Consider the following 72,089-nt stretch of genomic DNA (forward strand, 5'->3'; position numbering starts at 1 on the left):
CTCATGTTTCCCCGATCATCCTCAGGTTTGGTTTGGTTTATCCTTTTGTGTTTATTTTGTACTTTTTACCTTTTGTTTGGCACTGTTCCCAGTAGCCCTCCTTTCGTTTACCTGCTCCTCTGGACTGGTTTTTGTGTTGGCTTTAAATAAAGCTCCCCTTTTGTTGAACATTATTTTGTCTGCGCTTGGGTCCTATTAAGAACTACACCCCACATAACACACACACAGGTTTTGCTGCAACCAGTGACGTGCTATTTGCCGCATTTATAGAGAATCTTGAAAGTATCAGATTCGGGACTCAGTATCGGCAGAAACTACTTCATCCCAGTGTACCAAAACTAGTTGCAGTTCATTATAGAATGGTATTTTTCTATATTTTAAAAATCATAACTCCATGAACTTCACATGTTTGAGTTACAGCTCCATAGGGCTTCACTTATTCTCGCAAATGCCACCATTCAGGCAGTCTGGTTTTCTCCGGTCTTTGTGATGACCAGAGACCAGAGAGTGACAGTAGGAATTACAAAACACCAAATATGGTCCAGAATCCAAGACCTTATTAGAACAAGGAGGTATACAGTCACGAGGCAATCACAACCAGCAAGGAGTAGGCATAAGCAAAATCCAAAACACAGTCCAAACACGAACAAAAGGCTAGCTCAGTCATTCACGAGAACAGGCAAAACAAAACCCTGGATTGCTAAGACAATCTGGCAAAGAGTAATGGGCAGAGGTGATATAAATACACAGTCTGTGATTGGCTGGTTGGACACAGGTGACTCAAAACCACACAGACACAGTCTGTCCTGTGTGTGTGTGGAACTCTTGTGGAGTATATCTATGTGTGACACAGGGCTCTTATGTCTCATGCATTGAGCATGTGACACATGTATTTCGACAAGGTTCATTTGGTCTTCACCTATTTATGACCTATGATAGAATTCCTTTTAGTCTGCCAGCTGATCTTATGCAGGTTGTGGCGCCATTCTCCCACTACTCCAGGTAGTGGGGGAACAGCGCCACCTGTAGTCCGGCTTCCTCAGCGCTGTGTCCCAGGTGTGGGAAGCCATTGATAACACTGTCCTGAGGAGACCAGACTGCTGCTGCTGTCACGTAACATCATGTGACTTCTGAGGAAGACTGCAGGAAGTAGTTGAAACATGTCAAGTCAAGGTAAAAAACAAAAAACACTGGTCTGACTAAAAGGAATTCTATCATAGATGTGACACATGTGCAATATTACAGTCTGGAATTAGAGCCCTATCGGCCAATCAAATTTCTTGCTGTCAGGTGAGATCTGAGTTTCAGCTGCAAGCACGGTCCATGAATGCACAGAGGATGTAACCCATGCTCCAAATGCAAAGTGTCGATGAGCTGGAGGTGGAGGAGAACTGTCAGGAGAGAAACAGAATAACCACCGCTGTTCAAGGGGCCCATTTGGGGCTATATTTGTTTTTCTTTATTTAATTTGTATGTTTTTTGTTTGTTTGTTTAGAAAGGCATAGCTAAAACAATCTATTTGATATAGCAGAATTTGTTGAATTAACTTTTTCCAGTTGATGTCTATATATACGCTATATATAAACTTTTAATATGCATGTTATACAGCCTTGCATAACGTTCTGATATTCTCATGCATTCAGCAACACATGTCATGGTGCCAATCAGCTTCTCTTTCTTTGCCAATAGTTCTAACCCTTTTGTTTTGGAGCCATCTTCTAGTATTTGCAATGGGACAGCAGTCACTGAAGACTAAACTCCTGAGACATATTTCCTGCTATAAGTATTTTCTTTGGCTTTGAGTCCTACAAACTCAGACAAGGAACTTGGCAAGGTTTCATCAGTAGTAGTGAGTTGCTGCCTCATTAAATCAATTAATCATAGTCTCTGATGGACAAGCAGGTCTGTGGAGCCAGAGCACGTGATGGATGAAATCAGCCAGTGTGTCTAATGGATGTGGGTACATATTATATAAATGGAGATTATATATTTTTTATCTTAAAGGTAGGGAAGGAGATTTTTAAAACTCAGTGAGAGTCAGCCAGATTTGAAAGTAAACACACGCCCCTTTCTCTCGAAGCTCACCCCGAAGCCACGCCTCCCAACCAGTCTGTGACTTCGGCCATCATGCACGTACCTCTCTGGTGCGCGCAGACCAGCCAATACTCCGTGCAGGGTCCACCCGGAGGATTGGCTGATGTTTTTAGTGTTTTATAGCTTCCACAGATTCCACTGATTCATATTCTTCGTTTTAATGTGAAACTGCCGAACTAATTGGTTTCTATCGGATTGTAAAGAGAAGTTACACTAATTTAACAAAAAGTGCATCAGAATGAAATCTCCTACCTTACCTTTAACACAAAGCACATTCGTTATATTTATGATGCTGTATAATATCATACATCCATCTTATATCACATTGATTAATCCATTTGATGAGTTTGATGGCTGCTTTATTTGCTCTGCCCATGGAGATATGTATGAACATACCTATTAGGAGTATAGTATACATTCTGTATATTTTGTATTGGACATACTGTATGTCTAGGTTTAATAAAACTACATGTAGATGGATCCCAGCCACATTCATCAGATATAAAACATTATTAAATGTATTTCTTTGTCATTAATTACAGGTTCGTTGGGGCTTATGCAATACTTTTTAAAGTCTGGATTTCCCAGCTCTTTGTGTTTGGCTGCAGACGAACAGTGTTACTGCTATTGGACGACAAACTTTATATAACCCTGCGGTATAATAAATCTCTTCGCCTTACTTTGAACAAATGTTGTGATGTTCTGACATTTGAAGCTTCTCTGTAATTCAATTTAAATCAAATTGGCATTTCTTTCAGAAAAAATAACTTGGAGTCACTTTGAGCCAATCATTTCCCTCTCACTTTGAAAGTGATGGGAAAGGGTAAATGTGTGTGTGTGTGTTTGATCACTCAGAACATGGTTTATTTTGATGGTGTATGTAGAGATTGTGTTTCACTCTCAAGGAGGTAAAACACACACACACACACACAAACACACAGGCCATATAGTACTTCTTTATAATGACTGTCCATCAGAAATGGAGATAAAAGAAAGATGAGATTTTCTCTTCTCTGTCTGTGTCTGTTCTGGATTCATGCTATGCGTGCACACCCCCACACACTGAGTGAGGGACTGCCCTCTGAGACAGATCGGTCCAGCATGCCATTCATTCAGGATTTGCAGTTCCAGAGGTTGATATACTTTTTAATTCACTCCAGATGAAGAATGCTGTTTGTTGAACCTCTGTCACCTTTCAGGCCAGCTAATGCTAATGTGCATATAAAGGAGAGGCTAGGGGAAACAAAAACAGAAACTTTTTTCCCCTTGAATTTCCCCTCAGGTGTCAATAAAGTCTAAAGTATTATATCTAAAGTATCTGTCATTTAAAAACAAAACATATACAGTATATAGATTAACACTATACTTTTTTATTATAAATGGCTCGTCACTCAATTTAATATACATTCTGTTAGCTCTTTTAATCTCAACCAACCACTAAGAAAGAGATCAGTCACTAGCAATGACTTGTCCAGCCTCGCGCGCCACAGAATACTAATGTGAATGCAACAATATGAAAACACAACAACTTTTAAATTGATTTTATAAATAAATAAAAATAAATAAAACTTCTTTTGCTCAACAACCTCTTTACCTGGCTCCTAACTTTGTCAGTGTGCTCTTTGGATCAGGCTCAGTGTGGTGTCATACAATTTGAACATATAGCCTCAGCAGTCCTTAACATCAAAACAATTATCTTAAAGATGCTAAAACTAAGTTTAATTTAGAACCATTATCTTGGGTGCTTTATCATGCTGAGTAAAAAGGGAAATATGAAACATCTTAGTTCAATTTAAACGTTGATGTATGTTTTCATATTGTTGCATTCACATTAGTATTCTGTGGCGCCCGGGGCTGGACAAGTCATTGCTAGGGAATGTCCAGAAAGGAAGTGCAGAATTATACTGTTAGCTTTCCGATAATGTGTATTTAGGAGGATGTCACAGGTCTTGATTCAATTGTCCAGAACTTGCTGAATGTGTACATTTTTCTGATTGTTTAAACAATTATTTGTGTGTTTATGTGTTTGGAAATCTTTTTGTGGCCATTGCAGGTAAAGGTACAACATTTTAACTGCAAATTACAGCTATAACCTCTGGGTTAATCCCCACATGTTTATATGTTATTAGCTTAGCTAACTGTATTCATAGTTTGTTAACATTTTTTGTTCTCTTGGCATGAAATGTGAGTTGTTTTTCTCTTTGGCCCGGTCATAACATTAGTTTCTTGAAAAAAAAAAACAATTCTATATTTAAAGTCAGACTTCTGAATTAAAAAAATAACAAAATAAAACAAAACAACAAAACAAATCCAAATTTTGAGGAAAAACGTTGAGTGCTGAGAAAAAAAATGTCTGAATTATGAAAAAAATAAAAAAATAAAAAATCTGAATTAAAAGTCTGAATCCTAAGAAAGTTAAAAAGTTAAGTTAAAAAATATACAGTCTATTACTTAACATTGAACCTCAGCATTTTTCATTCTAAATAAGATTGTTTGGTAACTTGGTACAACATCCACAAAAATGTTCTTGATAACATCAAAATTAAATGTCCAACATCAGGTATACTTTATTTTACACATATACTTTACACGATACAAAAATATTTATCACAGTGTATTTTCTTGAAAAATACTGAAATTGCAATAGACAGACTGAAAAATAACATTTAATAAATTATATAATCAATATCTGACATAAAAATACTGAGACATATTTATTTAAAAAAAAACTCCAAATATTTTAAAACAAATTATTTTGACAATATTTTAAAACAAGTGTCGAGTGTTGACTCTCTTTCTTTCAGCTCTTATTTAGGCCTCCTCACAGTGGAATCAGTGCATTTCTCACCTTCAAATCATCAGTTTCCCATATCTGCACTCCAAGTTTCCCCATGTTCATCAGGGTCCACACACTTAGCTGCCACCACAGCTGACGGGGATACTCATGACCAGCAGGTCTACGGGGATGTGGGAGATGACTGTAATCTGTTCGTTAGCATTTTTGTTAGCATTTCATGAGCTTAGGTGGAGTTTAGTCCAACCTCCTCCAGTGGGAAGGAACACAGCGACACACCTCCTCACTGAAGAAGAACCCTGGTTCACATCTTCGCCTTCTTACATCACAGGGGGGCCTGAGACAACTGCAAAAAACAAAAAAAAAGGATTTAGCTGTGAGTGCAGGTTAACTATAGGTATGTAGAGATTTTGCTATTTGTGACAAAAGTGGATAAAAAACACAGTTTGAGTCTCTAAGCCTCTGTGTCACTTTTCTGGTTGACTAGGTGGTTGACTAGGTGTGCACATCAGTGAGGACCTCATTCTACACATTCTACAGGGGCATCATAGAGAGTGCCCTGGCTGGCTCCATCACCACCTGGTACAGCAGTTGCTCTGCTGCAGACCACAAGTAGCTTGGATTAGTGGTGAAGACAGCAGAGCGCATCACCGGCTGCCACCTCCCCTCCCTCCCTGCAAACCATCTTCAACTCACGTTGCCTCAAGAAAGCTCAGAAAATCATCAGGGACAGCCACAGACTGTTTTCATTGCTGCTGTCTGGTAGCAGGGACGTGCAGAGACCTTTGGACGGGCAGGTGCTCAAAGTGAAAATAGGGCACACGGAGCATGAATTTGAAACACCATTTAGGACGTATAATACTTACGTATATTTTATGATGACAAACACAAAACAAACTGACAAGAACAGTTCCGTCAACCAAGATTATTATAACAAAACAGGTTTACATCTGTTACTTTCTACCTCTGTGCCACCATGACTATAGGCCTAACCACAAAAACCACATTTCTGTTTCACTGTATTCCCAATGAGGCCATCAGCTGGACTGTCAGATTTTGGAAACTTCACAGAACAGATCAGATTAAACAGATTAGAAACAGATTACTCAAAGCCTCCAAAAAAGCTGCACAACAGGTAACTTAGTTCACCATGAATCTGTGCTGATGTGTCTGCTTGTGTTGATCAGCACACACAAGCAGTTCACATGAAGTGACTGAAACACAAAGAGAGAGGGCATGTCGTGGATCATGTGACCGACCAACGTAGATCTAAGTTATTATTATATCATTCCATTTACTATTTTGGACCACACAGACAGACTGTCTGACTGACACAATTACAATATAAAATAAATAATAATAATAATAATAATAATACAATTCACTTTGACAAAAAGGCACTTTGGATGCCAGCTGCTACAAAACTAACTAACTAACTAACAAAAAGAAATTGTGATAAGTAATGTAATGTTCTTCAACACTAACACTGTATTACCCAGCTCATGCTGTAGCAGGGAGCCAATAGACAAGAGGCAGCTGGACTTGTCTGTGTTCCTTGAAGGCATTTTGCAGATCATCAGTCCTCTTCATCAATTCAGGGGATTGAATTGATGAAACTGGGGGATTCAGGTTTTCCTGAATCCTGGTGACTATCCAGCTCTTGATATGAATGATATTAATCACCCTTTCTACCCCAAGCCTCTTTTTTAAGGCATCAGCTTGAAAATGGCATGCCCAAAATGAATAGTGTATATCTCAGCAACCACAAGGTGTATTTGAATACTTTTGGTGTCATAATAAAGGGAACACTGCTCTGACACATCTGCTCAGATGTGTAAGTATTAATTTGTATGCCTCTGGCTCTTTGTAAATTAAGATGACACTAAGCAGAAATGAAAAAAAAAATTCTCGTCTGTTGAAAATTTACATTTTACAATGCATATCTCCTTACAAATGATGTAGATGAAGCAATCTAGCTATCTCAATCTGTAGCTAAGCTTGTGGACATTATGTCTGCCAAGTTTGTATTTCATTCTAATTAAGGGAAACAAAATTACAGAGGGTTTAGTCCAACCTATGTAGACATAATGGTTGAACTCTAACCCTCAACTACTGTAACACCCTCCAAATGAGCCTTCTAAACTACACCAGCTTGTGTGGTGGAACAATGTCTGGTACTACCACCCCTACACAGAAGCAGACTAATTTCTTTTTGTAGATCAGTGACAGTGGAAGCAGCCTTCTATAGGACTCTCTCCTTCCACATCACTTTGACTAACTTAAACCTATTTATTTCTTGCCTTTATATGGAAGGTCCAGTTTCATTTTGTATGTCACTTCAGATAAGTGACTTGCTGATCGAATTATTGTAACATAAATGTACATCCCAGATAGTACTGTGTCACTACAAGCCAGGAAAATGAATTAAATAAGTGTAATTTCTTGTACTGTCTGGAAAACACCTTAAGACATTGTAACATTAGTCTTCACCTTGTCTATCGCAGCTTCCACATCTTCCAGTACAGATGAATACTCCAGCATGGTCCCCATGGAAATCAAAAGACTTCCTAAAACTACCTCTACTTAATCAACTCCAACAATGACGCATGCCTTCACAGGGTATCATGTAGTGATTGACGGAATATTTTGTTGTGGTTACTTAAAGTGAAGCGGTGCTGAAATATATAGCAGAGTTCACGTGGACTCACACACTCTCTCTTTCAAACATGGTCACATACTCACTCAAGTGCCAACTTCCAGACACTAGATTCCTACCGTTACGTTCTACTCATAAATCACTCTAAAGCGGGGGTCACAAAGGGTAAAGACTGGACGGGATGGATTGATGTTTGTGAGCATGTGTGTGTGTGTTTCCTTCTGTTCAAGGAGAGGAAATTGTTAAGTGACAGCTAAGAGAAGTCATTAGCACAGTGGGGTCTTGTATTACACCCTGGGTTTACCGCAGAAACCACCTACTGCTGCCAGAATGCTGTTGTTGTCCTGGTGGCCTGTGCTTTAAGATGATGCAACTAGTTAAACACTGAAACTTTACCTGTGGAATTTTTCCCTGGAATCAAATTAGCTCAAATTCAATACCAACACGTGTGGCTTAAAAGGATTAAATGTATATTTGGCAAAGTTTTGGTAAATCAACCCCCTAACCTCCATGTCTGATAGTTTTTGACTCATCAATCCTCCAAAGTACAAAGTCCAAAGGAAATACATTCCTCCAAAGTTTCAGGGTTAATAAAGTGTGAAAAAGCCTTAATATTCTTTGGGATTAGCAGTGGCTTCACTCTTTCCCACAGAGGCCAAATCCCAATGTCCCAATCCCTACGCTCATGGGGTCATAAACACTGACTGCTAACAAACAAATATTCCAGCAATACTTGTTCGAATGTCTTCTTTTGTGACAACCTGAAGTTTCATTGCTTCCGGAAGAAATTTGGTGGGCCTGTTATCCTAGCAAAGTTCTTTACTTTTCTCCCAAACAAATAGGGAGGATGCTGAGCTAACACTACACCCAATCCAGGGGTTCCATCCTTTATAGGATGCATTTGTAGACTGTCACAGCCTTGTCTCTATGACTCCTGTTTGAAGGATCATTCAGATATGACCAATTAACCTTCTTTTACATGTCAACAAAGCATGCAGCAGGTGGATCCCTCATAGCCCAACATATCCCAGGAGTCACTGCGCAGAAGCAGGAAACCTTCCACAGACTTGTTGGACCATTTAACAACCGCTGCAAACTTCAAGGCGGACTATACCTCTGTACTGCGCTGCCCCTAAGCTTGTTGCTGGGGCCCCCTTTTCCTTGTCATGCTCTCCAGCTAAGCTAAGCTTAGCCAGCTAGCCGTGACATGGCTATACTTTGTTTAACCAACCAGAAGATTAGTGATCTTACAAGTCTAGACAAATCAGACAGTTTTGTTTCCAGATGAGTTACAGCTGCTAGACAAATTAAGCTAAGCTTAGCTAGCCAGGAAAAGCCCACTCCTTACCTGCATGTGGCTTGGTGAAACCTCCTTCCTTTTAGGAAACACTTATTTGGCGTCTCGTTACACTCACAGGAACACTTTGTCTTGTTGAGCGGCTGGTGCCTTGGGCAAGTCTTGCTACAGGTGCACTGGCAAGTCTCCCTGTCGAAGATGTGGTTCGGCGGGCAGGATGGTGCTGGAGGCGAGCTGCAAACGCATTGGCAGGTTTTGCGGTCCAGGTGTCGGTTAGGGCCACAGTGCGCTTGGTCCCTGTGCCGACACACACACTGACAGCTTTCCACATCCAGTTCCTTATCAGGGCCACACACATCTGCTGAGAAGATGTCTGTAGAGAGACACACACAGGTGGATATGGTCATGTTAAGCTGTCTAATCTAATCTGATGTTAATGCATTATGTCTCATTCAAGCACAGTCCAATGAACAATTCCCAACATGAGCCAATGTTGCTGTAAGTATTTTTCTAAGGTTGCGCAACTTCATATAACAACAATGTGAATGCCAGTTATTTGACAAAACTGACAAAATTTGAAGCTGAGACATTTCCAAAATGTCCTGGTGATGTTCTCTCTGTCCTCTGGGAGAACATAGATGGTTCTATTTTAGTACTGGCATACTGTTTTTTTCAGCTAAAAAACACCTGGAGAGACGGAGAGTGGGGAATGACCAGACTTTTCCATACACACACTGTATTTGCGTTCATTTGCAGACCTCCACACGCACACACAGCCCACTGCTACCACATGCAACTGGCCTGAGTCATGAGCTTACACAACTACAAATGCACAAATCCTTATCACAGATGTACCCTCGTTTATCCCAATAGAGAAAATTCAAACTGATGCAGCAACACACAAATAAAAGTGAATCACAAAAATATGCATAAAATGGCTCCACTGAACCAAGTCAAGCTGCACTTTACAATTATGTTGATCTAGCCTGATATAATATAAGGAGTAAAGAGAACTTCTTTGGTTTCTGAAAGCCTGCATGCCTTTCAATTGGCCCATTTAAATAAAGCTGTAACGTATACTGAAAACTGTGCTAATTATTGCTTAACAGATTGTCGTATTTCTGCTTTTAAAGTGTTAGCGTTGAGGGAAACTAGCCTGTGCCCTAGGCCACTTCAAAGTGGTGTTACTTAAAGTGACAGAGCCAGTTCTCTCTGCACTAGCTAGAATCTAGCTACATATAGTATTGTGTGTGCAGGTTTAAAAGTATTAGATGATGACAACCAGACTAAGACTGAAGAGAACAAGTGAGGAGCCTGTTGTATTATAGGACAGTGTACCAAAGGGTTTAATTGTCTCCTTCTTACTTCTTCTCTTGCTATTGTCTAAAAATGGTAAGGTTTAAATTAATTTTTAAAAATAAACAAACTTGCAAGTGAGATCACAGTGACCAAATCCTGATCAGTTTATCATTGTCCAGACATTTGCAACATTTTTAAAAAATATTTCCCTATGGGAGGGGTTGTCGAAGTTTTTACATCCATCCATCCAGTTTCAAACACCTATCCAGTGCCGGGATGCGGGGGCAGCAGTCTAAGCAGGGACGCAGCAGACTTCCCTCTCACCGGACACTTCTTTGCGCTCTTCTGGGGGAATCCCGAGGTGTTCCCAGGCCAGCCGAGAGACATAGTCTCTCCACCGCGTCCTGGGTCCCCCCTGGGGTCTCCTCCCGGTGGGACATGCCCGGAACACCTCCCCAGGGAGGCGTCCAGGAGGCATCCGAAACAAATGCCCGAGCCACCTCAGCTGACTCCTCTTAATGTGAAGGAGCAGCGGCTCGACTCCGAGCATCTCTCAAGTGACCGAGCTCCTCACCCTATCTCTAAGGGAGCGCCCAGCCATCCTTCGAAGGAAACTCATTTCGGCCGCTTGTATTCATTTTTACAACCATGTGAAAAGATTTGGCCTCTCACCATTATGACATATAACATTTTAAAATACAGCACTGTAGGTCTGCCCTATTTTCGAAATAAAAACATTTATTTATTGTTGACTTTTCTTGTGATAGCAACAAAACAAGGTGCAGCACTAAAACCGACACAGACTCTTTTACACAACTCTAATACACACAAGTTATGTTGGATCTAACTTTTGTAGCCACTAGCACTTGTATTCATTGTCTGTTCAGTTTCTGTTCAAAGATCACTGCTCCTCACCTCACTTCTTTTCTTCAGTTCCCTTTTGAAGCCATAATTGTAACATTTTATCACCTGCTTACACTATCACCACTCAGTTTGTACCTTCAGTGAAAGTAGCCAATGCAAATTTGCAGTATTTTTAACCCAAAACATTATAGGGAAGGCAAAACTTTTAAATCCCATTTCAATTATATCATGGTTGTTTTTGATAGTATTTTATGTTTAAAAAGAATGTTGGGGGATTCACACATACTACTACATACCACTAGGAGGAGTACCAGAGGCTCTGCTTGCTCATAGTCAAAGCAGAAAACTGCTGATATGTATGCGTGTCTAATGACAATGGATTGTAGGGCTCAAATTATATTATTATATAATACAAATTATTAATTTGAGGAACCAAATTATATTTACAGACATTTAAATATATAGAAATGCATTTACTAAGTATTATTTTTTTTCTGAACAACTACTACATTTTAGGCACATAACAACAACGTAACACCTCTTGCTTCTTCTGGATCCATGAACATTAACTTTTCCACATGCTACAATGTGTATTACCCAGAAGCCTTTGGGACCTGTAATGGAAGATTCTTTTAAAAAACACCACTCTTTTTTTTAAAACAAATTGGAAACCATAAGGTGCTGTGATGTGGGTGGAGAATAGGGGTGTCATATTCAAGGAGTGGTTTGCACAGTCATGTACCAAAGACATGAAACATGCAGAATCACCCGGTACTGATGCATTGTGGCTAGCTGACGAACTCACTTTTGAGTACACACACACATACAGTACGGTCATTCATCTTACTCTCCTTGTGCAAAATCCATGTGTCTTGGTCACCCGCTGCGTTAAGGTAATTTCAAGCCTTGTCAGACTTGTCAGCACATTTTTGGGGAGGTCTGCCACATAACATTATCTATGTAATATTTCCTAATATTAGGGTCTGTCTGCTGGACTAACACCACGGTTTGTCAAGCCAGCATTGTTGCCAAATTTCTGTTTTATGTCCTAATTCTTTGAGGGGTGACTTTGGGGTCTTTCTCCGCTCCTTAAACTGGATTCCTGGTAATACCAGAATTGATGATTATATTTTGATATATCTAAAATGTCAGCAAATGTGCATACTTTCAGCGAATGGAGGATGATATATGAGTAGAAGGTTGTAGAGGCTGTGGGGAATGGATGGATGGAAGGTTAAAGTGTCAGTAGTTTATGTTTTTTAAAATCTTGGCTAAATTTATGACTGAATGTAGTTATTTAACCTTGCAACTTCATAATCCTTTCCTGATTCTTCAACTGGAACAAAATACTGAAGGTCATGTAGACAGTGTCAGCATGGAACATGGCTTTTCTTGTAGTAGTAGTACAGTACGTGTGAGTGCTCCTGTGTTATATAGCCTACAGGCAGGCCATGTTATAGCCTCCCTTATGCTTTATAAGTTCTCAAAATAAAAATGTGACTTTATAAGATCACTTAGGTTATTTCCTTGTATTCTATGAAAATTTGGTTGGAAAAGAACATACAGTAAATGAGCAGGAGTTAGAAATAATTATTTTATTTAAAATGATGAATGGGTTTATCAAACTTGTCTTTCTTCAAAAAAGGCAATCTTTTATAGGCTAGCTCAGTCTCTGAGGTAATCTGACGAGATTTAACCCAATGCTTCCTGGAACATTCCTACAAGATGGCTTGGCTTGATGGGCTCTGGAAGCTCGATAGGGTTCAGATCCAGAGACTGACTGCCCATTAAGCAGTGCAGGAAGTGTGGTGGTGTGTTTTGGTCATTGTCCTGTTGTAGAAGGAAAATATCTTCTGATATGTTTCGTTATTACTAATACTATGTTCCTAAAGTCCTGAGTGACATTGTTCTGATATTTCTATGATGTGATGATACATCTGGAAAGCCCAGACTGTTTGGAAAAAAACTGCATCTATAGCTGGCTCTGGAAATAACCAATATCAGAGCCTAACAAAACAATGGTGTACCCCCACAGATGCACTAGTGTGGGAGGGTCTGGTTTCTTTCCTCCTTAAGCTTCCAGCACTTCCTGTTTCAGTGAACAATGGCGACTGAAAGAGCATTGCTTGTGGTTTTTTTGGAGTGTCCTTATCGTCCATAATCACGTCAGTAGCCAATAACAAGTTTGCATATAGTGCGTAGTCCGAACTAGCGGAAATTTGTTGATAAACAGCCAACCAATCCCAGCGCTTGTGGTCTCAACAGGTAGTTACAACCTTTTGGAGGTGCACGTAAAGCCAACATGTAGGGCTCTGCTGCTACCACAGTCAAAGCTGCACCTGGTTATGATGTATGTCCTCATGAATATGTGCAAACTCAGTATTACACCCAGGCACAACACCTAGAAAGTTAGAAAAAGCCCAAAGGTGGTATTAGACTAAAGCTTCAGACTGACCACAAACAGAAAATAATCTTCTTCCAAATCGGCCGCTCAGACTTTTGTTGTCGTTTTGTGAAACAAATATCTCCTGCTTTCCTTCATGGATAATTTGTTCTGACCCTGTTAAACATACTTTGTTGTTAGTGTATATTTGTATGCGTCAGTATCTGTGGAATCTGCCACTCTAAGGTCTCCACATTCTTCTCTTTCTCATATGTTTACACTGAGCCCAAAGAGTGTTATCGTAGCCAAACACACACACACACACGCAGGAACTCACAAACACACACATACATACAGACTCTTAACAAACACACTGCAGTCATAAATACTCCTCCAGAGCACACATGCACATTCCCCTGTCACAAACACTTACACAGAGAAAGACTGCTTTGCTAACAGTGTGTGTTTGTTTGGCTGTGCGGTATGTATGTGTTACTACAGGTCATCGTGTAGACAACAAGACGCGCTGATTGGTTGGTGTGCAGTGTTGTTTGTTTGGGGTTCAGCCAGCACAGAAGAAGCAGCTGTTCAGTCTACTGTGATATCAAAACTGGGAGGAAACACAGTGGCCAGCTGTGTGGCGCTGACTTATCTAAAAATGTATTTCATATTATGCTGATTGTCTTGGGTCGCTACTGGTGATGAACTTCTTCACACTATGACCCTACATGTTCCTTTTTCTTCTTCATGCTTTCAGATGTATAATATCAAGATAATTTCATTAATCTTTTTTAAGTTTTTGAAGTTTGCATGTCCTTCAATCATAGACCCCATTCACACTGGGGAAAATCAATCCAGCTAGAGTATTGAATCAAGATAGCCTTTAAGCTGCAAATGTTCAGACCTATTTTTAAATCTGGCTATCACACACGCAAATTCAGACCTGAGCCACATTTGAGCCAATCTGGATAGATCCACCTCTGAGAGGTGGATTGAAATCAATCCAGATATATCCAGATTCGAGTTGTTCAGACTCAGAAAAAAACTTTCTGGATATATCCAGATACAGCCGAAATCCTGCTCTAGCTGGATTGATTTCCCCAGTGTGACATAGGCCCCATTCACACTGTGGAAATCAATCCGGTTAGAGTGGGTTTCGGCCCATATCTGGATATTACATATTTTTTCTGAGTGTGAACACCGCGAATTCGGCTATATCCAGCTTGATTTCAATCCACCTCTAGGAGCTGGATCTAGCCAGATTGGCTCAAATGTGGCTCAGGTCTGAATGCAAATGCTAGCAAATCCGGCTAGCGACGTGATACTTCACGTTCACAGGGACAGTGTCCGGGTCGCGTACAAAAGCCGTATGTAAACAACCATCGAACAACTTTGCCCTGAGGCTGATGGCTACAAAGGAATAAACTGCTTTTTAAACTGAAAAAAAAAAACAGACGGAACGAGCGACACGGATGGAAAAAAAAATGCACAACCCATGCACACATGCGGTCCTACCGCAGCCTGAACACACTCTGTATGTCCAATAACCGGAAGGTCGGCGGTTCGACCCCAGCTCCTCCCTAGTCATTGTTGTGTGTCCTTGGGCAAGGCACTTTACCCGCATTGCCTCCAGTGCACTCACTGGTGTATGGATGCGTATGAATGAATCGGCGGTGGTCGGAGAGGCCGTAGGCGCACCTTGGCAGCCACGTCTCCGTCAGTCTCCCCCTGGGGAGCTGTGGCTACCACTGGTAGCTTACCACTGCCACTGTGTGAATGTGGTGTGAAAGAATAATGCATCTCAATGTAAGCGCTTTGAGTGCCTGCCCAACAGAGCAGAAAAGCGCAATATAAGACCAATGCATTATTATTATTGTATATTACGAGGCGCCACCTAGCGGTTTGGAGAACCGTAAACAAGCCGGGTTAGGCCGGATTGAGCACGGACACCCAGATTTAAAAATAGGTCTGAACCTATTCAGCTTAAAGGCTATTTGGACAAGTAAAAACATTAGCAGGACCTCCTTTAGAACAGTCACATTAAGATGTTACCTGTCCAGAAACATAAACATGCTGTCTGAATGTGTTGTCGCTCCTCATAGCACACATACATAGACGCATGTCCAGGAGTTAAAAGCAAGTACTTCATGTGAGCTGCGTATTCACAACAAGCACAAATGAAAATGCTGATTATTACGCGGCAGTCTCCTAGTTTGATCCATTCTGGGACTATATTCTGACGGAGCACTGCTACATGCGCACAGAGATCACGCAGCACCTGAAAACACACACCGTCAACATACCAGCAGCCTGCTGAGGAAGTTACAACAGACAGCGCGTCGCTTGACATAGTTTTCTCTGTGTATATGTGTGTTTGGGCGGAACTGAGCGAGCATGTAGAGACAGAAACGGCACGCCAAGCAGAGGGTGCCACTCGTCGTAGTATCTTCAAAAAAATCTAAAACTAAAATACTGCCAGGGCGATTAATTGACAACTAATTTAAATTTAATTCTTAACGACAATTAATCTAAAGTCGATTAACTCTTTACATCCCTAGTGTGGATACAACCAGTTGTAGGCACCAACACACAGGGCATTTCAAAGGCCTGGAAATATTGACTTCTTTTACTTTATGTTGAATAAGATGCTAAAAAAAGTCATCAGATTAAAATGCAGCTAGTGCTATGCAGCAGCTCAATTCATTATGTTGTTTCCTCATTTTCATACAGCTTCCAATAGCTCTGCCATTCACTCTTTTATTACTGCAGACCTGACTTTTTGGGGGGCTGAGGACAATTTCCCTGCTATTACCCCTACTGCTTATCAGCAGCTGTAATTGCTGTTTTTCTTCCTTTTTCTAGCTTGCTTTGGGAAAATTTAACAAACCCAGCTTACTCTGCAGTGTTTACTGAGCAAAAATAAGCGGAGACAAAAAACAAACCTCTTAGTGTGTAAATATGAGCACACTCACCGTGTTGCTGCTGAGAGGGCCTTGGCGGGGGCAGTGGTGGAGGTGGAGGGTTGAGCTGTGAATTGGCAGACATGCCAGTGCACCGACACTGCCTGTTACTCCATGTCTGACCAGGAGGACATGTCCTGTTGGCTATAGGACACCTTTAGTGAAGAGACAGAAAGATGTAATATACCCTGTTAACCATCACATACCCAGATGCTGGCAATGCTGTTTGCAATTAAAACCCAGTTAGGTAGGTTTATAGGAAATGACACTACAGAAGAGGATTAGGGCCAAAAAGCAAAAAAACTAATAAAAAAAAAACAAAAAAAAAGGTTCTGACTTGAAGAGATGAAAGTTGGGAATGTAATTTGAGATCAGAATTTTCAGAAAAAAGAATTCTCTATCTATATTGTCCAAAGTAATATTTTGGGTTCTCTGCACTGCACAAGTAAATGAATGCAAAGCTTTTCTGCACTTTGTTTGGTCTCTGGGAGACCAGCTGGAGGTTCCTATGGTAACTACTCACATTTGCCTTCGTATTATATATTATATGTTTGTAACACTCAAATATGGTTTCTCATTTTTAGTTCTATTCTCTCTATGCTGGACAGATGAAAAAAAAATAAATCCTCTCTTCTTATCTGATCTAAAGGGGAAGAATCTGAGCACTTTTTAATTGGTCTAAATATGGGATTGCTCAGATGTTTATGCGTGTGTGTGAGACAGAAAGAGAGAGAGAGAGAGAGCCGGTGCAGCTCACATAAAAAAAAAAAAAGAATTTCCCCTCAGGATAAAAAAAGTAATTCTGATTCTGATTCTGATAATCTGACATATGATAAGCCAGTTGAAGGATTGTAGACAAATAAACCATTGACCAAAAGAGGATTTCTTGGGTCAGCTTCTGTCACACAGTCAGGAAGAAGATGGAAGTATCAAAGACTTAGCTCCCACGAAATATGTCTGAGATCCCATCTTTTATTAATGCAACTGTGTATGGGCATGTTTTACAGTCTCTCATCTGAACCAGTACGAGCTTTCCTTTTTTTCATGTCTCAGAACTGCTCTGAGTGACACAGTGCTGTCGTAATGGTACGGGACAAATACAATACATACAATACATGTTCAGACTTATATTTATACCTGCATTACAAATGTCACATTTTTCCTTCTGCACCTATGTTTAGTTTTATGCTGTAAATAATGTTTATACTGTTTAATTTTTACCGTTAGGGATATATTTAGTTTGCTTGAGTGCCTGAATTTTGCTGCTGCAATGGTAAAATTGCCCAGCTTGGGATAAATAAAGTATTTCCATTCTATTCTATTCTATTCTAAGAACAAGTAGGGCGGCCCAAGTCGGGACCATTCGTGTGCCATTTCAATATTAAATAGATCAAATATGATTTAGAATAGTTAGATTAAAAAGTGAAAGCAGTGTTAAAGTGAAAGATCTTGGTGGATAATAGATTTGGCAGATATGACACATGGTTATGTTTTATGTGCCCCCCCCCCCTTTTTTTGTAGGCAAGAATATTTTTAAATCTTTGCCTAACAATACACACATGAGTTAATGTACCGTGAATTTGGCTTTAATTGTATTATTTTCATGAGCTGCGGTCCAATTGATGTATTTTATCCACTGGATTCTCTCTGCTGTTCTGGTGCCTGACTTCCTTCCAGCTTCTGGTTGGTGCACTTGATGCATTTTGGGCCCCATAGGGGGCGCACCCCTCTGAGTTTGGAAACCACTAGTTTATGCCAACAGAAAATATGATCGATAGTGAAAGGTGGTGGTGCTTGTGTGTGTGTATTTACTAATATTCTTATAATATTTACTAATTATCCTGCAGTTGTTTACAGTGTACTGTAATGTTACAGAATTTTTTTGGAATCTGAACTACTTTTTTTTATAAAAATGTTTTACAGTTCAGCCATAATGTTCAGTGGGTTTAAAACAGAACCCTGGGGACAAAGAGAGGGGCAGACAGGATGTTTGCAGACGGACAAGTTGTTTGAAAGAGTCTGGTGATGAAAAGAGATGCTGTGGTTTCTCAGCGGTGTACATACACAGACAGACATACACAGCGGTGGCCGTGGGGGGGTGACAGGAAAGAGAAAGAGAAAGAGACAGGGCAAGACTTTGGCCTAATGTGAACCATACATGTGCTTCACGCATGTGTGTGTTATGATGATTTGTAGGTGTGAAAACCTTTCCCTTTCCAGCTAAATCCATGTTGAACTTCTGTGTGCATGTGTTTGGGATAAAAACAGGCTTTTCGTTTTTCCAGTGTTCATATTGGCAGCGCACACATTTACAGTTCCATTGTTACTGATGGTTGCTTCCTGTCCTGTGTGTGTGTGTGTACAGTGTACAGGGGGTATTATTTAACTTCACAGTGCCATAAAATGTGTGCATGTTCCTGTGTGCATGAGGCATGCTGTGATTTATGGTCGACTGACAGTCAGGTTCCCATGAGGAAGTAGTTCATAATGTATTTCTTGGCTTGTGTCCTCCTAAAACAAAGCGATGGTGTGTTTAATCGACATCCAAAAAACTGGATTCTGGCAGCTCAGATACTTTAACACAAACAAATATATTTAGTATGGGATGCTATTTACCTTGCCTATTTTAGTCCATCGATGCAGCCAAGGAGTGGAGATGAGTCCAGTTTGATAACCTTAGCATTATGTGGAGCTTTTAATGGTGATGTGGTCCTGCTGGCTTCACTGACTTTGATTTTTAGCATGTTTGAGGTTTTTTAAGGCCATGAAGCTCCTAGAATGGTGGATGTATTGTTTAAAGCTGCTACAGAAAATGACTCTTAGACAGAATAGGACCTGCCCACAACCATGCCCACCCCAAGTGTGTGGGAAGCAGACTTTACTGGCAGTTGGTAAAAAAAGTAAGATACAGATATTGCATCTATTACTAGCTTATATAGCTGCAGAAAGCAACCCAAGTGTATTAGTGCATAACTATAGAATATATAGCAGAAATATGTTCATTTCTTGTGGTGTATAGTTGCACCTGTTCTACTGCTCCTTAAGCAGCTCAGTGCATTTCTGCATGTAGACATGGTGAAGACAACCTGCTGAAGTTCAAAGAACATCTCTGCAGCAGATGTGTTGCAGCTGCAAAGAGCTCACCTGGTGCTACTCCTATCAGCTAAGAGCAGCGAACCGACACCACAGTTCACACAGACTCATCAACATTTAACAGAAGACTGGAAAAACAGGTCTGATGATTCTTCATTTCTGCTGCCATACTCAGATGGTGAGCTCAGAATTTAGTGTAAACAACATGAATGCATGTTGTGTGGGCTATATTTAGTGTACACACAGTTTCTCACCATACACATTACTGACCAGAGGAAGTGACATGATGGCTTACATGGTTAAATGGGCACCTCATAAACCCAATCCATGCAGCAGTTGTTAAAAATCATCTGTGCTCACGTATGCAATATCTGGCCAGCATGCTGCTAGTTATACTGTATATCTGCTAAGACATGGGCTCTCCTGAGGAAGACATTGTACTACATTAGAAAGAGAAGAAGCTTCTCTGCATGCTCCACTCTTCTTCTTGAACAACATGATGGACGGCGGACACATCCTGGTGTGCATGAAATCCTAATAGATCTTTCTAGAAGAAGCCCTGCTGTGTATATGCGTGCGTGTCTGTGTCAGATACACAATGACCTGTTCAATATGGAATGTGCACTTATATGTACCATAGACCTTCATAATGAATGTAAACCTGTGGGAGGCAGTGGAGACTGTTTGGATGTGTGCGTAAGTGGAATGTAACCTGTGCTAATAATCCTGATATGATCTGCTATACCATGACTGAAAAAAAATAGAATGCTATACAAACCTGAATCATATTATATAGCGTTATTGTTCTGTGCGGATGTTTTCTAACATAACACATTTTTGCTACTGTGAGTGTATATGTGTGTTAATGACACATAGTGGTATTTGACAATGCACACACACACACAGGTTAAAGTTAAGGTAAATGTTAAAAGAAGCCAAGTAAGTATGATTCAGTCTACAGAAAATAAAAAAAAAAGTTATTCTTACTCTGGCAGGGCTCTTCTGATGATGCTGTGGACTTGTTTGTAGATGTCCAGCTTGGACAGACAGCTACACTGGGTGTGGTTGGCCACACTGATGGTTACTGGCTTGGTGCCTTGGGTGATTGGCACCGTAATCTCAAACAGCTGCACAAAAGAGATACACAAAGAGAGACTCAACAAAGTTGCCAAGGGATTAACAGCACAAAGCAATAACTACACATTTAAATATAAAAAAGAGCTTTAAGAATTAAACTATAATTGTGTCCCATACTAACTTGCAGTTAAGCTAATATTTAATGCCGTCTCTTAAGTGCTAAATATAAGAATTAGAACATTTGTAGCGGCACCTGTGGCCATTAGGTGAACTGCACTTAGAATCTTGTGCTTGCACTCCAAGCAAACAATTTGATACAGTTGTTTGCAATTGCAACTTTTACAACTGGTAAACGGATTAATTTTCATTTTAATTGTAGGGTTTTCAACCTTTCAGATGTGAAACCCATTCTAGAACTCCTTCTGTCCTTTTTTTATCGGCTTAAACTTCATATTGACATAATAAAGGTAGTTCATCATAAGAGGCCAGTATTTCACACATCCTTCAACAAGAGCCCTTCATCTTCTAATTGGCCCTGACACCCTGGATCATCCAAACACTGAAACACTGAACTGCACACAATGACTAAGAATGTGAAGCATTGCCACTTGAAGAACAAAAGCAGTAATCTGCAGTTGCACTTGGCTGTCAGGTTGCACTGATGAAGGTGCTTATACAAGGCTGTACAGAATAGAACCATGAGAGCCACTTGGATCTTTCAGTCAGGGATGTTCAGCTTGAATAATAACTAATTAGTCTCAATGGCTCCTATTCAAGTCTCTTAAACAGCTTAAACTGTCTCTCTGCATCTCATCCTAATGAGCATATCATTAAAGCTGACCTCACCATGGTTACAGAACCACAAGGAGAGCTCGTTAAAAATCACAGTGACTACCAGAGGGGGTTTTAAAGTTCACCTGCAGCCAGTGTGAAAATACAAGTAGTGTTTTTTATGTCCTATATTTGGCTCCTGATGGCTGCTTTACTATTTATTGAATACATTGGTTCATTTCTATGGTTCAGATCCATTGCTTATGGTGGCTAATGGTGTGAACTTCATATAAATGCTATTTGCACTGCACCTCTCTGCTCCTTGTAATGCCAGGTTCAAGTAGTAGTCTTTGCAGTAACCTTTGGTTATTGTGGAATTCACAGTGTGAACAGAGGATGTTGACATGTGTCTGCTGCTAGCATTCCAGGACATCACATACAGAACATGGTCAGAATGGTTTGAAACATGTGAAGCCAAACATGTCCATGTGAAGCCAAAAGTGCATCTGTTTGTTATTTCTTTATGTTCCTTTTAATCTTTATAACTTACCAAAGGCTGCTGCGCTTACACCTAACTGAATACACAAGTACTCTTTCAAACAGCCATCACACCAACCTACAACCTGACCCTGATTTTTAAAACCTAACCCTAACCAGTTAGGTTTTAATGCCTAAAGCCCTGTGATGAGTAGAAAATGAAATGGTGAAAACCATCCACAGCACCTACTACCTCCGAACATGAACTTGTGTAACTTTATACCCTAAAAAAATAGTGCTACTGAACAACCACACAAATTGTCAGTGTGCACAAAAAATGTGTTAGTATAATAACACATAATCAAAACACAATACAAAATGTAATACGGTGTACGTGATCTGAGCATTGTTCAGTTCCTGTTGTTCTGGTATCTTTTTCTTGAGATCTTGAGATCTTTTTCCTTGGCCCTGTCCAAATATTTAACACCATTGTGCTCCTCAATTGCATGTTCTTACATGTTGACTGTAGGGTGTACTTCCACACTTACATCTGTAAGTGCACTTTCAACTAATTTACACCTAAAGGCTGTGTTCTGGCCATTGTGCGTATTGTGCTTGTATGGTGCTTGTATCATGGGTTATCGTTAGTTGTAATTTGCAATTGTTATTTGTGAATGATCTTTCTTAGTTGGACTTCCTCTTTTGAGTAGTTTTATTACCTTGTGTATGTTGTTCAGCTCTACTTTCTGTCCTTGTCCAAACCCTCCACCTGTGATTGGCTGTCCTGCCTTCGTTTTTCCCACCTAAACTAAAACTACACAAATTGGTTCCTGAGGGGGTACCATCATATGTCATATGACACTGACCATATGTCCACCATAACAAGATGGACATGACTGTGAAGCACTGACATAACCTCTTCATATTTGATGTTTTTTGTGACCACACATCAACTTTTAACCTTAAAGTAACAGTGCACCATTTCTTGTGATAATATATTATCTATGGTGTGCAAAACTGCACAGAAAAGAACTGTATATTTTACACAGATATCTACATGTGTTATTTCATGGTTTTAGATACTATTCATATTGCTCTACAATGCAGAAACATTAGAAAAAAAAGAAAAGAAAAATCATTGAATGAGTGGGTGTGTCCACACTTTTAACTGGTGCTGTATTTCCATGGTCTTCTTCCTAATCTCGTCTGAACTTCCTGGTAGCATTGTGTGCTGCTGGGTGAGGCGTTTTAGCCAACTTCCCACAGCTAGGTTTAATTTAAATGATGTTTCAAGTGAACAGTGCCGGCAGTAATCAGGCCTTGGTCAGTCCGGTCAAGCATTCTGTTTTTTTGTTTGTGTGTGTGTGTGTGTCCAGGATCCAGTTGGTGTTCAGTTACATTTTTGAAATAAAAATATGACCTTGTGGATGGCAATGTCTGTACATATGTAGACTTGTGATCACAATCTGTGTGCATCAGTCAAAAGGCAGAAAAAAAGCATGGAAGTCTTAAGAATTGTAGTTCCACCTAGGGCCACTTGAGATGGGCTCCAAACGTGTATCACTTCCATGGATCTCAATGTTGAAATGTCTAACTTTACAGCAGAAATAAACATTTACAACCTAGTACAAAACAGTTTTGGTCTCTGTTGATAAATGAAGTTTTTTAAGACAACTGTATGGCTGTAAATAGCTATTTTGATTGTGTCTTTGCGTCCTCACCTCCTTCATAACAGCCTGGTATGCTGCTGCTACTGTTAAGGATTAAAGCAGACTGCCCTCCCTGAAGGACTCCCACCCCCTTCAGCAACAAAATAATTAAGCTTGCTGATGATACAACGATGGTGGGACTCATCTGTGGGATGAGTCTGCATACCGGGATGATGTGAACAGGGGGGGCTGATGTTGTCTGAGTGACAGAAAATAACCCATCACCACCAAGACTTAGGACCTGGTCATAGACATTAGGGAGGGAAAAAATGGCCATTCAGCCTGTTTTTTTAACGGTGAAAACAAGGCAGACTTCAGGTTTCTGGGTGTCAAAATAAAGGACAGCAAACATCAGAGAAGTGGTTAAGAAAGCACAGCAAAGGCTCTACCTTCTGTGGGTCCTCAGGAAGCCTGACATCATGCAAAAAAATACTGGTGTGCTTCTACCACAGCTCCATACAGAGCACACTGACTTACTGCGGTTATCTGTGTGCGGTTTGCCACTGCACATTTCATTGCCAAATGGCCATTATTTGGTGGCAACTAATGGTCACGATGCTGGAAAGTAAGACAGCAACTGATATTACCACTGTTGGGCTGCTTATAGCATATGTGAGGGAAAGCAGCCAACAACAGAAATAATACAACCCGTCCGTCACAAAGTGAAGATAGAAATAAAACAGGTTGGTAAAGAAGAAAAACACATCACAGCACAGGTGTTGAGCTGCTGAGAAATGCTAAACAGACATAAACACTTAAAGATACTTAGAGTCAATCATACAGTAAATTATATCCAGCTTAGCACAACTTGCCCAGCCTCTCAAAGCCTGCCAGCTGCTTCAAAGCAGCGCCAAAGCAAATCATCACACTGCACCTTTCAGGATGACAAACCAGCCACAGAATACCTCCTAACAGAAACAGACACATTTGACTCCTCACCTTTCCTCACGTCCTTTTTCAGACAAATTATTTTAATAACATTCAGAAAGTCATTACAATTCAGGTACTAAAAAATGTCTACGTAGCCAGCCATAATTTGAATGACGTAGTATAGAGCATGTGGAAATCTAGCCAGCAGTCTGAGATTTCAGCCAAAAACAGCAGAAAAAAAAAATCGTGTTGCAACTGAAACCACAAAAAGACTTTCAGCATCAACCTTTAACCTCCTTTTTTCTTACCTCCAGTGGATGATGGCATACATTGAAAACTGAAACACTGTCAATTTTCTGACTTTAAAGATGTTTTTTTTTTCTAGTTGTTCATTCTTCAGTATTATTTTAAACACAGCGGCAGGTTTCAACAGCAGCTAGTAAGCCACCAGGCCATCAACAAATAAGCATAGATAAACTATGCTGTACCTTTATTTGTGGCTACATGAAACTTATAGTATTTCACACAGCAGATAGTGAACCTAGTTATCTACAACCTTTCCAGGTTTGAGCCGGGGTTTTTGTTTTGTAGTTTTGGTTTTGTTTTGGTTTTTGGTTATGTATTTTGCTCTACTTCCTGTTTGGCTTTGTACTTCCTGTTTTGTTTTAGTGTCACTGACTCTCCTCTCATTTCAGGTGTCTTGAGTAACAGTTTCTTTTTTAGACCAAGAGGAAAAAAATATGGAATCCCTCAATTCCAAGGAAAAAATTATGGAATCATGAAAAACAAACAAACAAAAAAACACTTTTGTAGGTTGGAGCCTTGGCATGAACCATTTTCTTCAACTTCCACCATAGATTTTCAATTAGATTGAGATCCGGACAATTTGCAGGCCATGACATTGACCTTATGTGTCTTTCGTCAAGAAATGTTTCAACAATTTTTGCTGTATGACAAGATGCATTATCACCTTGAAAAATGATCTCATCATCCCCAAACATCCTTTCAATTGAAAGAAAAGTGTCCAAAATGTCAAACTTGCATTTATTGAAGATGTAATGACAGCCATCTCCCCAATGCCTTTAGCTGACATGCAGCCCCATATCATCAATGACTGAGGAAATGTGCGTGTTTCCTTTAGTTGTCTTCATAACTCTCATTGGAACGGCACCAAACAAAAGTTCCAGCATCATCACCTTGTCCAATGCAGATACACGATTCATCACTGAATATGACTTTCATCCAGTCATCCACAGTCCAAGATGGCTTCGTCTTAGCCCACTGTGACCTTGTTTATTTCTGTTTAAGTGTTAATGATGGTTTTCATTTACCGCAGCTTTTCTGTATGTAAATCTCATTTCCTTTGGGCGATTTCTCACAGTTCGGTCACAGACGTTGACTCCAGTTTCTTCCCATTTGTTCCTCATTTGTTTTGTTGTGCATGTCTGTGATCTGCCTTTTTTCTAAAAAATTAAACAACTGAATGAACATCCTCCAAGACTGGTGATTCCATAATTCTTGCCAGGGGTTGTAGTCTGTGTCTCCCCTTCACTCAGTACCAGTTCGTCTTGTGATGTCTTGTGATGCATGTGGGTTTGTCTCCACGTCCAAGCATGACCTCGGATCGTGTTCTCCTGGTCCTCATTAATGTCATATTAAGATCCTGTTTTGCTTTTTGCTTGCAGCCTTGTTTTTGTACCTTGCCTTGCTAAGCCACGTTTTTGGGATTCCACACTGTGTGTGATTTTTTGTTAAGAGATTTTGGACTCTGGCCCTCCTGGCCTACAATTGAAGACTGCTTTGCTTTTTAAACCGCTCTGTGTCACCGCATCTGTGTCCTCCTCCTGCACAAACCCTGACACAACCATGTTTAAAAGTTAGCAATCCCTCATTTATTTGTGTAAATACAATCAAATCATCTGCAGTACTGTCCTAACATTATTCAAATACAGCTTCAAACATTTTTTTCACTGTGCCTTTATTTATTTAGCAAAAATGAAGCAATACTCTGTCCCCTCTTCCTGCTTTTATATCATGCTTAAATGTAAAAGAAATGAAAGGTCTAATGTGTCAGTATTATGTGCAAAGCATTGTCTACATTACACAATGACTACAGACACTCTCTTAATGTGTTTTGGCTGCAGTGTACTTCCTGTGCGTATTGAACTCACTGGAACAGTTCATCTAACAAAAGCACCATCAGCACCCCTGCTGCCAGCTCATTCAATTAACACTTATAGGAAATAAATAACCCAGATTAGCTGAAACAATAAGCCATCACACTCTGTATGAGCCAGTCCATTAACAACAGCTATCTGGAAATGAGCTAACTAGATAAGGGAATATTCTTTTTCCTCTAAGAATATTCTGAGTCTGTGACAGGCTTACTGTAATTCAGTCACTTTACCCTTTCTATGTCATTTGTGTGTTCCCATGCTGGCTGCTAGCATCTTTCTGTTTCACAATATATGTTTTGTGAATACTGTATTTTCTGAACTATAGGGCGCACCGGAGTAAACGTCGCACCAGTCAAAAAATGCGTAATGAAGAAGAAAAAAACCATAGATAAGTCACACCGGACTATTAGTCGCACCAGCGGGCCAGCGTAAATCACTACGATTTTAGCGTAGCGTTGCCTCTTGAATTCTTCTTAACTTAAGTGGTATGGCTGCAGGACATTAAGAGTGAGACACACGCATTTCAACAAGTTCTCAGTCGGAGAAATGATTAGCTTCACTGCACAGAAAGTGCTCCTATAACTCCTATAAACATCCAGTAAATGAGTAAAAGGCGACTACTGTGTGCTTACTGTCTGGAATTAGCGACCTGTGTCACCTATGCTCGTAATGCAAAGTGTGACCAAGCTGGAGGTGGAAGAGAACCGTCAGGAGAGGGACTACTACTACTGCCATTATATTTGAAATGGGACGTCAGGACACAAGGCTAACTAATTGTATATTTTTTTATAGTCGCACCTGAGTATAAGTCGCATACCCAGCCAAAGGATGAAAAAAAGTGCGACTTATAGTCCAGAAAATACGGTATTATGGACACTTGATTTTAGAGTTTAATTTTTTTTATTTTTTCAGCCCAACTTTTACTTGACAGTAGCAGGTTTACCTTGTGGCTCATGTTAATATTATATTATAAGCTGATTATATACTTAGATAATGTTAACATAATGTGTAACTGTTTGTCAATAGGAAACTATATTAAAAAAAGAAAAACCTTTATGTAACATTTTCCTCTAACTACAGTTGATAGCTGCCTGGAATAGGGATGCATTCTGTGACACATTTCCTCCCCATTTGAGCTGTCTACAAAGCCCATTATTATCATATGCAAACCTGATGACCAGTTTGAACCTCTCCAGCTTGATGTGCTCTGAGCTTAGTCCAGAGACCTAAACAGAGCTATAAAACATGTGAAGTAGCAATCTTGATTGTTTACTCAAGTTTCAATGGTTCTCCTCTGAACCTCTAACTGTTATTATACCAAACCCTCTACTTCTTAGATAAACAGTTGTGATTGGCCTGGCACGGACAAGCCCAGATCTGTCAGGTTCCCATGTCCATCACACCTAATCATGTAAAAGAGCTACAAAGAATCATAAACAAAGTCAGAACTGCAATAGACATACAAAGAGGATATCCTCTGGGGATCAGGAGCATTCCATTATAACACTGGATATTTCCATACAGAAGCTGTTTGGCATCACAGGTATCAGGTATTAGCCTTTCTCACTCAGCTGCTGTAACCCTGGGTGATCTATAAGAAATGTTTGTGTGATCTACAACTTCAAGGACTGCTTGCTTTTACTTAATGGCAAAAGTAAACATTTGCACATCAGCCAAGACATCAGCACTAAATTACAGCCACAGCTACTTCATGCAAGATGTCATCAGCTGTTGTTTATGTGGTTAAAAGATTCATTTTGTGTAACATGTGCATATTATGGAAACAGATTCCAACCATGTGTGCCTCCCAGAAAAAAAAATATCATCACCATACTTGTTTAATTTCATTCAATAAAAATTACTTAGTGGTTTGGAGCTGCTCCAAGCATTACCATGTGGATCACATAATATTTACTTCTCACTATTCCTGGCTACTCTGAACATCACTCTGACAGGATGGAGGGAATGTAATGCATAGGTGCATTTATTGCCCTTAATTTGGAAATATAGAATAGAAAACATGTGTCTCCAGTGCATAAGAATGGAGTCAGATTCACGGATTTTATCATAGGAAAATACTTTTCTTTTTTTTCTTCTTTCCTCTTCTGGATCTATGCTTGCATTTATTTTTCTGCAGTTGATGCTGGGACGACAACATGATGATTCAGAATGACCAATACAAGCTTCTTTAAATATAGTGTGCAAGACTTGATGAGTGGTATGGAAAAAAAAGGGAGAACCAGATGCATGATTGATTTTCATTTACACTCTTTAGGAGCAATTGGTAATATAGTCAGATATAAGAAATAATAGGTTGGAGTCTTGTGTTTAAAATCAAAAGCACCATCAGCATCTTCCACTGCCGCTGTTCAAACCAGCATTAACACACACATTATAGCACAAAACACTGGTGGGGCAATAGTGTTTGCTTTGATGGTTATAACTTTCAAAAATCCCAAATTATAAATATAAAAAATAAAATTAAATAATTAAAAACAAAGTCCCATTCAATATAGAAAGAAACTGTAAAAACAGTCCTTGAATGCATCAACTCTGAATGTCAAATCTAGGCATACTATTGTGATATTTATTTAAAAATACACTCAGAATAAAGCATTTACACTAACAAACTGTAAAAAAAACATTTTTACCATTCTCTGCACAACTATAAAGCCATGAATGACTCGCTTGATCAAGCATTTAGCGGATTTGTAGACTTTCTAGAGATAATGTAACCAGAAGAGGCTACACAAAGACATGTGTAAGTGCGTGTTCTCTCTGCTTGCAGTTATTGTGCTCTTTCTATACATGTGCAGGACACACTGAAAATGTGTCAGAGGTGAAAAACGTCCAGAAAGGGCTTGGGGTTGCTTTCCACACATTAAACTGAACCATGACTGTGACACAATGGGTGTTCATTTGAGCCCATAGTAAGATGAAGAATAGTGCTTACAGTTTTGCTGAGGTATCCCGTGGAGATATTCCTGCATTGTTTGTCCTCAGAGTGGCAGCAGCCTCCACATCTGTAGACGGACACACAGGGTGGCTTATAGAAGATGTTTGTCGGAGCCCCGAATTCCCTTCCCACGTCGACACACACTTCTCGGGGTGTACACTGAGTCTTCCTCCATTCTGACTCTATAGCTGCACACACAGAAACAAAAGTCAGAGTTTGTTTTTCGTTGATGAGCCAATTATGAGAAAAACAAACATACTTTTTAGGACTTCCAAGTTGAGGTAGGCGGCAGCAAACATTAGCTGCTCTGTATCAGTTGTTGTCCTCAGGCGGTGAGGCTGAGGCCGCTGGGAGACCCTGGAGGCGGCAGAGAGTTTGGATCTGCACTTCAGAGCGGCCCAGTATGAAGGATAGATAAGACTCATCAACTCGTCTACGCTAGAGGCTGAGCGCAACTGTTCTTCCATGTCGGGCTTTGGTGGAGAGTCCTACAGGAGGGAAGAGAATATTCAGTATACTGCTCTTAACTCTGTACTACCACATCAGACAGTTAGAATTTAAAAGTATAAGGCATTAATGTTCCCTGTCCTGAGTGGCACTAACATTAGGGCCAGAGGGACAAGGTCTGGCTACTGCAGGGGGACAAGGTTTGATGATGTGCAGTCTGATGGCTGATGTCTGTGCATTGATTACAGTAGATCTACCTACAAACCTACCATGAGGTTTTAATAAACATTATCCTCAAGCAACATACTAGCTTTACATCATTTTATTTTAGCAGTACAAAAATAAACAGGACCAGAAAAAACATGGCTGATTTGAGTCAAAACATGTATATGACTGAAAAGCACTAGAACTGGTTGAGACTGTGAGCTGGATCGAAGTTGTGTTTAAATACACGTCAGCGTAACATAGATTAAAACAGGAATGCAGTCCAAGTAACACGTCCTGCCGGCTTTCCCTGGTGGAACAGGCTTTCACTCAGTGGATGTGATGACAAGACAAATATTTAAAAGCTGGCGCATATTAGACAGGAATCACAGTAATCACAACACCTGACAGTTCATAAATTCAGCTGTCCTCTCTTTCACACACACACACGCTACAATCTGGGGTGTCTGAAGTGTGAAAACAGGAGCTGTGTGAGAGGAAATCTGATACTGCTCTCTGGGAAAATCCTGTAAGTCCAACACATATGTATGCTGTGATGTTATAGTGTTCTAATACACCCAGTCTCTAATCAGTTATTAGAGAAAGTCAACGTAAGGGAGACTAAGACTTTTTAAACATTATGTTCCCTTAATAAAGCTAGCAAACACTAGATAGATAGACTTGTGTAAAATTGTGTCGTTTTTGACCATCTATGATGTTAGTAATACAGTAAAGAACAGAAAAAAATAGTACATTGGATAAGAATCCACAGTACTTTACAGTAAACCTTAACCTTGGCTTCAAATGTGAGTCAATCCCCACAGAGCTTTACAGCAAAAATAAACATGTTTACCACATAAAGTATCAACTGCAGCTGTTGCCTCTGTTTATGACGACCTGAACAAGAGTTTTGATTTTGTCTTTTAAATTTAATTATAGTAGTGCATGACCTTTTTATATGACATATGGAGGCAGCATTAGAGTATGAACTATCCGCCCAATAGAAATATAGCCTTCGGTCTAACCCATCACCTAGGAGCAGTTTCCTTGACAAAGCCTACCAGAAGCCTATTGCCCCTAACAATGTAACTCCCAGGCATGTAAACTCCTCCACCATAAAAAGGTGGCGATTCATGGAAGGGCTGGTTCTCCACATCAAGAGGAGCCATTTGAGGTGGTTCGGGCACCAGGTATAACTACCCTGACAGATGAGATGAGAGGTGGCTGGGGAGAGGGAAGTCTGGGCGTCCCTGTGTCCCTGTGTGCGACCCAACCCTGGATAAGTGGATTAAAATAAATGAATGGATGGCCCTGAAATAATAATTTGATGCTGCAACAAGATAATGAGCTTTGTGGGCGCTCTTGTTGGCATTATGGATCTTTATTTATGTACACCAACCATACAGGGAGCTCAGTCTGCTACATATAAAGTCTATTTTGACCCTTATAATAGTTATGACAATGTTACGTGGACCCCCATGCTCACAGGCTGGTGTACTCATTACACACCAGAAAAAAATCCAACAGTTTGACAAATGTATGGCTGGTGTATGTGAATGTTATCTCACTTCCTGTCCTTCAATACAGTTAAATGTATGCTATTGTACTATTTATAATAAACATCAATTTCCACACAATCATTCTGATGGGAACAATATGACTGGTGTGAGCAAGGCCACATCCCTCACACACACAGACACACACACACAGCACACACTTTGTATTAGAGCCCTTTGTATTAGAGGTTGGTCAAACAGACAGTGAAGGAAACAAACGTTTCCTCCTGGAAACAGAAGACTGTTTATTTATGTGTTTCTATATGCATATGCATGTACAATGTATGTGCTTCTCTCTGCACAGTTTCTTCTCCATGGACTATACTTGTCTGTGTGTGTGTGTTCCTGTCTCAATTTCCCCTAATTCAGTGTGTGTTTGGGCGGGTGTTTTCATACCCACACACGCATAAACACACATACACACATCTGTCCCTTTACGTGGGAAAAATCCTTTCCTCTGCCATTACATAGTTTCAAACAATTGAAAATAAAGCAGCTCTAAATAACACCAGTGTCACCTGACAGAGGGCACAGCTTCCTGCTCGTAGGCCAAAAGCAGGCATCATTATAAGGCAGACTGAGGACACCATGGGCTGACATCATTCCACTTGGTCCTTCCTGCCGTTTTGTTGTTTCCTGGACATTAAAAGTTTGGATGGTGTCAAAGTGTTCTGCATGCGGAATGTAAGCAGACCCAAATATTTTCAGCCTGTGCTAAATAGTTGAAATATTCCCAAGTGAAAGTTTCAATGTCCAAACTCTGACAGCAGTTCATATTTGGCTTAAGACTCGAGGCCGGTCCATCAATCACAGCAGCTCATGTCTGTTTCTGTGTTATGTTATGGCTGTGAGACAAGGCAGCGTTTTTCAAAATACTAATCCATATTTAGCACACCATGAAGCTTACATTCACTCTGTATTATGCAAAAAGACTCATCCGATGTTTATCAAATCTTTTTCTGTTCATATATGTATTAAAATGGTTTCAGAATCAGGTGCTACTATAGACTAACCAGAAGGGAAACAATCATTCACAGGCAATCCTAGATCAGCAGACAGATCCTAGATCAGCAGATCTTGTTTTAGAATCCAATTCCAGAGATAACTGCGAGAATTCGATGATCGAAATAGCCCATTTTTGTGATGATACAGACGGCACTAGCAGCAAGTAGCTAATGTAAAAGCTATTGACTAGACACTGAGCAAATGCAAGCAATAAATGGATGGAGTCTATCCCAGTTGTCAATGGGGTATACCCTAGACAAGGTCACCAGTCCAACACAGATACACAAACAATCATTTGCACTCACACTTTAGACCCAATTTAGAGTCTCAATTTAACGTAACAAGCATGTATTTGGCATGTGGGAGGAAGCTGGGGTTCCTGGAGAAGAAACCAGACTTGACCTGATGGTACATTTGTTTGTCCAGTTTAAAATCACAGTCCATGCTAATGCCCAGATTTTTAACCAGTGGACTCAGGTCCTCCTGAGGAAGCTCACCAATACCAATATTGTAATCTAATGCTTTTCTTTCATTGAAGTTGTTAAAGTTTAGAGTCAGAAAAAGGGTTTAACATCCATGATACAGATGTGGTTTCAGTGAGTTTGTTGTTCTTTCTTTTAAGGGCAAGCAAAGCTCTTTCTCTGTCTCTCTGCATAAGTAAAATAAAATGCTGGGTTGCCTATACAGACAACCCAAGGGGGAGCTTGTAAATGGACAGAGGACAGGGCCAAGAAAAGAGCCACGATAGACACTGTAATGTAGAGAAACTCTCAGAAGAGTAGGAAGCCCAAAGGTGTAGCTTTAACTCCTCCCGGTGGGACATGCCCAGAACACCTCCCCTAGGGATCCGAAACAGATGCCTGAGCCCCCTCAGCTGACTCCTCTCGATGTGAAGGAGCAGCGGCTCTTCTCCGAGCTCCTCTCGGGTGACCGAGCTCCTTACCCTATCTCTAAGGGAGCGCCCAGCCACCCTTCAAAGTAAACTCATTTTGGCCGCTTGTATTAGCAATCTCATTCTTTCAGTCACTACTCAAAGCTTGTGGCCATAGGTGAGAGTAGGAATGTAGATTGACTGTAGATTGATCTTTCCTACTTTTGTATTTGATAGGTGAGATAATGTCGATATCCTTCAGATACTGAAGCAATGTGAGCCCTCAACCAGCTGTAGCTTAAAGGTGTAACTAAAACCTGACAAGAGGCATCAGAGCTAAGTTCTTAAAGCTGGCAGTAATGTTCGGATAAGATGTTATTAATATCAGAGAACTTACTCTCCCTCAGAGACGGTGTGTCAGGCGAAGCAGCAGCATGTGTGTGAGAGAGTAGACATAAGAGAAAACAAGAGAAAAAAGCAAATTACACTTAAAATAGTCAAGTTGATGCCAGCGATGCTCATCATAAGAACAACAGCTCATTTGTATCTGATGAAAAAACAAGTAATTTGTATGAAGCAATGAAGTGCATGTAGCCTCCTCCACATTGAATCTATGACCTTATCGCTAGTGGCTTGCATAGCTATTAGCATAGCACATATGAGTAGCACAATAGGTAACATGAATTGATCATTTTAAGTAGTGTTAGTATTAAACAAATTACTTTTTTTCACAATTGCAGTGTGATGGCTGAACAGAAACCCTTTCCTTATGGCAGCATTTCACTGAGCCAACACCAGGCAAGGCCAAGTTTAATGGAGTCACCTGAAGTGTCACCACCTCCAGCCAGCAGACACAGACCAGAACTTTACTTAATGTTTGAGTTAAGTCAATCTGTGTATTTTTCTTTTATTGCATCATTTTCTGATTGAGGAAAAAAGAAAAGCACGCCAACATACAGCGACCATCGTGATTTCTAAAGATCAGCACTGGACATAGAAAAACCCTAGTTACAACAGTATCAAAAGCAGCTGTGTGATCTAAGGGCTTTTAAAATAACAGAATGACTTGAATCAATGGCCAATGACAGATCATTAAAAAACTCCTAAAAGAGCAGTTTTAGTGCTATAAAGGGGGCTTTAAAACCACACTGGGAAACCTCCAAAATACCATACATGTCTGAACAAGACTGTAACAGCACAGCTTTCTCCAAAATGGAAATAGGTCAAGTTTGAGAAAATTGAGGAGCCCGGGTTTGAATATTTTAATAATGGTTGCACTATTGCATGCTTAAAATTAACTGATGCAACCCCAACATCAGCGTCCTCATATTATGCATGAGTAATAAATTCTACAAGAAGTTTGCCATTAACATGCCAAAATACACAGTCTGATTTCCATCCTCTCTAACTTACATACAGTGCAGAACTAACAATCCCAGCAGGACATGTCACATCAAATTCCCTACACAAATCAATCAGGATCAGCCGGATTCCCACTCAGTGCGAGCTGCAAAGCTGATGCCGACCCTGCACGAAACACTTCTGCTATCCCCAGCACAACACATATCACACACGTTAAGAGGCAATGGATATTTCTGTGGACTTCTCTGCACTATTAACACAATTATTATTTAACTACTATAGGCATTATATGATTGCGTTTACATTGCACTTACCAACATTATAATATGATTTTACTGATTTAATTTAGTTGTAATTCTGGTAACAATTACAGGAACAGTCATTTTATATACTATATTTATAGTCAACAAATATTAATAATCACTATTTTGTGTTCCACATGTTCCACATGTTAGACATGTATATATGACCTGCAGTATGAAGAGCTGAATTTTTGCCATGTGACTGCTGGTCAGAATTAAGTCAGGCATGGCCTCTTAGTTGCACTGAAGACAATTTAGAATCTTAGTAGTGCACATGCCTTATTGTGGGCGTATATCTCAAAGAAATATCACAATTGTAAGCTTAGAAATCATTGTACTTTCTTAGCTGATGCATTTAAGAGCCACCGAAAAATTCCTGTTTTTAAAGTTTCTTTTTATGATGAACAGCATTTTTTGTTTTGTTTTGTCTTTTTTAGGCATGCATCATTTTAGGGTTCTATGAAATATCACAATTGCAATTATAGATATGGTTACTTTTTCCCAATTTAAAAAAAGTTTTGGAAATTTCTTACTGTTTTTTGATGGCTCAATATGAGAAACAGTGCTCCATTTAACTGACTCAAAAATACTACGTGTGTAAGCCCGTCCCCCTCCTTTGGATTTTTAGGGTTTAGACCAACAATAGTCACAAGCTGCTTACAAAGAAACCAGCAGACAGAAACAGGTTGGATACGCAGCATGTCAGATGAGAAGCCAGGCAGCTGTCAGACAGCTCAGGTAATATTTGTGATTATGAGAATCCCCTAAGCCTGAAACCAGAGAGTTGTACTGTGTGATGTAAGCAGCTGACATTCATCCACTCTGTCTGAGGGCTCTACTTCTGCAGGTCTGCCAGAGCTCTTGATCTACACTGGCTTTTTTGCACCATGGCTCTGGGAAAAGATCCAGGTTTTGCATCCCAGGAGTCCTGACTGTGCTGTCTAGCTTTCTGGATGATGTGTTGCTGCTCAGAAACCAAACTGTCAAGGAGTCTCACCGATAGTGTACATAAGGCTTAAGTATCCATATACTGTTATCATCTAAATCAGCTAACTCCTGCAGACTTTGTGTCTTTTACTAAAATGTCTAAAGTTGCATTCAAAGGGTTGAAGCGAGGCAGCTGGACTTTTGTGGGCTGTCAACTTGTCCCACCACCACAGCCCCCCTGCAGTCTCATAGTTGTTAGCCAGTCGGTAGACACACCAGACACAGTCAGTCAGACCAACACAGGTAAGTATGGAGACATTTAGAGCTATTGTTTGTGAGTTCCACACAGACCCACCCACTGAGGTCCTCCACCACATATAAACCATGTTTCCCCACCAAACAGATGAGGCTGCTTGGAGGAGCAGAGAAATGTCTGCAAGTCCAGATGCCTCGCTTTAACACTTAGATTGAACGATTTGATTTGATTTGAAGTTGCACCATAGCCTTTGTTAGTGAAACACAATTATGAGGTGCCTTTACTGCCTTTGTGACCCCTAGTTGAGTTGGTACTGAGAGCCTTGACTTGTTAATTTGTAGCGGAAATGTGATCTGACCAATCCACCAGGTGCACTTTCATCTAAAAGTTTCAGCTTAACGAAGATCTACATCCATTATCAGCTAATCACTATGACACTAAAGTTCAGTAGCCAGCGTACCTTAGGGATTATGGAGGTTTGTGATAATAGCAGATCTTCATGATCTTGATCCTTTTTCCACTACACACTTTGAGTCCACCTCTAACAGCAAAACGCACACTCAAGTTTATACACCAAGTAGCATTTCATTTAACATGTTGAAATGTATGTGCACTGTAAAAGAGTGAATATTCCTATAGGCACATACTGGAATCAGCTATTTATATTTACTATTTCTAACTACATTTGAAGCAAGCTCAACTACGTATATATCTACCATATATCATCAATCATTCCTGCCTGTAGTCATGCTGAAGTTCAATGAGAGCATCATTATGGTGAACACTTTGGGTCACTTACCAACTGAGCCTGGTTTAAAGTCACCAGCCCACCTGAGTGCTGTTGCTGACCTGTTCATCTCTTTATAAGCACATGCAGTCTACCATTTTATGATGGACACTTGCAGAGTATAAGTTCACTGCACATCGATCCTTGTTGGATCTATGCTTCTCTGTATTTTTTTTTAATCATTTCCTCACTGCATTTTCTGGGTTAAATAATATATTTAGGCATTTGAGGCAGATCTTGCCACACAACCTGTTATTATGGGACAGGTAATACCATGTAACAGGGATAATGTTAGTAAATTCAAACACTGAGTTTGCTTGTCCCACACACACACAATGAGTGTGTTTTTTAATACTGCAGTGTAGCCAGGGTTTGAGTTTAAAAACATTTTTGAGGTTGTAAAGGTAGAGAATGAACTTTTCTTCAGAATTAATAATCATCAGTATCACACACCCAGTGGGAGAAAGTCACAATGGTTCACTCATATGAGGAGAATTAGGCTTATTTCTCAAAGACACCTGCAGAGGAGTTTCTGCAGGAGAATGACAAACAGCCAGCAGAGCGGATTTTCCAAAGAGGAGGCAGAGCCAGTCAAACACATGGTAAAACACTCAGACACACGGCAGACATGGAATAGACCTGTCACATATTCAAACACACAGCACATCAAAGAGAGGAAATCCAACATGCACATTAGGACATTATATAAAGCAGCTAGGACTCTGTTTTATGTGCAGCTCAGCCAGCTGGGATCATGTGCACTGCTCATGTTACTGATACTGAATTTCCACTGAGACAATAAAGAATTGTATTTTTCTGAGATGTGACAATTATATTATATTATATTATATTATATTATATTATATTATATTATATTATATTATATTATATTATATTATATTATATTATATTATATTATATTATATTATATTATATTATATTATATTATATATTGGCCTCATGGGAAAATATATAGCATATGCTGGTAATATAATAGGAAAAGTTGTTATTATTATCTATGACATAGTATACTGTGATTTCCCTTGAAAACAGAAATAATAGTTATGAGCCCCACAAGTCCCACCTTGATAATTCAGTTGGTTCTATATCATTAAATTAACTAAAATCATTAATAATACAAAACAGACGTTTTTTTTTTCATTAACTGGAAATGCTATGTCCAATGTATTTCCAAAGGCCTGCAGTTCGTACCCATGCATTATGTACATATTTGTGCCTGTTTTTTCAATAGATCTGTTCAGCGCACTCACAGTGGAAACAGTCTTTTTTGTCCTTTCTCCTTATTATTGCCACTAATAAGCATACGGATACCACCACCATGCCTCATATTAGCAAATTGATCTTTAGAACCTGATATTCACCACTTTGCCTTGATTGCTTTGCTTGCATTAAAGCCCTTGTCTGTCAGCCCATGCTGGGGATGTCTTGATGGTTCCAAGAGAGCTTGTCTGGACATCCTGAGGCATCAGTCTGCTATCAAACCTTTGCCTAGAAGTGACCTCCATGATGCAGTGTAACTATTTGTGACCAGTTTTAGCCTACTACATGGCTGACTGTTTTAGCCTACAAATGAAATAGGTGATCTGTAGTATCTGCTCGGTATATTTGGTGAATGATGCACCTGATTAATCCTACGAAATCTTTCTGGCAGAATTTCATCAGCAGATGGCACACATGATGTATTCATGAACTATCCAAAAGGTCAAAGTCTGATAATTCTGCCAGCATCTGTCAATGAAAAATGGTTGATTTTTGGCATTAAATAAAACAAAAAAAATTCAAACCTATTAACAAGGTTTTGGGGGTGATATGGTTCAAAGAGACAGCCTAAAATAAGCTTCTGTTCTTACCAAACCCATGAGCGACAACCTGGGCAACAATGTGATAGCCACACATTTTTTCTCAGGAGTTGGCAGAGACCAAAACCAGAGCTTCACTTGCAATCATTATCTGGCTTTAAGCTGTTTGGTAAAGTCATATATGTTATTGTGTTTACAACTTGTTCTGCTGGGCAAGAAAACAACTACTAAAATAAGCAGTGTACATATATTCTAAAAAGTAGGTGCTTTAATGGATGCTTAGTAAGACTTCAAATTTGCTTTTCTCCACCATACTCGTGTTGATGAGTGTATTTACATGTGTGTGTAGTTAGTGACCACAGCCTTTCTTCTTCAAACAAACCACTACCTCGGTGGTCTCAGTGGAGTCAGTAGTTTGTGTTTTCATTCTCTTTCTGTGTCTGTTAGTTAAAAATTCATCATGGCTGTGTGTTTGTTTAGCAGACAAGCGTTTGATTGTATGTGTGTCTGCGCTGACCCACATATCAACAAGAACTGATTTGGACTGTACCATTCTACCCCTAAACATACGACAGCAACCTGAACACCACACTACCACACCTTGTGTTTTATGGCTCTACAAACAAAGCTGCATTGATGTACACTAAAGAAGATGTAAAGAAGAGAAATAACATGACATGACGAATCTGGTCCCCCCTCACACTTGGTCCCTGCCTGTGACATCACTAATGATGTCATCCAGGACTGGTCTCATAAAGCAGAACCTAAACCAAAATACAACAAGTAAACTCTCCAAACTTAGAAAAGCTACAGCTTGTGCCCAGGACTAAAAAGATGAAGAACGGTTGAGTGACTGACTGTACGAACAGATTCAACAAAAACAAATGTGAGATCTGGTTTTACAGAGTGCTGAAATCTAAATAGACATGACGCAAATATATTGCTGCAATTCACAGAAACAATTGGAATCCAGAACCTGAAACATCAGTCTGGTCACTTTGGTTAAATCTTTGCTTAAATGAAAACATGTCTGATGTTTATCCAAATTTGACATATCAGGTAATGATGAAATAATCATATTTCCTATACAATGATGGAAATAAAGGACTATGTATTACAGTGTTTGTTTCAGGAAAACAGCTCTAAAACCTGATTGAAGGCACTTCAGTGTTCGTGGACCACTGTTTTGGTAAGTTTTGAGAATCACTTTTGAGTCCAACTGACTTCAATAACTGTCTGATGTACTCCTGTTTAGGGTGTGAAGAGATGATTAGAGTCAGGTGTATGGATAAACAATTATGCCAAACAGGTGCTAATGATCATTACATTTATAAGCAGGTTTCATTAAATTAAATAGAAACAGCTGCGCGAGTGGCCTAAAACTGGGTGAAAAACAACCAAAGAGTCCTACTAAGGTGAGGTTGTGAAAGACAAGGTTTCAGATGTGGTTTTTATAGTCGTTTGAGGAAACACAAACAAACAGGCCAAAGGACTACAGATGCACTGGTCAGCCAGTAAATTCCAGATTCTGATCAATTTGCTAATACTAAATTAAGCATAGTGGTGGTACCATCATGCTTAACACTACCACTGAGAGGGAGAAACGAGAAAAAAAAAACAGCGGTGGCTCAGTCAAAGCCCAGACTTAACCCCCACAGAGAAATTAGACTAGATTGGATTACTTAGATAAGAAGGAACTATGTAAATAGAAAATGAAGCTGCATGGAAAAGAACAAGTTTGATGAAAAATTGGCAAGGCGTTGCAGGGCAGTGCACACAGAGGGCCACGAAGCATTCAAGCAAAACACAATGTCAGCTGTCCCACAACAAACTGGTAACAAAATCAAGTCATGAAGCCTTATTGTAAACAGTCAGGAAGCAGCGTCATTCACAACACTGCATCCAGATACTCTAAGTGTTGTTTATTGTGCATTCAGTGCTAAAGTCTTGGCGCAGTCCACCAAAACTCCCACTACAGGCAAAGAGATGGGGCTGAGGTGGGCACTAGAGTGGTTACTCAAATAATTGTATGACATCATAAGTCCAACATCCAGCATTTATGCATAACGCCTAAATATTTTGACTTTAATGTGGCCAGCTAGCCTGTCACCTGTCTCTGCTGCACTAAGGTTAGCTCTGCCCACTCCTTGGTTTAAGGGAGGCAAGTGGTCTCTCAAAACAATGGCAGGGGAAACACTGTTAGCCTTCAGTTAAACCAAAAACAATAGAGGAGAATGGCATCTCTAGGAACAACTATATATATATAGCTGTTACTCCATATAACCCACAGACTCAATTGTTTTCATGGAGACTTGTGTATTTCCTCTGAGGATAGCTGCTTTTTTATGAGAGGTCTGCGGACTGTCCACATGCGTAGTACTAGCATAATGTCATTTATATAGAAATAGGAGTTGTCTGCTTGTCATTGTTGTGTACTTATAAACATCATTGTGGGGCTCCTTACATTTGGTTGGTGAAGAACCTCATCAGGCTCTGGCTGGAACACTTGGGTCAATTCCAGGTAGTCATTCAGAAGGAGTCTGGATGAATTCCAGCACACGATGACTGAATTAGTGTCAGATGACATAATCAGGCTATATGTGTCCTGATGTGCAATTACAGCACTGTGGCCCTCAGACAGAGGTACAGAGACACAAATACCACAATATATTGAAGAAAGGTGCTAAAGGGAACTGTATGTAACTGTTTTTGTATACATCACTATGACTGCATGAAAAATGCAGGTCCTTGCTATTTTCAAGGCACATACATTAAAAGTTATCTAATAGTTACTCTACTTTGCTGCTGTAAAGATATTGTATGATGGCAAGATGTTCCCATTTCTCTGTTGCAAAGACTATATCTTTGAACAACACAGAGGTTTTGTTGCATTTTTGAAATTTAATATATTTTTATGTTAAAAACCTCAGCATGTCATACAGTACTATTCATCATCTACTGTTCAAAATGGCCCAAATGTGTCCCAACATACCTTTATAGGTGATACACCCCTTATTATAAAGTGTTACCAGCATTTTCTATGCCTTTTCAATTTTCTTAATAATACTGTCACTATCAATTATTATTATTAAAAACATGTTAGTCTTCTTAATCCTGTTAAGTCTACACTAGAAAAACATTTTCATCACTTCGTGATCCTTCATAGTTAATGTAGTGTGTATTCAACAAGTGCAATGTTGTGCAGAACTGAAGAAGCCACTTGGGGGAGTGGTGAAACGTCTTCAAAAAAACAATCCTTAAGTCCAGTTGCCTCAATTTAAACTCTTGGAAATGTTTGTGCTCATTTGTCTTATTGGCATAGTAATGTCTGCAAACACCACTACTGTGGAGGAGAAGACAAGCTCCTGAAACAAAGTGTGTTTTTGTGAGAGCATGAAAATGTCACTTGGGATGATAATCAGCACAAGAGTCTGCATCAGCTACACAGGACAGGTTTGAATACTGATGGTACAGTAGCCTGCATACAGTTGTTTTCAATTCTTTCTTTATATAGTTAGACTGTTAGACTCGGTTCTGATTGGTCAGTTTGTTTCTGAAAAGCAAACTGCTGCTATGGGTGCAGTGAACACTATCACCCTGTCACCCTGTAGGGGTTAAATTTGCTATAATGACCTGCTGAAGGCACATCATTCCTCAGACCTTATTTACCTTGCTATAACACACAATTTAATAAGTTTCCATTAAGACCATTTCCATTATGGTTCATCTTTTGTGATTATCTTGTGTTCTTCATAATCATTTTGTCGAAGCTTAGGTAAAAGCACATCAAATTTTTTCTGGGAAGACAACAAATTGCCACATCCAATCCTGCAGCTGAGATACTGCCACTCTTCCTCTCACCGTGACGATCTCATTTCATTATGCATTCTGACCTCGCTGACCTGCTTTCAGCCCTCATTCTCTCCTCATTCCCCTCATTCAGCCCCCCCACACATCCCATTCAGTCCCACACTGCATGCCAACCAGTGGGGTCTGCAGGTCAGTCTTTAGAGGGCCTGACACCAATTGGTTAACCTTCACACATCAAAACACCCTGAATGAGCTCTCACATACTTCAAGCTCAAGAGTCAAAAAGAGAGACCACAGTGATCGTCAGAGAACAGCAAACTCAGAGCACACATGGACCAATGTATCATTTTTACATGTTGACTTTTTAAATATAATAGGTCCAGGAAGGTTTTCTGTGAATAAATTCACTGATTACCACACATTGGTTTAGATGACACAGATAGATTGAGGTTAGGAAAGGAGGTGAGGACTGAATGAGTGAGACGGGGATACGAGGTGGAAAAGGGAGGATGACTATCAGGTTACATTAGCTTGGATTAGATTTGATTTGTGTTAGTCTTATGACAGATGGTAGATTACAAAAAAAGATCATTTTTGTGTATTTTGAAAAAAGGTGGAAGGAAGGACAAATACAGGCTAAGACGTATTGCCTAAGCATGCAGTAGGATTTCAGATGACGGTCTATTGGTCTTTGAAATGACCAGTGTGTGCATGTATGTTACTCTGATCTGTAGGCTTGGCTGGGATTCTAGCCAAGGAAATGTTGGAGAAGAATGGGACAATTTTTCTTCTAACCACATAGTATATGTACATTTAACCAAGTAAACTTTTAGCACACACTGTTTCTATACATGTTTATACATGTAGGTAATGTTTTTATGGCAAAATGTTTATAGTAGATGAATTGCTATAATGTAAAATGTTTATGAAAGTTGTCATGACATGCATGGTATGGAAAATATCCAATAGTGTAACAGTACAAATGATGGAACTGTTTACTCAATGGCCAAATCACCAAATTAGTACCTTTCAAAATCATTTTAAGACACAGTATAATGCATGATATGCATGATTTATTTCTAATAGCCTTTATCCCCTGTGCATCGATGACATGGGATTCAGGGGCTAGCTCCAAAAGTGAGTCAATCTCCATAAAGCTCTGTGTTAGAATGTCCAACTTTACAGCAGAAACCAACATGTTTACAGCCTGGTGCAAAAATAGACAGCCAGACTGTGACACTGTCAACATGGCGGCCGTCAGAACCTCCCACAGGGACTCAAAATAGGTCTTCAAAAACCTATGGGTGATGTCATAGATATTTCATCTATGGTTATATGCACACTCTTTAAACTTCTAAACCTAACCAAGTCAGTTTTATGTTTACATTTTATCTAAGTAGTTGTAATAACTAAACTTAACCGAGTACTGTTAGGAATATGTGAGTATGTAACCTGACTGTCAAATAACAAAAGCACCATGTTTAAGGTAAAGGAAACAGACAATACACAAATGTAGGGGTGTTGCAACTTTCTGCCTCTTCATTCAAGTTAAAAAGGGGGTTTTATTCCTGAAGCGTACCCTCTACTTTAATAGTCTGGGTCCTTCACTAACTCAATCGAAACTACAACTCTGATTATTTCACAACATAACAGATTAGGTGCTGCGAGTCATTCTGGTTGTTTTTGGCTCAAAAGAAGGGAACGGAAAGATAAGGGAAGGCTGAATAGAAGAAAGATGACCTTTCTGTAGCAGAGTGCAGACAGCTATGAAATGAGGATGACATTAAAAAGGATGATTCAAAGTCAAGTGTTCTGACCTGAGTGGCTCTATGTGTGTGAGAGAGAGAGTTTCGGATATAAAACGCACATGTGAGTAATCTCACCCACCTGGTTTCTATCAATGATGATTAGAGATCAACACACACACACACACACACACTACAGCCTGAAGCTAATTAACATGAAAATGTTTCTGACATGGCATTAGCAAAGATGACTTGTGCTAAATTTGTACCGCACGATAAATACAGCAAAACTTTACACTTTAAAATAACTATTATTATATACTCCAGATGATTACATGCAGCGATGCAGGTGTCTGTGACAGTCACCATCCAAGAGAAGTCAAGCACATTAACACATTACAGGCTATTTAAAACCATCATAAATTGTTGTTGATAGATCTATATAGATTGTTCACAATGTTTTGGGTATAGCATCCAGCATTAGTGTAATACATTTTAGTATGATTTATTGTGTTGTAATATTATTGAGCTATGGCCATGCTTCCCTGTCAGCTGCTCTTTAAACACACATGTCTGGTTTCAGATTTTTTCTTTCTTTTTTGAAATGAGTTTTAACTCCACAAGTATTAGTTGTTTTAAATTTGTTAAATTATTATTAAAAAAACATAAAAAAGCAATCAGAAGAAAACATAAAAAAATCAGTTACCCTTAGCTTTCTCAATGTAAGGGTCTGGCCATGTCTGGTTTGGGATGATTCCCTGTTGGAACTTTAGACCTTATAGTATAGATGTTGTTGGGCCTTCTTAATAACACTGACCATGTAAGATCCTCTATGATGTAGGTTCTGAAAAAACATCCTCTACTTCAGTGCCCCCCCTGTGTTTTCTGAAGTCTATTATGGTATGTTTTGTTCCAATGTTGTAAAACTACACCCCCATGTTGCCCCCCTATATCAAGCCTGCTAAAGGCCTAAACATCATCCATATACTGTATAGTCTCCTATCTTCACCCTCAGAGTGAGACTGAGCTGGCGGTCTACAGAGAAATCCTAGAAAATTCCTGCCAAATGGTTGCTAATTACACACCACATTCTTCTGCTGACTCCAGCGGGTTGTGAAATATGGGTGAGAGATATAGACAGAGAGGGAGAGAGAGACAGATGAGGGCAAAGAGTTGGATGGAGAATAAATAGAAAGTCAGAGATGAAAGGGGCTGGGAGAGGACAGGGTCAAGGCTAAAGAAAGAGAACTGATATTGTTCTATCCTTAGACATGTCCACTATGATGAAGTGAGTGATGCAGCCGCTACAGATTACACGAGACTGTGACACAACTAAAAATCATTATCAGTTTAAGCCGACTTCAGCAGAAGGGAAAGGTTTTGTATTTGTTTTTTCATGCTAGGTGAGAGGGAAATGCACCCTGAACACACACTGTTTCGGTCAACACGTCAAAAGTTGACAACATAGTTGGAAATTTTTCCACACACCCTGGAAACAACAGTGACATTTTTACAGGACGAGCATGCAGACTCATCACTATGTAAGTTTAATGAGAACATTTAGCATATTTTATGAGGCACCGTTGTAACTACATGTCAATATGTTTGGATGGAAATGCAAGCACTAATCATGTATAGTAGAAACATGAGTGCTGTATGCTGAGCTCTGTAGGAAACACATAAAATGTGTTTTTTTATGCAGAAAAGTTGGAATGCTAATATGTCAGGGAACAGCTAAATGAAATTACAGCATGTAAAAATATACATTTATGGTTGCATGGTTCTAATAATTGAATTTTAAGCCATGTTAAAGAATGTTTTCCTGCCTTCCTAGTAGCCGCTGGGTCCCGTTCATTTGCATCTGATATACACATCAGCATTAATCTACTGTCAACACAGAAGCTTTAAAGCATACATTCAAAATAATGTGCCCAAATAGTTGGCAGTAATGTCAGGCAATTAGTAGCAAATGAATGTAAACATGTTATTATATTACAAAGACAAATATTATTTGTCATTATTGTCTTCAGAAATAAATGTTAAAACCAGATTGAGCAAACATCTGCGGCTCAAAGAGGTAATTAGAGCTGAGAATCAGGCCAAGAAGCTGAAAAATACTACAGTTCAAAGTGGAAAGATAAGAACAGCACTGAAAAGCTGCCAGACAAATAAAAGGGAAAATTCTACTGCTAAAGAGATAAAATGACTGGTCATAAATATTGAAAAAAAAATGGAAATCTGTGCATCAACAACACCAACAATTACACTGTGGTCATTCCTTCTTGGCTCATTGCTACTTCAAACAGCCAATCAGAGGCATTAAAGTGGAGTTATACTAATGCTGCACTCTGGGACAGCTTATGATGGCCATAACATAAAGCAATCGAGCGTATGGTGTGTGTGTTCACACAGTAACAAAACACTTTTCTTATAGCTCTCACTCTCGCTGTTTTTCCGTTTCTTTAAAAAACCATATACTCTCCAGCATTTCCCACCCAGATGTTTTCATCCAATAGAAACTGTCCGCTGCAGACAGTGACTCCACCAGCTGTCCTTGCTCTATACCAGACAGCTCTGCACTGGCTTGCTCAGCACCTGGGGATACAAGATTCTTGGCTCCGCTTGTCTATCCCCCATATTTACACCTAATCATTTGCATCATCTACATTTTTGGTCTGGATGACAGTGTATGACTATATGAAAAATGTTGATGTCCTGTTTGTGGTGGAGCTATGGCCCTGAAGTACACCAGATGACACAGTAGACTTTTGCAAGCAAACAAATGGTAAACTGCTAGAAATCTTTAAAATGCATGCTAAAAAAGCTGCTTTAGACTCTCACTCTCTTTAGACTCTCACTGTCTAAAAAAAAAGAAAAAAAAGAAAAAATGTTTCAGCATCTTTTAGTGCATTGTTTCGTAACCTGGACAAACTGGTACACAGGTACACCAGTACCAGGTATTTGTTGTGGGATCAATGCTACATTTTTGTTCTGCACCCGATTCTAACTATGAGTCAATGTCATACTTATTGCTTACATATGTCAGATTCTAAGAAGTAATGACAAAATTACCAAATTATTGATGCATTATGATCAAGTTTTGTTTACATTACCTTTAGCAAAAGCAGTGACCTCAGTGATAAGAGATAAGGCAGACAGCGAGAATTAAATTTGCACTGCAGAAGAGTATGAGAAATAGATAGCCATGTCATCTACATATAAACAGATCACAGCCTTTGATAGATTTTCATATATGAAGAAGATCACTGGTCCTAGTATGAAATCCTGGGGCACACGTTTTCGATACAAGGACCCAGAAAAGTGGCTGCTGATGTGCGATGTTAAAAGCCTTGAACTGTTGTGACCTGTATATATATATGAACTGTACACACATCTAAAAACATATAAAGCACATAATCTAGTATTTATTAGCTGAAGGACCTTTACATATATTGACAGTAGATCAGAAATGGGCCAAATGTTAGAAATTTCACTGTTGCAGCAGTTAGGGTTATGCTCTAAAATAAGAATAAAGCTTGTCATATAATACTTAGCAAGTTGCCAATAAAAATAAGCAGGACTTAATTAACATTAAAGTAGGCTGTTATGTTGCATTTAAAAAAAAAAACTTGTTGGCACTCACTTTTTTGCCATGTGTGGTAGAGCCTCTTTCATCTTGCAGTGGTATTATTACCCTCCAACAACATGTTATTTTAAAATACTGTTTGGTGCAGGATCAGTAGGTTGATAGGGCTTACCTTCAAAAAACATCCAAAGCACTGAAGCAGAAAATGTTCTGCTCTTGCAGGTCAAAAGGAAAACTACATGTGTAAAGCCAAAGAAAACATGGAGGAGAGGTAAAAAACAAAGAGGAACCACTAGGAAAGTCGTGAAGACAAATGAGAACAAGGTTCACTAGAAAGGCTGACCGGGGATTTTTCCTCCACTAAGAAGCCAAATGTAGTAAATCAAATGAGTCGAAACATGCTCAGGTTTTGTTGTTGTTTTAGTGTGCATGTTGATGTTATTAATACATTTCTGACAGCACTGTTCTGAACTCAAACATGGATTCTTCCAGGCTAGAACTCATACTGGTATTGTTGGATTTGCTCCAACATGATACATGAAGGACACAAAGACATCTCAGCATGACCAGTCTTTACTATCTTGTAAAGATGTCTTGCTAACAAAGTTGTACTGATATGTGCTGTGATACTGACTGAATGAATGAGAAAATGACACTTTCAAAAAGCTCATATAGTACAGTTGATTGCCATTAAACCCCTATCATAATCATCATAATAATACAACTTTAGCTGGTTCAACTGCAGGCTGACATTCAGTTTGGTAGCCTGCAAACTAGAGCTAATGCTAACCAAACAGGGCTTCATCAGTGGCTTAAACATAACCAGCTATACACAGCTAATAATGAATACAAATCCTATACTCGTTAAGGTTCCCACAGTAGCCTCAAAATCAGCTAACCAAGGCAGCCATTACTAAATAAGTAACTTTACACAGGCTGTTCTCATTAAATGTACATGATTAGCAAAGGGTTGAAGTGATGGGGGTATTGGAGGTAGGTCACTTTGCACTTTGCTATTCTCAAGCGCTGTCACCCTTAACATCACCCCTGCTAAACCTGCTTCCTGCAAACAGCCCTGCCATAACATGGTTTTCATACTTGAGCAATACTAAAACCTTACTAATTACTTCCTTACTAATAGCCCTAGGTTTTACTCTGAGCGGCTCATGATGCTGCAGTCGACTAAAGCCAATGCAAATTGAGCCAGACACTGGGTTGCAGTCTCTGCAATTGCAACATTGTGGTGTAGTAACAGCAGCTCATCCAAAGAACATTGACACTGCACTGACTTGGATCACCAGCAATGCAACCACCAAGAGAGATAAATATTGGATAAATGGCAGGGAGTCCTTGAACTATTGATAAAAGAAGAGAAAAGAAATCAAAAGAAGGAGTAACCTCTGCAAGGTTGCTGATGCAGCAGTGTTGAAGTTGTGGGAAAATCACTCATGTCCAAGCTAGTATGCTAACAATGCACAGTCTTAAAATCCATCCACAGATCTGCCAACAAAGATGTAAGCTAATGACACTAGCTTGATTGACAGTGTTTGTAAAGTTTAAGGGGAATGTATTGAGTTTACAGTCCATTAAAACAAGAGGGTGAGTGAGATAGTGAGGCTATGTTCTCCAGACTAACCAGACTATATATATATATATATATATATATATATATATATATATATATATATATATATATATATATATATATATATATATATATATAGGTTAAACCTTCTATTTAAAAAAAGAGTAAAAATGGTAAATATATATATATATTTACCATTTTTACTTTTTATATCTTTTTTTAAATAGGAAGGTTAAACATTTAACATTTAACAAGTAAAGAGGCTAGAAACATCTGTGCCGTGAAACTTCTAAATAAAGCTGAACTGCTAATACAAAGGCTGAAATTGACCTCACCCCTGCAGCCCTTGCTGCTTTATCTTCAAATGCTCAAGTGAAAAGGCATCTGCTGTTTAATCCCCCTGACACCTCATAGCTACGTGCGTGAGCTTTTCTCCTGACAGTGGGGATGAGCTGGTTGAAATTCCACAGACTGATGGGAGCTTTAAAGGTGGAGGACAGAGAGAGAAACTCATCATCCCAATTAAGACTCTACTGTGATCAAATGGCTGCATGCTACTGCTTAGCACTCACCCCATGACCCCCCCTCTCTTTTGCCCCAATCTGCCTCTGTGGAAGCTACTCACACACACACACACACACACACACACACACACACACATATACACACACACACACACTTGACCCCTATGACACCTGCCTCCATTGGCTCTTTTCTCTGGCTAATTTGAAAGTACCCCCTTCCTAATCCTCCCCCCTCTGCCAACCTCCCTGAAAAAATGCTCACTGCCCTCTCTCTCATCCAGTTTCTCTGTTAATTCAGTTCAATCTGTCATTCTGGCATGACATTAAAGAAAAGGTCTGTTACAATTGCACTCAACAGATGGATAACATCCATTTAACAAAGCCGGTTAAGAAGCTCTCCTCTGTGTGAAAAAACAATAAAGTACCGCTTTACAGGGCGATACATAAAATCAGTGTTTGTGTTCCTTGACCTTTGAGATCCAGCGGCTCAAGTAGAAAAGCCGCAGCTAAACATTTAGTGATATCCTGCACTGCAGAACAGATGACTACAATCAGTTACAAAAACACAATTAAACCGAGCTGGCTGAGGCTTCTCGTCCTGAGCGCTGACTGTTAGTAACATGCCTTTTATTTTCACTCGTCCGAAGCCAGACACATCAGGGAATAAAAGTTGGAACGTGAACAACAGATAGTTAAGAAGTGTAAACCACTCAAGGATGGGATAGAAATCTTTAGTGGCTTTTTGTTACTGTATATTTTTTACATCTGGATTTGCAGGAAGTAGACGGCTAAAGAGATATCCTTGACTTGAATCAGTCAAGCTCTGCAAAAAATTTAAAAAATGGCAGCAATTTATCTCAAACTCCCCAGACCATACACAGGTTGTCCTGAATAATATCACCTGGTACTTCTGAACAGCATTAACAATTGGTAGAGTACCACTTAAAAATGTACATTTGAGTCATCCAGTCTGTTAAGAAGAGGGTACAAAGTCAAGGTCTTCAAAAAAGCCTTTGTACAGACTGGGGAAAAGTCTGAACATGTCTGGTAACGAGAACAGATTTGTGTTTTTATACGAATTTCAAGCCCAAATGTGAACATAATCCAATATTTATATCAGATATCGCCCCTGATCAGGTGCTGTGTATTAGGCCTCATCCATAGAGCTGATCATGCTTGGATGTTTGTCCACTGCAGGTGCGGAACATGGATCCAGGAGTCAACTGCATGGAAATATTTCAGTCTTGCAGCACCGACGACCACGGTAGCAAAGTACATGGTATTGGATCAGTATTTGCAGAAACACCTAACTCAAGTTTCAATGCCAGAACTAAAAAAATGCAGATTTGTGCATCCGTAGGTTTTTAAACCTTTGGGCGCTTCATCCACACAGATCCTGTGTTTTAACAGCTCAAAAAATGCTAAGCTGCATGCGCTCACTCCGACAACAACAAACTATGGAGCTTGTTGTTGCTTTTACAGGAAAATCTTCTGCTGCTCTAAAAGCCCAGTGAGCCGCAAGTGAACAATAACTATGACGTTTTTAGATCCATGTTATTCTCTTTACATTGCACAAGTTTTGTGTGCATGCCCCATGTCTTCTTCTGTTTTTGGCATGTGTCTGTGGTAGCGTTACAGCGCCACTCCCAGGCCTGGCGTATGTACTATAGCGTTTCAGTGATTTTGTGTGGATATGTGTGGATGCACACATTTTGAAATAATGGCATCCTTATGGAAAAAGTTTTGGAAAGAAAAACCAGAAATCGCCAGAAATAAATAGCTAATGCTTACTACAATATTCTATAACTAGAGCATCAATTTTACTGGGGAACAAGTTCAAACAGCACTAGTGTCACATGACAATTCCAGAATTAGTGCTTCAGGCGCATGTCAAAAATTCAATTAAAAAAATAATTCTAAACAGATGTTATGGACCTAATATAGGTCTGATTGTGTGTTTCTCACCTCAAGGTTTTTAGGACCACATTTCTCTGAACTATTTTCAAGCTATAAGAAACAGTTTAGTGAGCTAACGCTGCGGTTTGAAAACCAGAAGACCAGTGAAAGTGACCAATCAGATGCAGCCAGGAAGACCTTGCTAGTCTGTCAACTTAATGATATCTGCATTAACCACAAACCATAAAACAGTAAGAGTGAACAGGAAGTGCTAAAATGCATTTACAGGTGTTTGGACTCATTCCTGCAGTAGTCTATTAGATATTAAACATCTACCATTGGTAAATGTGGTGTCAAAGCTCTGGACATCTATTATTTTAGTGTTAATATACAGTATGTTATATCACTGTGTTATCAGCAGGTGGCTCCAAGTTGTCTTTGTGCACAATACAGACATCAATATTACAGATGCCTAATATCAAATATCATAAGTGGCCCTGCAATTCATGAAAAGGTTGACATGACAAGTCCGTAATGATACATTTATCAGCAAGACCTCAGTATAATATATAGCCCATATATGAGCTGAGATGTGTCAATGGGGAGAGATTGTGAAGACAGCATTGTTAAACAATAAAGTCTATACAATAAAGTCCATTAAAAGAAGAGAAAAAACATCAGGATTCACGTGTTGGCCCCTGAGCCACGCTGGGGCCCCTCTGTATTGAAATAACACAAACAGATATCCAGCAAATAATATCACCAATGATGATGTGTGTGATGAACCACCTGACCGAGTCCATCAGCTGAAAGTTTAGTGCAGACACACACTCGCTCTCACGTTTTCTCCTCCAACTTACCGGCTCGTCCATCTGCTCGTGTTCGTAGTATTCATAATAGTCGTTGTGGCTGAGGTCGCTGGCGCGGTTAGTGTAGAGGTGATATGCCAGTAAAAGAGATATTCCCAGTAGGTGCATGTTTATATGAAGTCCTTAAGCGTTTATGATCCGACAACCATAAAAAGGGGGGGACGGAAAAAAGAGCCTCCCCGGTGTCTGCGCGCCGCGCTCCTTCTGCCGCTGATAACGCTCTTTCATTTGGCCTCTCTCCTCTCTCTCTCTCTCTCTCTCTCTCTCTCTCTCTCTCTCTCTCTCTCGCTCTCTTTCGCTCTGTGTGTGTGTGTGTGTGTGCGTGTGTGTTTTCTTTGTCTCTGTCAAGGTCCAGTAGCCTGCTCGCTCCTCAGAGGGCGCGTCTGAACCCCGCTGTGGATGAAAGCCCAGTCATATGGAGACAGATAAATCCGGAGGCTGTCGCGTCAATTAAGGCCGATAAAAAAGCACAATTACAGGAAAACGGAGGAACTATTTTCAAAATAAAAGCCCCCACGCAGCGTGGATGCCAAAAGTATGACCATACAGTTCATATAAATGTCTCACTGTCACACGTGTTTTTCTCTCTATTTCAAATGCAATATATGGACACGTATCACTGTATATGGACTTAAAAAATACATGTACATTTATGTGCAAAGTTTATATAAACCCTGTTTAAATTAGGTACAACTTCATGTACATGTTGTAAGAACGTTACATTGTAAATTGTCCAAGAGTTTAATTCGAGGCAACTGGACTTCACAACTCCCCCCAGTGGCCTCCTCAGTCCTGCTGAGTCCATGTAAACTCTTGGACATAACATGACCTGGATGGATGAGAGCATCCACAGACATACTTAAAATAAAATAATAATAAAAAATAGCTAATGAGATGCAGGGTCAACCTGTGTGATGCATGTGAAAATGACTTAACATGTCTGGATCTTATGGCTCCTTCAGCATGTAGAGGTGTGCTCATAACCTTAACTTAACATTCATAGACTTTACATAAATATGATGTTGCTACTACTAATAAAATCAGTTACAGATATTTTCAATTATTATTATTATCTTTAATATCTTTATTATATAAGACATTGGTATTGGTGGATATTGGCTTTAAAATCAAATTTTAGCACCTGTTCCCAAGTATGTCCATGTGGAGGATGTAAAGTGTCAGATAATGGCTGGTAGCTCAGCATGGGATATGCTGATATATTCAGAGACTGTATCCTATACCAATATGTCGCCATCACACATGACATTTTAGTTGTGCTTTGCGTAATGACAATTATGATTGTTGATAAAAGTCACATAATAGATTCCTGTATGGGATGAGGTTTCTGTGGGAGATAGTTTAAGATAGTATCACTATCCTGCATAAAGATCCACTTCAGTCCTTCTCTTTTTCATCCAAAATGTCACTGAGCTCTCTTTCTAGGTCGCCTACATAATCATAACAAAAACAGCCCCCCAGTTTGCCACAACCTTGCATACTGGATGAAATTCATCGACTGCCCCTACAGTCTGAAGTACTGTTCTCCCTAATTATGTACTGTGGTTTAAAACTCCTCTGCCTGCCTGTGTGCGCTCTCATTTCTTTATCAAAGCTTGAAGGACAGAAGATGAAGTATTTTTCAGAACTGTGTGTATAAGGCTTTCTTAGGTTTGCTATTTTTGCTTTATTGTAGTGCACAAGATGCTTGTTGTAATATATTTTCATAGTTTTTTTAGAGAAGGTGTAGATTACCTAATATGACCTATAGCTTAAAGCTTCTGTGTAGTTGTTTACTACCAAAGTTGTAAAACAGTAAGAGACTGTTTACCTGAATGTCACTTTGTTGGTTTGTCCCTTTGATTGTAAAAAGGTACATGATTTTTCTGTAGAGTTTGAGTACATATCAATGCATATGGCTAGGAAGGTCCACCACTCGGTTTACCTGAATTCTGACTCTTGTCCAAAAGGCAGAGACGGCTTCAGATTTAAAGTGACAGTTGTTGCTTGTCATAAATAGAAAAAAAAGGGAAAATATTTTGCATGCAAAAACTTCAACAACCAGAATGCTCTGTGCTAATCACATTTTTTGCTCTTTGCTGCTAAATGCAGCCAGTTGGAAGAATTGAAGTTAAACTCTTTTCTGCCTGTTTCAGCCTAAATCCTTCATGTTACCAGGCAGCTCTGCAATGAAGAAGCCGGCTTCTACTACCCATATGCAAATGCCATTTATCTAATGCTATGAATAAAATACAAGGACATATTAGGTATAAACATATATGTACATAAATAAAATTAATAAAATCAAATAGCAACCCTTTTGAAATTAAGAACAATTTCATAAATTGACATATATCTAGGCCATAAAAATATGTAATTTTCTATGTGGAAAACACATACAGAAAGGGTCTAAAGGGCAGACTACAAAGGTTTGTGGTGACATACTGCCTCTTTATGGGTTTTAACCCAGTGACTGTGAAATAAAACCCAAAACGTTTGCCAGATTGCAGGTTGTCATTAGGCTAAAATTCAAATGATGAAAATTATTGTGGAAAATCACTCTGGAATCCACAGTTTCTTCTTCAACATGAAGAAGTGGGCATGAATCTAGCCAGTTTTATTTTTCTTTACTTGCAAAAAATGTAATCATATAGATAATGTCAAAATAATTATATAATTAACATATAATAGTATATAATATTAGTCAAATTGATATGACAATTAAATGGCAGACCATATGGTTAGTGCACATTAGATTCTTTTTTTAAAATTTCACTACAGTTTCTGACAGTGGGCCAAATCAGAAGAGAATGTCAGGGCTGCACTCACATTCCTGGTTGGTAGAGGTGCAGAGGTGAACCCAGTCCACGGTGTGAGCACCTTCAGCTGAAATAACTTGGACAGGAACACAGGGAGATAGCGCCAGTTACTAAATACTGACACACACACCAGTGAAGTGGAAAGGTTGTACTGTGCAGGGGGTCTCTCTCCATCTCTGAGTCTAGCCAAGACTCTGTTATACCGCAAAATGAGTGTGTGTGTTTGTGTGTGTGTGTAAGGGGCCACTCTGCAGACATTTAGGGGATATGAAATCCTTCGGCATGGCTGGCATTCCTAAGTATTACAGGACCCACACACACACACAGGCTAAGAGCCTGAATGGACTCTTTTCCTAGGGGTGTATTCGGTTTGGATTAAATTGATTGAGTTAACAGAAACAATAGTGAGCCAAGGTCATTGAAAGAAACAGCATTTACTTTGTGTGTGTTTTATTATAAAGAATTACACAGCTGAGATAAATAAAGAAATTGTCCCTATAATCTGTGTTTTCATAACTGCATGCCTGTTAAACATCACTGTGGGTGTTTGTGGTTGTCCCGTGCTCCTCATTAGACCAAAAGAGATTACTGTTTGGCTTTGCATTGTTTTGATTGGCCAGTGCCTCAAAGGTCAAGGGTCAATCCAGGGATTGCAGGACAGACCCAGGTCAAACAGTGTTTGCGGAACTTATCGCCATGACAACAACCACCAGTGTAGACAGCAGTGTCCATGCAGAATCAATGATACGTACACATCCAACAGGGATTAGCATTAGCAGCCATTTCCACAGGTTTAAACTGAAACCTTCAGCTCGTTCAGGTTATCAACCAAATGATCCCTACTAACTCAGAGGACTTTAAAAAATATGTGTAGGTAGCACAGTACAATCACAATCATACACAGGATAGAGAGTTTACTGTGTCCATGTCAACTTTGATGTAGGTCCGTCTCGATTTCATGCTTAGTCAGTTAGATTTAGATAATTAAACGTGTGACCACTTGTAATTATGATTTGCACTAACCAGAATAGCCCCACTCATCCACTTTGCCCACATTTGGATTAACCAGGGGTTAGGTGGACTTAAGGCTGATCTATACTTCTGCGTCAAAACCGTATCCTCACAATTGTTTGGCCTTGACGCTTCCTCTCTCAGACCATTGACCATGTCATTTATAAGGTACTGCGTCAAAGCCATGGGCAAACCATTAGTCAGGTATGCCAACAGTCGGCTACGCAACTGTCAACAACATTGCTGCAAATGAAAGACACTTGGTTCAGTATGGTGTACCTCACACTGATTTCTATACAGGCCAATTATTATGAGCGCCATGAAAAGCTGGAGGGAGAGCATGCACATTTAAAAAATACCATGGGCCACACAGGGTTTTTTGATTTTGAACTTGAGGGAGACAAGTATCCAACACTTAATCGTGTGAGAAACGCCACTGTCAGCCCAATGCCTCTTCAGTTGTTGTGCGTAAACGGCACGAAGACTGGCTCGTACAGAAAGTGATAATACAGGACGTCCATAAGGTTGCAACATTCCTCTGGCAAAAATGTATCCAGCTGAGAATGTTGTCACACTCAGACAGGAATGCCATACATGCTCATGCCCACACTGTTCTGCAAGCCATGGCTGCAGGTGCACTAGATGTGGAGATGCAAGACCCAGAGTTCTCCAGAGTCTAACCCACTTCTCCTGTGTGTGGGAAAATGAACAGCAAGCTGATTGGGAAGATGATGTGGTCACTTGCTACATTGAAATGGCTGTCATGGAAAATGAAATGGATGTTCTCGGCTGGTGGAAAATCAACAAACCATGCTACCCAAAAATTGCAGCCAGATCAGTACTTTACATCCGGGCCAGTAGCAGCAGCAGTGAAAGGATGTTGAGTGCTGCTCATCAATGAGCGCAGGGCCGTGCTGGAGCCAACTACAGTGGATTTGATCATTTTCCTTTACAAAAACATGCAACCTAATCTTGGTGAGTAAGAGTTTTTCAAATTATAATATCTTATATCCATCTTAATTTAGAATGTATCTTAATTTATTTTTTTTAAGAAAGACTCATTGTTATTTGCATGTTGGCCTATTTATAGCCTAAGTGTATGCCTATTTGGAGTGCTGAGATGTCACAATGTTACAGAGGACTTTATTTTATTTCTTTGTTCCAACTTCCAAATGACCTATAGCCTACGTTAGTCATCAAGTATGTTAAAACAAAATGACTCATTTTTGACACAAAGCAAAAGGTTGTGTGTGTGCGCACATTTTAATAATGTAGGGCTGTAAATGGGTGGAGGCTTTTAATTAGCTGTCAATCAAAATGTAGTAGTCGGGCTCGGGCCCTGTCGGGCCTAACTCGATCGGACCCGATTACAGCTCAACCATGACAAGGAAAAAGAATACTAGTCCATATGTGAGAATATCTTACTGAATTTTAATCTCAAAGATCTTGTATCTCTGGTGTTCCAACTGTCATTTCATCACTGATTTTGAACTTTAATCTTTAACTTGTACACTATTACATAAAACAATATCACCTCCAGTAAATCTACTGTAGTCACTGTTCTGTAGCATTTAGTCATGGTTTCCACCTGCATGTGGAGGTTTTATCTTTTTCCAATAAAGAACAGTGACATGATCCATAGCAATAGACCTTTGGGACAGGTTTTGAAAACAAAAAAAAAACGTATCATCATACTGAAGGGCTTGACTCATTGGATGAGAAGGAGTGTGAATTGTGTGTGTGTATGTGTGTGTGTGTGTGTGTGTGTGTGTGTGTGTGTGTGTGTATGTGCTATTAGTCCCAACTGTGGGAATATTTGGTCTACCGGAACTGAATAACAATGGCCAGTGTTTTGTGTGTGTGTGTCCAATATATAAGATGGAAAAGACCACATACTGTATATTCTTAAATTAAATACATTTCAAATGAAATAAGTATAAAAATAAGAAAAATCTATTTGAATTACTTGCTGTTCTTCTGGATGTTAGCACAGCCTTTAATACAGTGGACCATTCAGTTCTTCTTCACTGCCTAGAGCACTGTGTCTGCTTCTTCCTTGTTACAATGGACAATCGTGAAATTGACAATCTTAACATTCTGTATGCACAAGGTTCAGTTCTCAGTCTTCTTCTGGTCAATCTATACATGTTATCACTTGGGTCCATTATTTAACAGCATAATTTCCCATAACATTTTTACGCAGACGGTACAGTTATACACATCCGTCTCAGATAGTAGTGTTAGCTGAGTTGAAATGAGCTGAGCAAATGTTTTACAGTTGAATGAGAACAAAACATATCCTCAAAGGGCTTTCAGAGCACAGCCCTCAACCCTCTTTCAGTCTTCAGGTTGAGAACTGGCCATGGAGGATGAAGGCGGGACAAAACCACAGCATGTAACACCCAACTTTGATGAAGAAGCAACAAAAGTTAGCCTTTAGATGAGCCAGGAAATGTCAAAGACCATGTGTATAAATGTCACTGCCCCAACAGAAGGGTAGCAGTTGGACACTGACAGCTGGAAGGGGCAGAGAGGTTTATCTAGGCAACCCCATCGTTTAAAATAAGGATGTGGGAACAGTTGTCAGGGTGCTGCATTGGGAAGGCAACAGCCCAGTTCAGGAAGATAAGGACGTTTGAGTAGACAACCACTGGATCCAAGAAAAAGACCTCCGACAATTACACCCAAGAAACTGAACATCACGTGGGACAAAGCTGAGCATATTGCCAATGACTGTCAAGGGGATGGAGAGCCCTTGCTGCCTGTAATGCAACCTAGCATAGGAGGCTCTAAGTCTAATGTTTCCAGCAGGACAAGCATTGTGATAGAAACTTTAGAGGTATGTGAAAGAAGGGAAGGCTATGACGTTTTCCTGCTATACAGGCTCAAAATGTTGACAAAAGTCTAAGGACCACATATTCAATAATTTCATACAGTAATTCTGTATTTTTTAAAAGAAAGTTACCTACTTTTCTGTCTCTTTGTCTCTGCCCCCCCTTCTCTCTCACACACACACACACACACACACACACACACACAAAAGTGTCTAGGGAAAGCATGTTAGCAGGGAGATAAGCCTCCTTTGTTAGCTGGTTGACACTTAGACACCATTAATTAGACTGGGCCCAGGGAAACAGGTCAATGACCTAACTAATAGCTGGTGTGTGTTTGTGTGTCGGGATCTGTGGGTGGACTTGTGTGCTACAATGCACGTCTGTGTTTTGAAGAGGCTTTGAACCGGCAGTAATTGTGATTTTAATTTGAACATGCTTTGTCACTTGATTGGATTTATTATCTATATTTCCTCTTTGCATATGTCGGTGAGAAGTTTGTCAAGTGTGTTCTAGCTTACTTTGTTCTTTGGAGCTGTCTTTGTTCCCTTTATGTAGATGTTCATAGCTACTGAATGTCTTTGCTATGGTCAGTTATGTTTTTGGATCGAACCACTCAATACCATGTCTGTATCTGGTTTAAGTTAAAATTATGCAATCAAGCTCTCTTTATGATAAACTTGGTATTGGTACCTGCCCCAGAAGCTGATTTCATTTCATCTGCGAGAATGAGCTGTTTGAATGATTGCTTGATGATGCTGGAATGTTGCAAAGTAATTGTCATAATATGCACCAGAATCTGCAGAATGAACTGCTAAAAAGATGGATCATTATTCAGAGATGAATGATTCAAAAAAATCACTTTTTCTGAGAATTATGTCTTGTTTTTAAAAATCTGATCTCGGGGGCTGAAAGAATTCGGAATTCAAATATGTATTTCAGAATTCTAAATTTAGTCATTTATTTTGAGTGAGAAGTTGGTGTAGTAGGTATTTTTGAGAATTCCTTTTATTTTTGTGAAGTTCACATTACATTATAATTATTAAGGACATTTTTTCGGAGATATCTGAATATTGTTATTATTTCCCACCCAGTGTTCATGGAGTGTTACCCACATCAGTGTAAAACTCGCTGCTAGCACACACAAACACATTTGAGTACGTAACACACACAAAGTTTTTTCAATATCAATTCATCAGAAGAGAAAGATCTGATAGACGGTCAGTGTGAGTCACTCAGATACTCCAACATTTTGTTAGCTCAATGTAATTAATTCACAGACTGCGCCCCTTGGTGTGCTGCTGGAGGAAGCTTGTGTTGTTCTCTCTTTTCTGTGTCTCTGCAGCTCTCAGTTACATAAACAACAAATCCTCGGCTCAACATTGACCTCTTGGTTAGGCAATTAATTGCGCACTCATATACACATACACACTACATCCAAACACTAATAGCTCAGACCCCCCACAAATCACAAGTCAAGGTTGTGCGTACTGACTACCATTCTCTCTTTCCCTCTGACTGTGTGTGTGTGTGTGTCTCGCCATCCTTCTGTGTGTTAGTGTTTGTGTGTGTTCCCTAATTGGAATGCTATGCTTTTTTGTTGTGCAATCACAGACGCCTGTGGAATTTGAGCTGATATGAAAATAATTGCTTCACTTTGGCTTGGTCAGACGTTGTAACGAGCGGTGTGTTTTCACAGAGTCAGAATTGGAACACAATATGCTCCGCCGTTTACACTCAGACTTATTCTAACCTGTTCACAGGATGTTTTTTCAACTAGCGCTTCAACCTACAGCTAAAGGTCCCATTTCTTCATGGTTAGTGTGTGTCAGGGAAGCACTTGCCAGCGCGACTGCGTGTCTTGCTACCGCACCGTTCGATACCGTTTCACAGGTCATATCAGACCTCTCATCTTCACTTCTTATCAGTGCAATATTCTTCCTTGCCATCTTGGAATTCACCTCCCTCATGCCTAGTGTCTGTTTGTGTATATGAAGTGAAGAGGGGCGAGGAGAGACGTGTGCTATGGTTCTATAATAAACTGACAAAGAAAACATGCGATTCAAAAGCAAGAGTCAACAGCACTGGAAAAATCAGACCGATGGGTGCATGGTGCACCAAAGAGTTCAGGATGGAAACCATTTGGAAGTGTGGGGGCACTTTCAAAATAATAAGCTACTCAGTTTGTGATTTAATGAGCCATGTATTGCTGTCATGATTTATGTATTTTGTAAAAGTCATGTATGGGGTGGTGACATGGTTGTTAGCACTGTGGTCCCCGAGCAAGAACCTCCTGGCTGGTGGCCTTTCTTTGTGTAGACTGCACATGGGTATTCTTCTGCTTTCTCCTCCATTCCCAAGATGTGGCTGTTATGTTAATTTCAGACTCTGTAGGTGCAAGTGTGACTGGTTATTTGTCTCTGAGTGGCCCTGGCCACTTGTCCAGGATGTACCCTGACTCCTGCCCACAGACAGCTGGGATTGGTTTCAGCCCCCTTGTGACCCTGTGTAGGACATAGTGGTTTAGGTGTGTGGACGGATTGTTTCTGCTTTATTCTTTTTTATGCTTAACCTCTCAGTTACATCTCCCAGTTTATTTTGATAGTCTCTCTCTCCTTATGTTATGCTTCTCATTTGCACTTCCTGTTTTAGTTTGATAGTCTATTTCCTGTACTCTTGGTTAATATTAGTTCCTGCCCCTTGTGTTTCTCCAAGAAAATATCTATACAGTTAGATGGCGTAGGCCTACTGTCGGAATTTATGTGCAGAGATCCTGTGGAATTGTAGCCCACATGTGTAACGAACACATGAAATCATATTTCCATTTTTAGATTTAGAAGTTTTCAATCTATAAAAATACATCATCACACACTGCCAGGCATGTTACTCCAGCCACCATTTTGATTGAACTAATTCAACAAGCAGCAACAGGCCTAATACAGACATATACGTATCTGCAGACCCCAGCTGTCATCAAGGAAGAGACGTCTGTCACAATCAGCTTTTACTCAGACTATATTTACGTGCTAGCATGTTATTAAAATGAGCTTATCTGTGAGAGAGATGAAAAGACCATCATTTTTTGGGGTTTACCTTTTTTGACAGTTGTATGTTTTAATTATATTAAGACTTAAAATTTCGCATAATTATGGGTGTTTCAGTGACAAGCTGACTTGCATCTTGCTCACATGCCTCAGTTAAACTAGCACTTTGCCCTCATTGTTTCCACCTGTGTGTCATTGACCTTACCTTCTGTCTTCTGTGTCTGTCTGTCCTTACCTGTTTGCCGCTTTATTTGTCAAGGCATAAAACAGACAATAATAGGAAACCTTCAATAATTTGAGAGGAACACAACCTGCAACTTCATTTGGTCCACATTGGACCCCTTTCCCCATCAGAACTGCCCTCAAGACAGCATCACACAGTTGCATCACTTGATGACTTGGTGATCGCAATAATCTTCAAATACCGACTAGTATGAAATGGTTTGTACGGTGTGGAACTGACTGACTGCAAAGTTAATGGGTAAGGCTAGGCAAGCTATAGACACTAAAAAAAATCTTGCCTAACTAAAGCTTTAACCAGCATGACCGAGAAATAAGCCAAACACATGATTGTATTTAAAGGAACCAGGACTTAGGTGTCCTCCATTGCTGCCAAGATGGTGACAGCTGGAGGCTCGCCCATCTATGGTCTAAGCCAATCTGTTTCATACCTCTTTGTCAGATATTTTCAGGGAGAAACACAACACATACGCAGTGTGAGCAAAACTGAAAGTGACCATGGCACAGTGTGAACCTGATAACTCACTCAGAGCAGAAAATGCACACAACTTGGCAGAGGAACTGTCACAGTGGAATAATGGACTTTATTTCAACCTGATCCTCAATGAGACACCTCATCACACCAGTGCTTTGCTGAAAATCTTAATGAGCCATACACATCTGAGGATTTAGAGATATTTAAGTAATGAGCCAGACATATTTTCTCAGTGACATTTCAGTTTATTTTTCATTTCAACATCTTTCTCTAGTGTTTCTCATTTATGTGACATTCACCCACTTATGGGGTAATGCTTGTTGAAAGCAACATTTTCAGATGAGACATTGCAGAACCCTTTCAACAGTACAGTTACATCATTTAAGTGACCTTTGGATGGCAAAATTGAATGGATTTTCTAGTATAAGTTCTCAGATCACACACACACAGCACAAACCATGACCAAGAGGTTTTAACTCATTTTTTGGATCACAACATTTTCTGACCCACACACACATTCCTGTTTCCTAAATGAGGATAAACCCTGGGACTTTAGTCTTTCTGGGTCAAACACCCTCAGTTCCCTGCTTGTTTTCTGAGGACAACAACATATGTTTAGGACAATTTGGTAAGGAGGCCAACAACCCTTATCCTGTACAGTAATGAACAGAGATTTTGATGCTTTTGTACCAGCTGTAAAGTTTGACTGTATCACACTAAGTTCTCAGAAGCATCTCTTTTGACGTAAGCATCAAGTAGTGGTGCTAAAATGTTGTAGAAACAATGTAATTTTACAAAGGTTTAAATGTGTGTGCGTGTTAGAAGATTCCCCCAGGAGACTTTTTTTCTCGTCTAGAGGTGATAAATATGCGTACCGATTTTCATGTCTGTAGGTGAAACGGGGACAAAGATCTCATTCTAGGGGGCGCTGCTGAGCCATGTGGCCACGCCCGCATTTAATGATGAGGTGATGGTGCACAGGGGCTGATGTCATGATAGAGTAAGAGGTAGGTAGGAGTAATAAATCAAGAAACACAGCAGCTTTCCCTATGGTGGTGAAGGGTCAACTTCATGTCGTTGCCCCGCCCACGCGATGTAACATTGATCTGCATGTTTGATAACTTTTGCTCAACCATGTCTTTAGAACCATGTGACAAAATGTCAGGTCTATCAGAGTATTTCCCTAGGAGGAATTCGTTAGAACACGAGGTGTGGAACATGGAAAATCAGCCTAAACACAATTCATGCTGCCAGTAGGTGGTGCTATGAGAGTATCAGCTCATTAGCATATCAATCTGTTCAGAATGACAGGTTCAGCATGCCTGATTTTTTTTCATCCACATAGGATGAAGTATGTGGGAGATACAGCCACAAATACATCCATTGCCTGTGCGTTGGTGAAGGGTCAACTTCGTGGTGGCGCCACAGCCAGACCGTATGATGAAGTGCTGCATTTTTGATAACTTTTGGTCCCTAATCCCTTAAGGGCGAGTGCACCAATTTTCAGCCATATCAAGCAATTACCCCGAGGAGGAGTTCACAAAAGTGCGGGGTGAGTAAATTGGAATGAGGCGTGTTTTTTTCAAAATGGCGGACTTCCTGTACGTCGTGGAATTTTCTTCCAAGAGGTTTTTTTTCTTGTCATGAGGTGATACATCAGTGTACTGAGTCTAAAGTCTGTAGTACTTGCGGTGAATATTTTCACACTTTAGGGGGCGCTGCAGAGGCATGCGGCCACGCCCGCCAATGGCGACAGTGTCAAGTTGGGATTTTCGTCTGGGGACAATTTTGTGCCAAGTTTGGTGAGTTTTTGAGCACATTCAGGGGGTCAAAATGGCGATACCGTGGGCGGAACAAGAATGACGTATAATAATAAATGCTTGCATTTCAATAGGGCTCTTGGACCATTCGGTGCTCGGGCCCTAATAAAAGTGCTCTGTTAAAAATGAATTTAATTTCAAAGCTAAGAGAGATAGATGGATAGATACTTTGTTGATTCCATTATGTCACAGCAGCAAAACACAAAAGAGTAGTATACAAATTTGATAACAATTCAAAATATAAAGTGAAAAGAAAAACGTTAAAAAGTAAACTGGTCTTTTGCAATAAAAAAGATTGTGGAAAAATACCACATTTTTTAGATTAAGATTTGTACAATTATACATACAGTGGAATAAATATATATGCATAATACAATTGGCTGAGCAGTTAAGTATATTTGAAGAAATAAATAGAAACATGATATAGTGCAAGCAGTGCCAAATGGTAACATAACAGTGAACAGTGGTGCTGAGTAGTTCATCGCTCACACAGAGTTCACACAGTGTTATTGTGAATGGTAGGAATCATTTTGTGAGCTTTACTTTATGAATGAGATGTTCAAAATAAGATAACATGTAATGACTCCCTCATCATTCTTGAGCCAGGTACATTTCCCCTAGACACTGCAGGTCAAACCACTGGCTCTGTCCTCCTGAGGAAATCTAGAAAGGTGAATAAAGACACAAACACTGCGCTGATCTGGAGGCAATTTCTGACTCTGCGTCCAATCCACACACTGTATCCCTCTGATCCTGTTGCTGCTTTGCACTATTTTCAAATAACTGCATGTCATTGGTAACATGATTCCTACTTTAATAATATAATATTATATATATATATATAATATATAATATAATATATATATATATATATATATATATATATATATAAAACACACATGTCGCTTTCTGTGAAACCGAGATCAGCAGATGCACACCGTGATTCTAGTGTTTATTAAAACTCATTACAGCAATCACTCCCGAGGTGAATATATTAGATCTATACAAGGTGTTACAGTATGAGGGGAGACAAAATCCACCTTTCACTAATTATTTATCAGCAATGTATTCAATATTTTATATTATTATTATCATTTGGCCATATTTTACCTAGGAGCCTTCTTGCTGTGGGTTGAGAGTGCTATAACAGCATGCCGCCCTTGCATTAGCTGTGTAGTACACAGTAACGATGATAGAAACAAATGATGAATTTATGTTTGAAAAAACAATAGTTGGATTTTACTAGATTTGATAGAGGATCCATTTAAGGATAATGATTCAAAAACCCCTGAAAAATTGAAAAAGAAAACAAACGTACAGTAACTGACCTCGGTGCCAGAGCCTTTCATGGATCTGCAGAGTGATCTTTTCCTAAACAGCTCACAACCACCTCTGTCACACTGGTAGGAAGTGGAAGTGACACACTCCCAAAAGAATCAGGAAAAATCCAGCAATGTGTGGAATTCTCTGGTGTCACAGCAGCGATGTGCTAACTTGTGTTTACACGCGTACGGAATGCTGTTGACAGTGACACACAATGAGTGGCACTGGGACCATTAAAGAGAAGAATACTCACTGACAAACAACACCTGCTCTTTGTGTGTGTGTGTGTGTGTGTCTGAGACAATGAGAGAAAAAACACCTGCTGCCTTTATGGCCAACAAGACACATCCTGTGGCCCCACAGGTTCACCTCCCCGTGTACTGTCACTGCACAAACAGGCTCGGGTTGAACGCACATCATTGGACAAAGAAGGAGGGTTTTTTTAAAGAGTGCTGCCAGGCTGGGGTGCACCATGTCTAATCATCCTGACATGATTTGTTTTTCTGCAGGAGCTTTTCCCCCTCTTTTGACCACATAGGAGCAACGGTGATAATCCACCTAACAAACAAGTGGTAAAGGCTACGACATGGGGGTTTATACATCCACTGTGAGAATTGCAACTATTTTGTCTCCCAATAAAAAAGAAAAAATATTATGATTTGCAGAATTAAGGGAGGTACAAGTTAGTATTTTATGATTTATTCTTGTAGTGCCCTTATAGTGTGTAAAGAGGATTATAATCATGATGAACATGTAGTTACGCCCATCTGATTGTTGCAGCTGAAACTCAGACCTCACCTTGCAACCAGGAATTCTGTTTTCTGATCGACTGAAACATTTGATATTCTGGTTGGTCGATAGCTCGCTAAATCCAGACTGCTGCGTATATGAGCGCACAGTAGTCTGCCTTTGACTCGTTTAAAGGATGGTCTATAGGAATTTCTGTGTGGTGAAGTTAATCATTTCTCCATGTTAGAACTTGTTAAAATGCATGTCTCACTCTCAATGTGTGACACTTTGAGAGCCCTGCACCACTTAAGTGAAAAGAAATTCAAAAGGCAACATAACTCTGAAAATTTTACATAGGCCTGTGGTCGGCAACACCGCATTGTGTTTATTAACGGACAGTGAATTAATACGAACTGGCATGTTTCACTATATTTATTTCAGGAATCTGACTGTACAGAAAATATACAGTCTGTAACCTGTGACAGAAAAACTGACAATATTTCAGAGCTCCCCTAAATGTCTCAAAGTAGGCTTTAATGGGAGCTCGGCTCCCCTGTAATTCAAACACTGGTTAACACAATGACAAGAGGGAAAGACATAAACAATGGTGTTAGAGAAGAAACTGGCTGCACATCAATCTGAAAAGACTAATAAAGCCATTTCAAAATATAGCTGCAGGCAGCAATCAGGTGGCCAAGCAGCAAAGGAGGCTGAAGTAACTAGAGTAACTACAGTGTAGTTAAGTCCGAGAAACAGTCTTTAGCATTACATCAACCTCTAGTGGCCAAACTGCACCAAATTTGTTGTGACCCCTTGGGAAGGATCATGTGACCAAGTTTAGTTGTGAAAAAATGAGCTCACTTCTTGTTTGGAGGCTTTGAAATCAAATTTGATTGGCTGTAATGGCTTTGGCAGAAACAAAGTTAAAGTGATTAGTTTTGTCAGCAATGGTCTGAAGATCATCTGTGCAACGTTCCGTGACAATTGTTTGTATGTCAAAGCATTGCAGAGATATGAGCTAATTTCCTGTATGACGACTTCACCATCGAATTTGATTGGCCGTAGTAGAATAATGCTTCAAAATCCAAAGACAAAAGTGATAACTTTTGTGAGGCTTAGTCTGAAGATGATTTGTACCAAATTTCAAGACAATCGCTGAAAATTTAGTTGTAACTTGTAAAGTTATTTCTGGTTCCTGTTTTATTTTGTTAATTCTGTTTCCTTTCATTTCAGGTGTTTTGTTAGGTGTGTCTCCTCCCTCCATGTGTGCCACCTGTGTCTTGTTGTCCCCTCCCTTCCTTTTGTAATGTCTGCATCTACTCCCTGTGAGATTGTCTTGTGTTATTACCGAGCATTTCAAGCCTTTGTTTTTTTGATTAGGATTCCTGTGCATGGTCAAGTTTAGTCCTGCCTAATTTGAACCGATAGCCTGTGTACCAAACTCTGACGTTTTCATTAAACCTTTTTTGCTTAGCTAAGTGCTATGTGTCAAGATGACCCAATATTGCCCAAGGCATCACACCACTTTTGCTGACTCACTTTTTATACATAGTGCAGGGTTCTTGAACTTAAATTGGCATTGGGACACTGCAGATGTTGCACTCCTGGTCAACCTGTGTACCGAACTCTGACTGTTTTCATTAAACCTTTTTGCATACTACAACAACCCTGCTCAACTAAAGACAGCTGGCTGATGACAGTGTTAGAAAGTAAGGTTTAACTTTGATGCCATATTGCATGGTTTACCAGAGCTGAATACAGTGTGCTGCTAAGGCTGAGTACTGTGATTAGTTTTGCAGGTATTAAGACTGAAACCATAGAATTCAACTGAAATGTTTCTGTTAACTATAAAACTAAAAACAAAATTTATCACATTGCATCAAAAGGTCCAATTCCACTCTAATGTGGAAAAGTTCCGAAAGCCATGAGGGGAATTTTGAGTTGTGATCAGACTGGAAAACACTGGTATAAACATAGATGTGATGAAAAGATATGATTAGCCTCTGTAGGTTTTAATTATAAAGTATGGCCTCTGCCAGCTACATTCCAGCCTCTGGAATACAATATCTGTATGACCTTGATAGGATGCATTCTTTTTTATTTTTATTATTTCTTTGTTTTTCCAGTGTGCAGGTGGAATGATCTATCATACAATGGACCATCAGTGACACTATACTTTTCCGTATTTTTCGTATCTGCAATATGTGTCTCAGCCTCCTGAGTCTCCAGACGACTTCGCTGAATCGTTTCCTACACAGCAAACAATGGCTTTTAGTGTTTTCTTTGAGTGCTCATAAAGAATTTCTCTCCTATGATGTCTGCTCTCTGTTTTGTCCTGTGAGACAATGGAGATTGGTGTTAGAAGCTTAGCTGTCATAGGAAATTTCATAGGACGCAGAGGCAGTATTTGAGTGAGACGGATTGGTGTTCCAGTTCCCATCCACTTGGAGTCAGACAGCAGCACAATTCTAGCATTCTGAAGAGGTGAGTCACACACATGGGAAACAATAGCATATTTCTCAGCTCCTTAGCTCCGGGTCCAGCCCAAAGATTAAAGGACCAGTGTGCAGGATTTAATGGATGCTCGCTATGATGTAGATTTCAAGGAGTTATTCTAGGCTACTTTCACTTGTCAACCATAACACTGTGACCCTAATTTTGTGTAAGTTCCCCTTTTGCTGCCAAAACATCCTTGACGTATTGAGGCATGGAGTCCACCAGACCTCTGAAGATGTGCTGTGGCATCAGGCATTAAGATGTTAGCAGCAGATCCTGGAAGTTGTGAGGTTGTGAGGCCTCCATGATTTGAACTTATCGATCCAACACATGCTAAACTCGACTGAGATCTGGAAAATTTGGAGGCCAAGTCAACACATTGAACTGGATGTAGTGTTCCTCAAACCATCCTTGAACCATTGTTGCTTTGTTGCAGTGAGCATTGCCCTGCTGAAAGAGAACACTGTCATCAGAAAATGTTTCTGTGAAAGGGAGGATGTGGTCTACAACAATGCTTAGCTAAGTGCTATGTGTCAAGATGACCCAATATTGCCCAAGGCATCACACCACTTCTGCTGACTCACTTTTTATACATAGTGCAGGGTTCTTGAACTTAAATTGGCATTGGGACACTGCAGATGTTGCACTCCGGGTCACCTTGCATCATTAAGCAGACACAATATTAAATAATAAGAATAAAAGACAATAAAAATAGATATTAAAAAAAATTAAATTAAAGTAGACAATGCATTTGTGGGCATCAGTGAGAACTAAGATGGATGGAAGAAAACCTGACAACTTAAGGTAGCTGGCTGATGACAGTGTTAGAAAGTAAGGTTTAACTTTGACACCGTATTGCATAGTTTACCCAAGCGGCAACCTTCGGGGCTCAAACTTGAAGCCCATGCAGAAGTGTCAAAACCTGTAGCTAAGTTCATGCTGCAACTGCTGGGGGATGGCTCCAGCAGCGAGTCATTTCCCATAGACTCCCATGTTAAAATGTCCAACTTTACAGCAGAAATGAACATGTTTACAGCCTGGTACAAAAAAATCATTCTGGTCTCAAATGATAAGTTCTCTTCTAGTGTCAATTGTACGGAGGTGAATTTTTTTACAACTCACTCATTTTAATTTTATTCAGACTTAAAATTACACATAATTATGGGGTTGCCGGCGGTTGCTGTATCACCTGCATCCACGATCGTCCACCCCCCTAAACTCTGCTCGTGCTCCCACTCTTTGTCCATATTTGGAGTTTTGGTGGACGTGATGCTGCCAACATGGCGGCGGTCAGCGTGTCCCGGAGCCTACGACCGAGCCTCAACACGGCTCTTCAGAAACAAACGGGTGACGTCACGGAAGCTCTGTCCATAGTTTTTACTGTCAATGGGTTTACCAGAGCTGAATACAGTGTGCTGCTAAGGCTAAGTACTGAGATTAGTTTTGCAGGTATTAACACTGAAACCATATAGGTCAATTGAATTCTATGGTTTTAAATACATTTGTTTGGTACCTGTCATAATGTTCCTGTTAAGTTGAGTGTTGGTCCTTGCTTTATGTTGCTTCCATCTTTCTAAAAAGTGTCTTCGTCATTCACTTTCCTTTTCACTTTGTGATATATCTGCAAATGACAAACAAAATTCAGAAAATCTGCTCTTTCCTCACCAACAGAACCAGAACATAGGCACCAGCCTTTGATCTTATTGATTATTTTTACCACGTAAAATTATGTTATTATTATACCTGTTTTACAGTGTGGGTTAAATGTATATGAAAATAACATTTAAATTACATTAAATCTAAGTGGCCATCAGGTGTAAGGTTGTAGCAAGTCATGGGTGGACCCAGGGCCGGCAGTTTCTTATTCAAGATTGGGTCATCTTCTGCAGCTCATGTGTGGGGATTCCAAGACCATGTGAGAGACTCAGTGTATCCTGGTCTGCCCAGGATGCCTCTTCCCTGAGGGACATGCCTGGAACAGTTCACTAAGGGAAGGTGTCCTGGAGGCAGGTGCCTTAACCACCTCAGCTGGCTCTACTCAGAGTCCCTCCCAAAAAACCAAGCTCTTTACCCAGTCTCTAAGGGGAGTCGGGCCACTTGTATTTGTTGTTTGTCATTTTTTTTATTCCACAGCTCATGGCCATAGGTGAGGGTAGGAATGTGGACTAACCAGGAAATAGTGAGCCTTGCCTTTTGGCTCAGCTCTCTTTTTGCCACAACGGACCAAAGGACTTTGTTGTTGAGGGTGGGACACATCCCTATGCTAGCCAAAAAT

The 72,089-nt window shown here is 39.8% G+C and overlaps 1 protein-coding gene across 1 annotated transcript; it reads right to left on the minus strand.

Annotated features, from left to right (window-relative positions):
• Positions 1 to 4,890: 4,890 nt before the first annotated feature.
• On the minus strand, positions 4,891 to 53,419 carry vegfc (vascular endothelial growth factor c). The gene is made up of 7 exons (XM_028411386.1): positions 53,021 to 53,419; positions 29,737 to 29,965; positions 29,475 to 29,665; positions 20,428 to 20,567; positions 16,360 to 16,502; positions 8,893 to 9,214; positions 4,891 to 5,234 (listed from the first exon to the last, which is right to left on the minus strand). The coding sequence occupies exons 1-7, from the start codon at positions 53,135 to 53,137 to the stop codon at positions 5,126 to 5,128; spliced, it is 1,251 nt and encodes a 416-aa protein (XP_028267187.1). The 5' UTR covers positions 53,138 to 53,419; the 3' UTR covers positions 4,891 to 5,125.
• Between the last annotated feature and the right edge of the window lie 18,670 nt (positions 53,420 to 72,089).

The sequence above is a fragment of the Parambassis ranga genome, chromosome 1 (assembly GCF_900634625.1).
Source record: "Parambassis ranga chromosome 1, fParRan2.1, whole genome shotgun sequence".
Taxonomy (NCBI): domain Eukaryota; kingdom Metazoa; phylum Chordata; class Actinopteri; family Ambassidae; genus Parambassis; species Parambassis ranga.

What these genes read in the sequence shown, in the direction of transcription:
- vegfc (XM_028411386.1), bottom strand. Translation starts at nt 53,137, where the DNA reads ATGCACCTACTGGGAATATCTCTTTTACTGGCATATCACCTCTACACT. An exon ending in ACGAGCAGATGGACGAGCCG is followed by an intron (nt 29,966 to 53,020) that starts GTAAGTTGGAGG and finishes TCCCTCCTGTAG; the next exon opens with GACTCTCCACCAAAGCCCGA. An exon ending in TTTCACCAAGCCACATGCAG is followed by an intron (nt 5,235 to 8,892) that starts GTAAGGAGTGGG and finishes TGTTTTTTGCAG; the next exon opens with TTGTCTCAGGCCCCCCTGTG.